The sequence below is a fragment of the Sus scrofa genome, chromosome 18 (genome assembly GCF_054392235.1).
Source record: "Sus scrofa isolate SSC_HxYL_T2T_F1_AM1 chromosome 18, Sscrofa_HxYL_maternal_Yorkshire_Landrace_v2.0, whole genome shotgun sequence".
Classification (NCBI taxonomy): Eukaryota; Metazoa; Chordata; class Mammalia; order Artiodactyla; family Suidae; genus Sus; species Sus scrofa.
Window position 1 is genome coordinate 4538312 of NC_139400.1, and position 72089 is coordinate 4610400.

Below are 72089 nucleotides of genomic sequence, written 5' to 3' on the forward strand. Positions count from 1 at the left end.
CGCTGCATGGAATCCACTGCAATCAATCGGGATGCTTTGGGCCAGGCTGCATAAAATCCACTGCATGCAATCAGGCTGCATGGAATCCACTGCATTCAATAGGGTTCCATTTCTTCACGCTGCATGGAATCCACTGCATTCAATCACGCTGCATGGAATCCACTGCATTCAATCGGGATGCATTTTACCACGCTGAATGGAGTACACTGCATTCAATCACAATGCATGGAATCCACTGCATTGAATCGGGATGCTTTGGGCCATGCTGCAGAAAATCCACTGCATTCAATCGGGATGCATTGGGACTCGCTGCATAGACTCCACTGCATATAATCTGGATCCATTGCACCACAATGCATGGAATTCTCTGCATTCAATGTCGCTGCATGGAATCCACTGCATTCAATCGGGATGCTTTGGGCCATGCTGCATAAAATCCACTGCATTCAATAATGCTGCATGGATTCCACTGCATTCAATCATGCTGCATAAAATCCAATGCATTCAATAGGGTTCCATTTCTTCACACTGCATGGACTTCACTGCATTCAATCACTCTGCATGAAATTCACTGCATTAGATCTGGATGCATTTTACCACGCTGCATGGATTACACTGCATTCAATGACGCTGCATGGAATCCACTGCATTCAATCGGGATGCTTTGGGCCATGCTGCATAAAATCCACTGCATTCAATCGGGGTGCATTGGGCCTCGCTGCATGGACTTCACTGCATTCAATTTGTATCCATTGCCCCACAATGCATGGAATCCTCTGCATTCAACGACACTGCATGGAATCCACTGCATTCAATCATGCTGCCTAAAATCCACTGCATTCAATAGGGTTCCATTTCTTCACGCTGCATGAATTCACTGCATTCAAACACGCTGCATGGAATCCACTGCATTCAATCGGGATGCTTTGGGCCATGCTGCATAAAATCCACTGCATTCAATCGGGATGCATTGGGCCTCGCTGCATGGACTCCACTGCATACAATCGGGATCCATTGCGCCACAATGCATGGAATCCTCTGCATTCAATCACGCTGCATGGAATCCACTGCATTCAATCGGGATGCTTTGGGCCATGCTGCATAAAATCCACTGCATTCAATCATGCTGCATGGAATCCACTGCATTCAATCATGCTGCATAATATTCACTGCATTCAATAGGGTTTCATTTTTTCAGGCTGCATGGAATCCACTGCATTCAATCATGATGCATGGAATCCAATGCATTCCATTGGGATGCATTTTACCAGGCTGCATTGAATTCACTGCATTCAATCAACATGCACGGAATCCACTGCATTAAATCTCGCTGCATGGAATCCTCTGCATTCAATAACGCTACATGGAATCCACTGTGCTCAATCAGGATGCATTTTACAACGCTGCATGTATTACAATGCATTCAATCACAATGCATGGAATCCACTGCATTCAATCAGGATGCTTTCAGCCACGCTGCATAAAATCCACTACATTCAATTGGGATGCATTGGGTCTCACTGCATGGACTCCACCGCATAAAATCGGGATCCATTGCGCAACAATGCATGGAATCCTCTGCATTCAATGACGCTGCATTGAATCCACTGCATTCAATCGGGATGCTTTGGGCCATTCTGCATAAACTTCACTGCATTCAATAGGGTTCCCTTTCTTCATGCTGCATGGAATACACTGATATCAATCACGCTGCATGGAATCCACTGCATTCAAGCAGGAGGCATTTTACCAAGCTGCATGGAATCCACTGCATTTAATCACGCTGCATGGAATCCACTGCATTCAATCAGGATGCATTTTTCCAGGGTGCATGGAATACACTGCATTCAATAATGCTGCAGGAAACCACTGCATTCTATCATGCTGCATGGAATCCACTGCATTAAATAGGGTTCCATTTCTTCACCCTGCATGGAATCATCTGCATTCAATGACGCTGCATGGAATCCACTGCATTCAATCGGGATGCATTTTACCAGGCTGCATGGAATCCATGCATTCATCACGCTGCATGGACTCCACTGCATACAATCGGGATCCATTGCGCCACAATGCATGGAATCCTCTGCATTCAATCAGGATGCTTTGGGCCATGCTGCATAAAATCCACTGCATTCAATCATGCTCCATTAAATCCACTGCATTCAATCAGGCTGCATAAAATACACTGCATTCAATAGGGTTCCATTACTTCACACTTCATGGAATACAGTGCATTCAATCACGCTTCATGGAATCCACTGCATTCAATCGGGATTCATTTTACCACGCTGCATGGAGTTCACTGCATTCAATCACAATGCATGGAATCCACTGCATTCAATTGGGATGCTTTGGGCCATGCCTCATAAAATCCACTGCATTCAACGACGCTGCTTGGAATCCACCGAATTTAATTGGGATACATTATACTAAGCTGTATCGAATCCACTGCATTCAATCAGGATGCATTTTACCATATTGCATGGAGTTCACTGCATTCAATCATGCTACACGTAATCCACTGCATTCAATCAGGATGCTCTGGGCCATGCTTCATAAAATCCACTGCATTCAATCATGCTGCACGTAATCCACTGCATTCAATCGGGATGCATTTTACCAGGCTGCATGGAATCCACTGCATTCAATCACGCTGCATGGAATCCACTGCATTCAATCGGGATGCATTTTACCAGGCTGCATGGAATCCACTGCATTCAATCACGCTGCATGGAATCCACTGCATTCAATCACGCTGCATGGAATCCACTGCATTCAATCAGGATGCATTTTACCAGGCTGCCTGGAATCCATGCATTCATCACACTGCACGGACTCCACTGCATACAATTGGGATCCATTGCGCCACAATGCATGGAATCCTCTGCATTCAATGATGCTGCATGGAATCCACTGCATTCAATTATGCTGCATAATATCCATTGCATTCAAAATGTTCCATTTCTTCACGCTGCATGGAATCCACTGCATTCAATCGGGATGCATTTTACCTCGCTGCATGGAGTACACTGCATTCAATCTCAATGCATGGAATCCACTGCATTCAATCGGGATGCTTTGGGCCATGCTGCAAAAAATCCACTGCAATCAATCAGGATGCATTGGGCCTCGCTGCATGGACTCCACTGCATACAATCGGGATCCATTGCACCACGATGCATGGAATCCTCTGCATTCAATGATGCTGCATGGAATCCACTGCATTCCATCGGGATGCATTTTACCACACTGCATGGAGTACACTGCATTCAATCACAATGGATGGAATCCAATGCATTCAATCGGGATGCTTTGGGCCATGCTGCAGAAAATCCACTGCATTCAATCGGGATGCACTGGGCCTCGCTGCATGGACTCCACTGCATTCAATTTGTATCCATTGCGCTGCAATGCATGGAATCCTCTGCATTCAATGACGCTGCATGGAATCCACTGCATTCAATCGGGATGCTTTGGGGCATGCTTCATGAAATCCACTGCATTCAATCATGCTGCATGGAATCAACTGCACTCCATCATGCTGCATAAAATCCACTGCATTCAATAGGGTTCCATTTCTTCACACTGCAGGGAATACAATGCATTCAATCGGGATGCATTTTAACACTCTGCATGGATTACACTGCTGCATAATGGATTACACTGCTGCAAACATGCTGCATATAATCCACTGCATTCAATCGGGATGATTTGGGCCATGCTGCATAAAATCCACTGCATTCCATCGGGATGCATTGGGCCTCGCTGCATGGACTCCACTGCATACAATCCGGATCCATTGCGCCACAAGGCATGGAATCTTCTGCATTCATTGATGCTGCATGGAATCCACTGCATTCAATTGGGATGCTTTGGGCCATGCTGCATATCATCCAGTGCATTCAATCGGGATGCATTTGGCCTCGCTCCATTGACTCCACTGCATACAATAAGGATCAATTGCAACACAATGTATGGAATCCTCTGCATTCAATGATGCTCCATTGAATCCAGTGCACTCAATCAGGATGCTTTGGGCCATGCTGCATAAAATCCACTGCATTCAATAGGGTTCCAACACTTCACGCTGCATGGAATCCACTGCATTCAATCAGGATGCTTTGGGCCATGCTCAATAAATTCCACTGCATTCAATAACGCTGCATGGAATCCACCGAATTTAATTGGGATACATTATACTAAGCTGTATCGAATCCACTGCATTCAATCAGGATGCATTTTACCACATTGCATGGGGTTCACTGCATTCAATCATGCTGCACGTAATCCACTGCATTCAATCAGGATGCTTTGGGCCATGCTCCATAAAATCCACTGCATTCAATCATGCTGCACGTAATCCACTGCATTCAATAGGGATGCATTTTACCAGGCTGCATGGAATCCACTGCATTCAATAACGCTGCATGGAATCCACTGCATTCAATCGGGATGCATTTTTCCAGGCTGCATGGAATCCACTGCATTCAATCATGCTGCACGTAATCCACTGCATTCAATCGGGATGCATTTTACCAGGCTGCATGGAATCCACTGCATTCAATCACGCTGCATGGAATCCACTGCATTCAATCACGCTGCATGGAATCCACTGCATTCAATCGGGATGCATTTTACCAGGCTGCCTGGAATCCATGCATTCATCACACTGCATGGACTCCACTGCATACAATCGGGATCCATTGCGCCACAATGCATGGAATACTCTGCATTCAATGATGCTCCATGGACTCCACTGCATTCAATCAGGATGCTTTGGGCCATGCTGCATAAAATCCACTGCATTCAATCATGCTGCATGGAATCCACCGCATTCAATCATGCTGCATAATATCCACTGCATTCAAAATGTTCCATTATTTCACGCTGCATGGAATCCACTGCATTCAATCGGGATGCATTTTACCTCGCTGCATGGAGTACACTGCATTCAATCTCAATGCATGGAATCCACTGCATTCTATCGGGATGTTTTGGGCCATGCTGCAAAAAATCCACTGCAATCAATCAGGATGCATTGGGCCTCGCTGCATGGACTCCACTGCATACAATCGCGATCCATTGCGCCACAATGCATGGAATCCTCTGCATTCAATGATGCTGCATGGAATCCACTGCATTCCATCGGGATGCATTTTACCACACTGCATGGAGTACACTGCATTCAATCACAATGGATGGAATCCAATGCATTCAATCGGGATGCTTTGGGCCATGCTGCAGAAAATCCACTGCATTCAATGACGCTGCATGGAATCGACTGCATTCAATCATGCTGCATATAATCCACTGCTTACAATAGGGTTCAATTTCTTCACGCTGCATGGAATCCACTACATTCAATCACGCTGCATGGAATCCACTGCATTCCATCGGGATGCATGTTCCCACGCTGCATGAAGTACACTGCATTCAATCAAAATGCATGGAATCCACTGCATTCAATCGGGATGCTTTGGGCCATGCTGCATACAATCCACTGCATTGAATCGGGATGCATTGGGCCTCACTGCATGGACTCCACTGCATATAATCGGGATCCATTACACCACAATGCATGGAATCATGTGCATTCAATGACGCTGCATGGAATCCACTGCATTCAATCGGGATGCATTTTACCAGGCGGCATGGAATCCATGCATTCATCACACTGCATGGACTCCACTGCATACAATCGGGATCCATTGCACCACAATGCATGTAATCCTCTGCATTCAATGACGCTGCATGGAATCCACTGCATTCAATCGGGATGCTTTCGGCCATGCCTCATAAAATCCACTTCATTCAATGACGCTGCATGGAATCGACTGCATTCAATCATGCTGCATATAATCCACTGCTTACAATAGGGTTCAATTTCTTCACGCTGCATGGAATCCACTGCATTCCATCGGGATGCATGTTCCCACGCTGCATGGAGTACACTGCATTCAATCAAAATGCATGGAATCCACTGCATTCAATCGGGATGCTTTGGGCCATGCTGCATACAATCCACTGCATTCAATCGGGATGCATTGGGCCTCACTGCATGGACTCCACTGCATATAATCGGGATCCATTACACCACAATGCATGGAATCATCTGCATTCAATGACGCTGCATGGAATCCACTGCATTCAATCGGGATGCATTTTACCAGGCTGCATGGAATCCATGCATTCATCACGCTGCATGGACTCCACTGCATACAATCGGGATCCATTGCGCCACAATGCATGGAATCCTCTGCATTCAATCAGGATGCTTTGGGCCATGCTGCATAAAATCCACTGCATTCAATCATGCTCCATTAAATCCACTGCATTCAATCAGGCTGCATAAAATACACTGCATTCAATAGGGTTCCATTACTTCACACTTCATGGAATACAGTGCATTCAATCACGCTTCATGGAATCCACTGCATTCAATCGGGATTCATTTTACCACGCTGCATGGAGTTCACTGCATTCAATCACAATGTATGGAATCCACTGCATTCAATCGGGATGCTTTGGGCCATGCCTCATAAAATCCACTGCATTCAATCGGGATGCCTTGGGCCTCGCTGCATGGACTCCATTGCATACAATCAGGATCCATTGCGCCACAATGTATGGAATCCTCGTATTCATTGACGCTTCATGGAATACACTGTATTCAATCGGGATGATTTGGGCCATGCTACATAAAATCCACTGCATTCAATCATGCTTCATGGAATCCACTGCACTCAATCATGCTGCATAAAATCCACTGCCTACAATAATGTTCCATAACTTCACACTGTATGGAATACACTTCATTCCATCACGCTGCATGTAATCCACTGCATTTAATCGGGATGCATTTTACCACACTGCATGGATTACACTGCATTCAATCATGCTGCAGGGAATCCACTGCATTCAATCGGGATGTTTTGGGCCATGCTGCATATAATCCACTGCATTCAATCGGGATGCATTGGGCCTCACTGCATGGACTACACTGCATACAATCGGGATCCATTGCGCCACAATGCATGGAATCCTCTGCATTCAATGACGCTGCATGGAATCCACTGCATTCAATCGGAATGCTTTGGGCCATGCTGTATAAAATCCACTGCATCAATCATGCTGCATGGAATCTACTGCATTCAATCATGCTGCATAATATTCACTGCATTCAATAGTGTACCTTTTCTTCACACTGCATGGAATACACTGCATTCAATCACGCTGCATGGAATAAACTGCATTCAATTGGGATGCATTTAACCACGCTGCCAGATTACACTGCATTCAATGACGCTGCATGGAATCCACTGCATTCAATTGGGATGCTTTGGGGCATGCTTCATGAAATCCACTGCATTCAATCATGCTGCATGGAATCCACTGCATTCAATAGGGTTCAATTTCTTCACACTGAATGGAATAGAGTGCATGCAATCACGATCCATGGACTCCACTGCATACACTCTGGATCCATTGAGCCACAATGAATGGAATCCTCTGTATTCAATGACGCTGCATGGAATCCACTGCGGTGAATCAGGATGCTTTGGACCATGCCGCATATAATCTACTGCATTCAATTGGGAAGCATTTGGCCTCGCTGCATTGACTCCACTTGATAAAATCGGGATCCATTGCGCCACAATGCATGGAATCCTCTGAATTCAATGACGCTGCATGGAATCCACTGCAATCAATCGGGATGCTTTGGGCCAGGCTGCATAAAATCCACTGCATGCAATCAGGCTGCATGGAATCCACTGCATTCAATAGGGTTCCATTTCTTCACGCTGCATGGAATCCACTGCATTCAATCACGCTGCATGGAATCCACTGCATTCAATCGGGATGCATTTTACCACGCTGAATGGAGTACACTGCATTCAATCACAATGCATGGAATCCACTGCATTGAATCGGGATGCTTTGGGCCATGCTGCTGAAAATCCACTGCATTCAATCGGGATGCATTGGGACTCGCTGCATAGACTCCACTGCATATAATCTGGATCCATTGCACCACAATGCATGGAATTCTCTGCATTCAATGTCGCTGCATGGAATCCACTGCATTCAATCGGGATGCTTTGGGCCATGCTGCATAAAATCCACTGCATTCAATCATGCTGCATGGAATCCACTGCATTCAATCTGGATGCTTTGGGCCATGCTGCATAAAATCCACTGCATTCAATCATGCTTCATGGAATCCACTGCACTCATTCATGCTGCATAAAATCCACTGCATACAATAGGGTTCCATAACTTCACACTGTATAGAATAAACTTCATTCCATCACACTGCATGGAATCCACTGCATTCAATCGGGATGCATTTTACCACACTGCATGGATTACACTGCATTCAATCGCAATGCATAGAATCCACTGCATTCAATTGGGATGCATTTTACCATATTGCATGGAGTTCACTGCATTCAATCATGCTACACGTAATCCACTGCATTCAATCAGGATGCTTTGGGCCATGCTGCATAAAATGCACTGCATTCAATCATGCTGCACGTAATCCACTGCATTCAATCGGGATGCATATTACCAGGCTGCCTGGAATCCATGCATTCATCACACTGCATGGACTCCACTGCATACAATCGGGATCCATTGCGCCACAATGCATGGAATACTCTGCATTCAATGATGCTCCATGGAATCCACTGCATTCAATCAGGATGCTTTGGGCCATGCTGCATAAAATCCACTGCATTCAATCATGCTGCATGGAATCCACTGCATTCAATCATGCTGCATTATATCCACTGCATTCAACATGTTCCATTACTTCAAGCTGCAAGGAATCCACTGCATTCAATCGGGATGCTTTGGGCCATGCTGCAAAAAATCCACTGCAATCAATCAGGATGCATTGGGCCTCGCTGCATGGACTCCACTGCATACAATCGCGATCCATTGCGCCACAATGCATGGAATCCTCTGCATTCAATGATGCTGCATGGAATCCACTGCATTCCATCGGGATGCATTTTACCACACTGCATGGAGTACACTGCATTCAATCACAATGGATGGAATCCAATGCATTCAATCGGGATGCTTTGGGCCATGCTGCAGAAAATCCACTGCATTCAATGACGCTGCATGGAATCGACTGCATTCAATCATGCTGCATATAATCCACTGCTTACAATAGGGTTCAATTTCTTCACGCTGCATGGAATCCACTGCATTCAATCACGCTGCATGGAATCCACTGCATTCCATCGGGATGCATGTTCCCACGCTGCATGGAGTACACTGCATTCAATCAAAATGCATGGAATCCACTGCATTCAATCGGGATGCTTTGGGCCATGCTGCATACAATCCACTGCATTGAATCGGGATGCATTGGGCCTCACTGCATGGACTCCACTGCATATAATCTGGATCCATTACACCACAATGCATGGAATCATCTGCATTCAATGACGCTGCATGGAATCCACTGCATTCAATCGGGATGCATTTTACCAGGCTGCATGGAATCCATGCATTCATCACGCTGCATGGACTCCACTGCATACAATCGGGATCCATTGCGCCACAATGCATGGAATCCTCTGCATTCAATCAGGATGCTTTGGGCCATGCTGCATAAAATCCACTGCATTCAATCATGCTCCATTAAATCCACTGCATTCAATCAGGCTGCATAAAATACACTGCATTCAATAGGGTTCCATTACTTCACACTTCATGGAATACAGTGCATTCAATCACGCTTCATGGAATCCACTGCATTCAATCGGGATTCATTTTACCACGCTGCATGGAGTTCGCTGCATTCAATCGGGATGCTTTGGGCCATGCTGCATAAAATCCACTGCCTTCAATCATGCTGCATAAAATTAACTGCATTCAATAGGGTTTCATTTTTTCATGCTGCATGGAATCCCCTGCATTCAATCATGCTGCATGGAATCCAATGCATTCCATTGGGATGCATTTTACCAGGCTGCATGGAATCCACTGCATTCAATCACGCTGCATGGAATCCACTGCATTCAATCACGCTGCATGGAATCCACTGCATTCAATCAGGATGCATTTTACCAGGCTGCATGGAATCCATGCATTCATCACACTGCACGGACTCCACTGCATACAATTGGGATCCATTGCGCCACAATGCATGGAATCCTCTGCATTCAATGATGCTCCATGGAATCCACTGCATTCAATCAGGATGCTTTGGGCCATGCTGCATAAAATCCACTGCATTCAATCATGCTGCATGGAATCCACTGCATTCAATTATGCTGCATAATATCCATTGCATTCAAAATGTTCCATTTCTTCACGCTGCATGGAATCCACTGCATTCAATCGGGATGCATTTTACCTCGCTGCAGGAGTACACTGCATTCAATCTCAATGCATGGAATCCACTGCATTCAATCGGGATGCTTTGGGCCATGCTGCAAAAAATCCACTGCAATCAATCAGGATGCATTGGGCCTCGCTGCATGGACTCCACTGCATACAATCGGGATCCATTGCACCACGATGCATGGAATCCTCTGCATTCAATGATGCTGCATGGAATCCACTGCCTTCAATCGGGATGCATTTTACCACACTGCATGGAGTACACTGCATTCAATCACAATGGATGGAATCCAATGCATTCAATCGGGATGCTTTGGGCCATGCTGCAGAAAATCCACTGCATTCAATCGGGATGCACTGGGCCTCGCTGCATGGACTCCACTGCATTCAATTTGTATCCATTGCGCTGCAATGCATGGAATCCTCTGCATTCAATCACGCTGCATGGAATCCACTGCATTCAATCGGGATGCTTTGGGGCATGCTTCATGAAATCCACTGCATTCAATCATGCTGCATGGAATCCACTGCACTCCATCATGCTGCATAAAATCCACTGCATTCAATAGGGTTCCATTTCTTCACACTGCAGGGAATACAATGCATTCAATCGGGATGCATTTTAACACTCTGCATGGATTACACTGCTGCATAATGGATTACACTGCTGCAAACATGCTGCATATAATCCACTGCATTCAATCGGGATGATTTGGGCCATGCTGCATAAAATCCACTGCATTCCATCGGGATGCATTGGGCCTCGCTGCATGGACTCCACTGCATACAATCCGGATCCATTGCACCACAAGGCATGGAATCTTCTGCATTCATTGATGCTGCATGGAATCCACTGCATTCAATTGGGATGCTTTGGGCCATGCTGCATATCATCCAGTGCATTCAATTGGGATGCATTTGGCCTCGCTCCATTGACTCCACTGCATACAATAAGGATCAATTGCAACACAATGCATGGAATCCTCTGCATTCAATGATGCTCCATTGAATCCAGTGCACTCAATCAGGATGCTTTGGGCCATGCTGCATAAAATCCACTGCATGCAATCAGGCTGCATGGAATCCACTGCATTCAATAGGGTTCCATTTCTTCACACTTCATGGAATACTGCATTCAATCACGCTTCATGGAATCCACTGCATTCAATCGGGATGAATTTTACAACCCTGAATGGAGTACACTGCATTCAATCTCAATGCATGGAATCCACTGCATTCCATCGGGATGCTTTGGGCCATGCCTCATAAAATCCACTGAATTCAATCGGGATGCCTTGGGCCTCGCTGCATGGACTCCACTGCATACAATCAGGATCCATTGCGCCACAATGCATGGAATCCTCGCATTCATTGACGCTGCATGTAATCCAATGTATTCAATCGGGATGCTTTGGGCCATGCTGCATAAAATCCACTACATTCAATCATGCTTCATGGAATCCACTGCACTCAATCATGCTGCATAAAATCCACTGCATACAATAGGGTTCCATAACTTCACACTGTATGGAATACACTTCATTCCATCACGCTGCATGGAATCCACTGCATTTAATTGGGATGCATTTTACCACGCTGCATGGATTACACTGCATTCAATCATGCTGCAGGGAATCCACTGTATTCAATCGGGATGTTTTGAGCCATGCTGCTTAAAATCCACTGCATTCAATCAGGATGCATTTGGCCTCGCTGCATGGACTCCACTGCATAAAATCTGGATCCATTGCGCAACAATGCATGGAATCCTCTGCATTCAATGACGCTGCATGGAATCCACTGCATTCAATCGGGATGTTTTGGGCCATGCTGCATATAATCCACTGCATTCAATCGGGATGCCTTGGGCCTCACTGCATGGACTCCACTGCATACAATCGGGATCCATTGCGCCACAATGCATGGAATCCTCTGCATTCAATGACGCTGCATGGAATCCACTGCATTCAATCGGGATGCTTTGGGCCATGCTGTATAAAATCCACTGCATCAATCATGCTGCATGGAATCCACTGCATTCAATCATGCTGCATAATATCCACTGCATTCAACATGTTCCATTACTTCACGCTGCATGGAATCCACTGCATTCAATCGGGATGCATTTTACCACGCTGCATGGATTACACTGCATTCAATGACGCTGCATGGAATCCACTGCATTCAATCGGGATGCTTTGGGCCATGCTGCAAAAAATCCACTGCAATCAATCAGGATGCATTGGGCCTCGCTGCATGGACTCCACTGCATACAATCGCGATCCATTGCGCCACAATGCATGGAATCCTCTGCATTCAATGATGCTGCATGGAATCCACTGCATTCCATCGGGATGCATTTTACCACACTGCATGGAGTACACTGCATTCAATCACAATGGATGGAATCCAATGCATTCAATCGGGATGCTTTGGGCCATGCTGCAGAAAATCCACTGCATTCAATGACGCTGCATGGAATCGACTGCATTCAATCATGCTGCATATAATCCACTGCTTACAATAGGGTTCAATTTCTTCACGCTGCATGGAATCCACTGCATTCAATCACGCTGCATGGAATCCACTGCATTCCATCGGGATGCATGTTCCCACGCTGCATGGAGTACACTGCATTCAATCAAAATGCATGGAATCCACTGCATTCAATCGGGATGCTTTGGGCCATGCTGCATACAATCCACTGCATTGAATCGGGATGCATTGGGCCTCACTGCATGGACTCCACTGCATATAATCTGGATCCATTACACCACAATGCATGGAATCATCTGCATTCAATGACGCTGCATGGAATCCACTGCATTCAATCGGGATGCATTTTACCAGGCTGCATGGAATCCATGCATTCATCACGCTGCATGGACTCCACTGCATACAATCGGGATCCATTGCGCCACAATGCATGGAATCCTCTGCATTCAATCAGGATGCTTTGGGCCATGCTGCATAAAATCCACTGCATTCAATCATGCTCCATTAAATCCACTGCATTCAATCAGGCTGCATAAAATACACTGCATTCAATAGGGTTCCATTACTTCACACTTCATGGAATACAGTGCATTCAATCACGCTTCATGGAATCCACTACATTCAATCGGGATTAATTTTACCACGCTGCATGGAGTTCGCTGCATTCAATCGGGATGCTTTGGGCCATGCTGCATAAAATCCACTGCATTCAATCATGCTGCATAAAATTAACTGCATTCAATAGGGTTTCATTTTTTCATGCTGCATGGAATCCCCTGCATTCAATCATGCTGCATGGAATCCAATGCATTCCATTGGGATGCATTTTACCAGGCTGCATGGAATCCACTGCATTCAATCACGCTGCATGGAATCCACTGCATTCAATCACGCTGCATGGAATCCACTGCATTCAATCAGGATGCATTTTACCAGGCTGCATGGAATCCATGCATTCATCACACTGCACGGACTCCACTGCATACAATTGGGATCCATTGCGCCACAATGCATGGAATCCTCTGCATTCAATGATGCTCCATGGAATCCACTGCATTCAATCAGGATGCTTTGGGCCATGCTGCATAAAATCCACTGCATTCAATCATGCTGCATGGAATCCACTGCATTCAATTATGCTGCATAATATCCATTGCATTCAAAATGTTCCATTTCTTCACGCTGCATGGAATCCACTGCATTCAATCGGGATGCATTTTACCTCGCTGCAGGAGTACACTGCATTCAATCTCAATGCATGGAATCCACTGCATTCAATCGGGATGCTTTGGGCCATGCTGCAAAAAATCCACTGTAATCAATCAGGATGCATTGGGCCTCGCTGCATGGACTCCACTGCATACAATCGGGATCCATTGCACCACGATGCATGGAATCCTCTGCATTCAATGATGCTGCATGGAATCCACTGCATTCAATCGGGATGCATTTTACCACACTGCATGGAGTACACTGCATTCAATCACAATGGATGGAATCCAATGCATTCAATCGGGATGCTTTGGGCCATGCTGCAGAAAATCCACTGCATTCAATCGGGATGCACTGGGCCTCGCTGCATGGACTCCACTGCATTCAATTGGTATCCATTGCGCTGCAATGCATGGAATCCTCTGCATTCAATGACGCTGCATGGAATCCACTGCATTCAATCGGGATGCTTTGGGGCATGCTTCATGAAATCCACTGCATTCAATCATGCTGCATGGAATCCACTGCACTCCATCATGCTGCATAAAATCCACTGCATTCAATAGGGTTCCATTTCTTCACACTGCAGGGAATACAATGCATTCAATCGGGATGCATTTTAACACTCTGCATGGATTACACTGCTGCATAATGGATTACACTGCTGCAAACATGCTGCATATAATCCACTGCATTCAATCGGGATGATTTGGGCCATGCTGCATAAAATCCACTGCATTCCATCGGGATGCATTGGGCCTCGCTGCATGGACTCCACTGCATACAATCCGGATCCATTGCGCCACAAGGCATGGAATCTTCTGCATTCATTGATGCTGCATGGAATCCACTGCATTCAATTGGGATGCTTTGGGCCATGCTGCATATCATCCAGTGCATTCAATTGGGATGCATTTGGCCTCGCTCCATTGACTCCACTGCATACAATAAGGATCAATTGCAACACAATGCATGGAATCCTCTGCATTCAATGATGCTCCATTGAATCCAGTGCACTCAATCAGGATGCTTTGGGCCATGCTGCATAAAATCCACTGCATGCAATCAGGCTGCATGGAATCCACTGCATTCAATAGGGTTCCATTTCTTCACACTTCATGGAATACTGCATTCAATCACGCTTCATGGAATCCACTGCATTCAATCGGGATGAATTTTACAACCCTGAATGGAGTACACTGCATTCAATCTCAATGCATGGAATCCACTGCATTCCATCGGGATGCTTTGGGCCATGCCTCATAAAATCCACTGAATTCAATCGGGATGCCTTGGGCCTCGCTGCATGGACTCCACTGCATACAATCAGGATCCATTGCGCCACAATGCATGGAATCCTCGCATTCATTGACGCTGCATGTAATCCAATGTATTCAATCGGGATGCTTTGGGCCATGCTGCATAAAATCCACTACATTCAATCATGCTTCATGGAATCCACTGCACTCAATCATGCTGCATAAAATCCACTGCATACAATAGGGTTCCATAACTTCACACTGTATGGAATACACTTCATTCCATCACGCTGCATGGAATCCACTGCATTTAATTGGGATGCATTTTACCACGCTGCATGGATTACACTGCATTCAATCATGCTGCAGGGAATCCACTGTATTCAATCGGGATGTTTTGAGCCATGCTGCTTAAAATCCACTGCATTCAATCAGGATGCATTTGGCCTCGCTGCATGGACTCCACTGCATAAAATCTGGATCCATTGCGCAACAATGCATGGAATCCTCTGCATTCAATGACGCTGCATGGAATCCACTGCATTCAATCGGGATGCTTTGGGCCATGCTGTATAAAATCCACTGCATCAATCATGCTGCATGGAATCCACTGCATTCAATCATGCTGCATAATATTCACTGCATTCAATAGTGTACCTTTTCTTCACACTGCATGAAATACACTGCATTCAATCACGCTGCATGGAATCCACTGCATTCAATCGGGATGCATTTAACCACGCTGCATGGATTACACTGCATTCAATGACGCTGCATGGAATCCACTGCATTCAATCGGGATGCTTTGGGGCATGCTTCATGAAATCCACTGCATTCAATCATGCTGCATGGAATCCACTGCATTCAATAGGGTTCCATTTCTTCACGCTGAATGGAATACAGTGCATGCAATCACGCTGCATTGACTCCACTTGATAAAATCGGGATTCATTGCGCCACAATGCATGGAATCCTCTGAATTCAATGACGCTGCATGGAATCCACTGCAATCAATCGGGATGCTTTGGGCCATGGTGCATAAAATCCACTGCATGCAATCATGCTGCATGGAATCCACTGCATTCAATAGGGTTCCATTGCTTCACGCTGCATGGAATCCACTGCATTCAATCACGCTGCATGGAATCCACTGCATTCAATCGGGATTCATTTTACAAGGCTGCATGGAGTTCACTGCATTCAATCACAATGCATGGAATCCACTGCATTCAATCGGGATAATTTGGGCCATGCTGCATAAAATCCACTGCATTCAATCATGCTGCATGGAATCCACTGCATTCGACCATGCTGAATAAAATCCCATGCATTAAATATAGTTCAATTTCTTCACGCTGCATGGAATCCACTGCATTCAATCAGAATCCATTTTACATGTATTACACTGTTTCAATCACGCTGCATGGAATCCACTGCATTCAATCGGGATGCATTCGGCCATGCTACATAAAATACACTGCATTCAATCATGCTGCATAATATCCGCTCCATAGTATCCCCTGCATTCATTCATGCTGTAAAAAAACCACTGCATTCAATAAGGTTCCATTTCTTCACGATGCATGTTATACACTGCATTCAATCATGCTGCATTTAATTCACTGCATTCAATCGGGATGCATTTTACCACGCTGCATGGATTAAACCGCATTCAATCACAATGCATGGAATCCACTGCATTCAATCGGGGTGATTTTGGCCATGCTGCATAAAATCCACTGCATTAGTTCGGGATGCATTGGGCCTCACTGCATGGACTCCACTGCATACAATCGGGATCCATTGCGCCAAAATGCATTGAATCTTCTGCATTCAATGACGCTGCATGGAATCCACTGCATTCAATCGGGATGCTTTGGGCCATGCTGCATAAAATCCACTGCATTCAATCATGCTGCATGGAATCCACTGCATTCAATCGGGATGCATTTTACCACGCTGCAAGGATTACACTTCATTCAATCACAATGCATGGAATCCAATGCATTCAATCGGGATGCTTTGGGCCATGCTGCATATAATCCACTGCATTTAATCGGGATGCATTGGGCCATGCTGCATGGACCCCACTTCATAAAATCGGGATCCATTGCGCCAAAATGCGAGGAATCATCTGCATTTAATGACGCTGCATCGAATCCACTGCATTCGATCGGGATCCATTTTACCACGCAGCGTGGATTACACTGCTTTCAATCACAATGCATGGAATTCACTGTATTCAATCGGGATGCTTTGGGCCATACTGCATAAAATCCACTGCATTCAATCTTGCTGCAAGGAATCCAATGCATTCAATCATGCTGCATAAAATCCATGCATTCAAGAGGGTTCCATTTCTTCACACTGCATGGAATCCACTGCATTCTATCACATTGCATGGAATCCGCTGCATTCAATCGGGATGCATTTTACAACGCTGCATATATGACACTGCATTGAATCGCAATGCATAGACTACACTGCATTCAATCGGGAAGCATTTTACACCACTGCATGGAATCCACTGCATTTAATCACGCTGCATGTAATCCATCGAATTTAATCGGGATTCATTTTACTAAGCTGTATGTCATTGACTGCATTTGATCACGCTGCATGGAATCCACTGCATTCAATTGGGATTCATTTTACAAGGCTGCATGGAGTTCACTGCATTCAATCACAATACATGGAATCCACTGCATTCAATCGGGATGCTTTGGGCCATGCTGCATAAAATCCACTGCATTCAATTGGGTTCCATGTCTTCACTCTGCATGGAATACACTGCATTCAATCACGCTGCATGGAATCCCCTGCATTCAATCGGGATGCATTCTACCTTGCTGCATGGAGTTCACTGCATCCAATCACAATGCATGGAATCCACTGCATTCAATCGGGTGCTTTGGGCCATGCTGCACAAAATCCACTGCATTCAATCATGCTGCATGGAATCCACTGCATTCAATCGGGATGCATTTTACCACGCTGCATGGATTACACTTCATTCAATCACAATGCATGGAATCCACTGCATTCTATCGGGATGCATTGGGCCATGCTGCATATAATCCACTTCATTTAATCGGGATGCTTTGGGCCATGCTGCATAAAATCCACTGCATTCAATCATGCTGCATGGAATCCACTGCATTCAATCGGGATGCAATTTACCACGCTGAATGGAGTACACTGCATTAAATCATGCTGCATGGAATCCCCTGCATTCAATCGGGATGCTTTGGGCCATGATGCAAAAAAATCCACTGCATTCAATCGGGATGCATTGGGCCTCGCTTCATGGACTCCAGTGCATACAGTCGGGATCCATTGCACCACAATGCATGGAATCCTCTGCATTCAATGACGCTGCATGGAATCCACTGCATTCAATCGGGATGCTTTGGGCCATGCCTCATAAAATCCACTTCATTCAATGACGCTGCATGGAATCGACTGCATTCAATCATGCTGCATATAATCCACTGCTTACAATAGGGTTCAATTTCTTCACGCTGCATGGAATCCACTGCATTCAATCACGCTGCATGGAATCCACTGCATTCCATCGGGATGCATGTTACCACGCTGCATGGAGTAAACTACATTCAATCAAAATGCATGGATTCCACTGCATTCAATCGGGATGCTTTGGGACATGCTGCATACAATCCACTGCATTCAATCGGGATGCATTGGGCCTCACTGCATGGACTCCACTGCATATAATCGGGATCCATTACACCACAATGCATGGAATCATCTGCATTCAATGACGCTGCATGGAATCCACTGCATTCAATCGGGATGCATTTTACCAGGCTGCATGGAATCCATGCATTCATCACGCTGCATGGACTCCACTGCATACAATCGGGATCCATTGCGCCACAATGCATGGAATCCTCTGCATTCAATCAGGATGCTTTGGGCCATGCTGCATAAAATCCACTGCATTCAATCATGCTCCATTAAATCCACTGCATTCAATCAGGCTGCATAAAATACACTGCATTCAATAGGGTTCCATTACTTCACAATTCATGGAATACAGTGCATTCAATCACGCTTCATGGAATCCCCTGCATTCAATCGGGATGCATTCTACATTGCTGCATGGAGTTCACTGCATTCAATCACAATGCATGGAATCCACTGCATTCAATCGGGATGCTTTGGGCCATGCTGCATAAAATCCACTGCATTCAATCATGCTGCATGGAATCCACTGCATTCAATCGGGATGCATTTTACCACGCTGCAAGGATTACACTTCATTCAATCACAATGCATGGAATCCACTGCATTCTATCGGGATGCATTGGGCCATGCTGCATATAATCCACTTCATTTAATCGGGATGCTTTGGGCCATGCTGCATAAAATCCACTGCATTCAATCATGCTGCATGGAATCCACTGCATTCAATCGGGATGCAATTTACCACGCTGAATGGAGTACACTGCATTAAATCATGCTGCATGGAATCCCCTGCATTCAATCGGGATGCTTTGGGCCATGATGCATAAAATCCACTGCATTCAATCATGCTCCATTAAATCCACTGCATTCAATCAGGCTGCATAAAATACACTGCATTCAATAGGGTTCCATTACTTCACACTTCATGGAATACAGTGCATTCAATCACGCTTCATGGAATCCACTGCATTCAATCGGGATTAATTTTACCACGCTGCATGGAGTTCACTGCATTCAATCGGGATGCTTTGGGCCATGCTGCATAAAATCCACTGCATTCAATCATGCTGCATGGAATCCACTGCATTCAATCATGCTGCATAAAATTAACTGCATTCAATAGGGTTTCCTTTTTTCATGCTGCATGGAATCCCCTGCATTCAATCATGCTGCATGGAATCCAATGCATTCCATTGGGATGCATTTTACCAGGCTGCATGGAATCCACTGCATTCAATCACGCTGCATGGAATCCACTGCATTCAATCACGCTGCATGGAATCCACTGCATTCAATCAGGATGCATTTTACCAGGCTGCATGGAATCCATGCATTCATCACACTGCACGGACTCCACTGCATACAATTGGGATCCATTGCGCCACAATGCATGGAATCCTCTGCATTCAATGATGCTCCATGGAATCCACTGCATTCAATCAGGATGCTTTGGGCCATGCTGCATAAAATCCACTGCATTCAATCATGCTGCACGTAATCCACTGCATTCAATCGGGATGCATTTTACCAGGCTGCATGGAATCCACTGCATTCAATCACGCTGCATGGAATCCACTGCATTCAATCGGAATGCATTTTACCAGGCTGCATGGAATCCACTGCATTCAATCACGCTGCATGGAATCCAGTGCATTCAATCACGCTGCATGGAATCCACTGCATTCAATCAGGATGCATTTTAATAAGCTGCATGGAATCCATTCAGTCATCACGCTGCATGGACTCCGCTGCATACAGTCGGGATCCATTACGCCACAATGCATGGAATCCTCTGCATTCAATCGGGATGCATTTTACCAGGCTGCATGGAATCCACTGCATTCAATCACGCTGCATGGAATCCACTGCATTCAATCGGGATGCATTTTACCAGGCTGCCTGGAATCCATGCATTCATCACACTGCATGGACTCCACTGCATACAATCGGGATCCATTGCGCCACAATGCATGGAATCCTCTGCATTCAATGATGCTCCATGGACTCCACTGCATTCAATCAGGATGCTTTGGGCCATGCTGCATAAAATCCACTGCATTCAATCATGCTCCATTAAATCCACTGCATTCAATCAGGCTGCATAAAATACACTGCATTCAATAGGGTTCCATTACTTCACACTTCATGGAATACACTGCATTCAATCACGCTTCATGGAATCCACTGCATTCAATCGGGATTCATTTTACCACGCTGCATGGAGTTCACTGCATTCAATCGGGATGCTTTGGGCCATGCTGCATAAAATCCACTGCATTCAATCATGCTGCATGGAATCCACTGCATTCAATCATGCTGCATAAAATTAACTGCATTCAATAGGGTTTCATTTTTTCATGCTGCATGGAATCCCCTGCATTCAATCATGCTGCATGGAATCCAATGCATTCCATTGGGATGCATTTTACCAGGCTGCATGGAATCCACTGCATTCAATCACGCTGCATGGAATCCACTGCATTCAATCACGCTGCATGGAATCCACTGCATTCAATCAGGATGCATTTTACCAGGCTGCATGGAATCCATGCATTCATCACACTGCACGGACTCCACTGCATACAATTGGGATCCATTGCGCCACAATGCATGGAATCCTCTGCATTCAATGATGCTCCATGGAATCCACTGCATTCAATCAGGATGCTTTGGGCCATGCTGCATAAAATCCACTGCATTCAATCATGCTGCATGGAATCCACTGCATTCAATTATGCTGCATAATATCCATTGCATTCAAAATGTTCCATTTCTTCACGCTGCATGGAATCCACTGCATTCAATCGGGATGCATTTTACCTCGCTGCATGGAGTACACTGCATTCAATCTCAATGCATGGAATCCACTGCATTCAATCGGGATGCTTTGGGCCATGCTGCAAAAAATCCACTGCAATCAATCAGGATGCATTGGGCCTCGCTGCATGGACTCCACTGCATACAATCGGGATCCATTGCACCACGATGCATGGAATCCTCTGCATTCAATGATGCTGCATGGAATCCACTGCATTCAATCGGGATGCATTTTACCACACTGCATGGAGTACACTGCATTCAATCACAATGGATGGAATCCAATGCATTCAATCGGGATGCTTTGGGCCATGCTGCAGAAAATCCACTGCATTCAATCGGGATGCACTGGGCCTCGCTGCATGGACTCCACTGCATTCAATTTGTATCCATTGCGCTGCAATGCATGGAATCCTCTGCATTCAATGACGCTGCATGGAATCCACTGCATTCAATCGGGATGCTTTGGGGCATGCTTCATGAAATCCACTGCATTCAATCATGCTGCATGGAATCCACTGCACTCCATCATGCTGCATAAAATCCACTGCATTCAATAGGGTTCCATTTCTTCACACTGCAGGGAATACAATGCATTCAATCGGGATGCATTTTAACACTCTGCATGGATTACACTGCTGCATAATGGATTACACTGCTGCAAACATGCTGCATATATTCCACTGCATTCAATCGGGATGATTTGGGCCATGCTGCATAAAATCCACTGCATTCCATCGGGATGCATTGGGCCTCGCTGCATGGACTCCACTGCATACAATCCGGATCCATTGCGCCACAAGGCATGGAATCTTCTGCATTCATTGATGCTGCATGGAATCCACTGCATTCAATTGGGATGCTTTGGGCCATGCTGCATATCATCCAGTGCATTCAATTGGGATGCATTTGGCCTCGCTCCATTGACTCCACTGCATACAATAAGGATCAATTGCAACACAATGCATGGAATCCTCTGCATTCAATGATGCTCCATTGAATCCAGTGCACTCAATCAGGATGCTTTGGGCCATGCTGCATAAAATCCACTGCATGCAATCAGGCTGCATGGAATCCACTGCATTCAATAGGGTTCCATTTCTTCACACTTCATGGAATACTGCATTCAATCACGCTTCATGGAATCCACTGCATTCAATCGGGATGAATTTTACAACCCTGAATGGAGTACACTGCATTCAATCTCAATGCATGGAATCCACTGCATTCCATCGGGATGCTTTGGGCCATGCCTCATAAAATCCACTGAATTCAATCGGGATGCCTTGGGCCTCGCTGCATGGACTCCACTGCATACAATCAGGATCCATTGCGCCACAATGCATGGAATCCTCGCATTCATTGACGCTGCATGTAATCCAATGTATTCAATCGGGATGCTTTGGGCCATGCTGCATAAAATCCACTACATTCAATCATGCTTCATGGAATCCACTGCACTCAATCATGCTGCATAAAATCCACTGCATACAATAGGGTTCCATAACTTCACACTGTATGGAATACACTTCATTCCATCACGCTGCATGGAATCCACTGCATTTAATTGGGATGCATTTTACCACGCTGCATGGATTACACTGCATTCAATCATGCTGCAGGGAATCCACTGTATTCAATCGGGATGTTTTGAGCCATGCTGCTTAAAATCCACTGCATTCAATCAGGATGCATTTGGCCTCGCTGCATGGACTCCACTGCATAAAATCTGGATCCATTGCGCAACAATGCATGGAATCCTCTGCATTCAATGACGCTGCATGGAATCCACTGCATTCAATCGGGATGTTTTGGGCCATGCTGCATATAATCCACTGCATTCAATCAGGATGCCTTGGGCCTCACTGCATGGACTCCACTGCATACAATCGGGATCCATTGCGCCACAATGCATGGAATCCTCTGCATTCAATGACGCTGCATGGAATCCACTGCATTCAATCGGGATGCTTTGGGCCATGCTGTATAAAATCCACTGCATCAATCATGCTGCATGGAATCCACTGCATTCAATCATGCTGCATAATATCCACTGCATTCAACATGTTCCATTACTTCACGCTGCATGGAATCCACTGCATTCAATCGGGATGCATTTTACCTCGCTGCATGGAGTACACTGCATTCAATCTCAATGCATGGAATCCACTGCATTCAATCGGGATGCTTTGGGCCATGCTGCAAAAAATCCACTGCAATCAATCAGGATGCATTGGGCCTCGCTGCATGGACTCCACTGCATACAATCGGGATCCATTGCACCACGATGCATGGAATCCTCTGCATTCAATGATGCTGCATGGAATCCACTGCATTCAATCGGGATGCATTTTACCACACTGCATGGAGTACACTGCATTCAATCACAATGGATGGAATCCAATGCATTCAATCGGGATGCTTTGGGCCATGCTGCAGAAAATCCACTGCATTCAATCGGGATGCACTGGGCCTCGCTGCATGGACTCCACTGCATTCAATTTGTATCCATTGCGCTGCAATGCATGGAATCCTCTGCATTCAATGACGCTGCATGGAATCCACTGCATTCAATCGGGATGCTTTGGGGCATGCTTCATGAAATCCACTGCATTCAATCATGCTGCATGGAATCCACTGCACTCCATCATGCTGCATAAAATCCACTGCATTCAATAGGGTTCCATTTCTTCACACTGCAGGGAATACAATGCATTCAATCGGGATGCATTTTAACACTCTGCATGGATTACACTGCTGCATAATGGATTACACTGCTGCAAACATGCTGCATATATTCCACTGCATTCAATCGGGATGATTTGGGCCATGCTGCATAAAATCCACTGCATTCCATCGGGATGCATTGGGCCTCGCTGCATGGACTCCACTGCATACAATCCGGATCCATTGCGCCACAAGGCATGGAATCTTCTGCATTCATTGATGCTGCATGGAATCCACTGCATTCAATTGGGATGCTTTGGGCCATGCTGCATATCATCCAGTGCATTCAATTGGGATGCATTTGGCCTCGCTCCATTGACTCCACTGCATACAATAAGGATCAATTGCAACACAATGCATGGAATCCTCTGCATTCAATGATGCTCCATTGAATCCAGTGCACTCAATCAGGATGCTTTGGGCCATGCTGCATAAAATCCACTGCATGCAATCAGGCTGCATGGAATCCACTGCATTCAATAGGGTTCCATTTCTTCACACTTCATGGAATACTGCATTCAATCACGCTTCATGGAATCCACTGCATTCAATCGGGATGAATTTTACAACCCTGAATGGAGTACACTGCATTCAATCTCAATGCATGGAATCCACTGCATTCCATCGGGATGCTTTGGGCCATGCCTCATAAAATCCACTGAATTCAATCGGGATGCCTTGGGCCTCGCTGCATGGACTCCACTGCATACAATCAGGATCCATTGCGCCACAATGCATGGAATCCTCGCATTCATTGACGCTGCATGTAATCCAATGTATTCAATCGGGATGCTTTGGGCCATGCTGCATAAAATCCACTACATTCAATCATGCTTCATGGAATCCACTGCACTCAATCATGCTGCATAAAATCCACTGCATACAATAGGGTTCCATAACTTCACACTGTATGGAATACACTTCATTCCATCACGCTGCATGGAATCCACTGCATTTAATTGGGATGCATTTTACCACGCTGCATGGATTACACTGCATTCAATCATGCTGCAGGGAATCCACTGTATTCAATCGGGATGTTTTGAGCCATGCTGCTTAAAATCCACTGCATTCAATCAGGATGCATTTGGCCTCGCTGCATGGACTCCACTGCATAAAATCTGGATCCATTGCGCAACAATGCATGGAATCCTCTGCATTCAATGACGCTGCATGGAATCCACTGCATTCAATCGGGATGTTTTGGGCCATGCTGCATATAATCCACTGCATTCAATCGGGATGCCTTGGGCCTCACTGCATGGACTCCACTGCATACAATCGGGATCCATTGCGCCACAATGCATGGAATCCTCTGCATTCAATGACGCTGCATGGAATCCACTGCATTCAATCGGGATGCTTTGGGCCATGCTGTATAAAATCCACTGCATCAATCATGCTGCATGGAATCCACTGCATTCAATCATGCTGCATAATATCCACTGCATTCAACATGTTCCATTACTTCACGCTGCATGGAATCCACTGCATTCAATCGGGATGCATTTTACCACGCTGCATGGATTACACTGCATTCAATGACGCTGCATGGAATCCACTGCATTCAATCGGGATGCTTTGGGCCATGCTGCAAAAAATCCACTGCAATCAATCAGGATGCATTGGGCCTCGCTGCATGGACTCCACTGCATACAATCGCGATCCATTGCGCCACAATGCATGGAATCCTCTGCATTCAATGATGCTGCATGGAATCCACTGCATTCCATCGGGATGCATTTTACCACACTGCATGGAGTACACTGCATTCAATCACAATGGATGGAATCCAATGCATTCAATCGGGATGCTTTGGGCCATGCTGCAGAAAATCCACTGCATTCAATGACGCTGCATGGAATCGACTGCATTCAATCATGCTGCATATAATCCACTGCTTACAATAGGGTTCAATTTCTTCACGCTGCATGGAATCCACTGCATTCAATCACGCTGCATGGAATCCACTGCATTCCATCGGGATGCATGTTCCCACGCTGCATGGAGTACACTGCATTCAATCAAAATGCATGGAATCCACTGCATTCAATCGGGATGCTTTGGGCCATGCTGCATACAATCCACTGCATTGAATCGGGATGCATTGGGCCTCACTGCATGGACTCCACTGCATATAATCTGGATCCATTACACCACAATGCATGGAATCATCTGCATTCAATGACGCTGCATGGAATCCACTGCATTCAATCGGGATGCATTTTACCAGGCTGCATGGAATCCATGCATTCATCACGCTGCATGGACTCCACTGCATACAATCGGGATCCATTGCGCCACAATGCATGGAATCCTCTGCATTCAATCAGGATGCTTTGGGCCATGCTGCATAAAATCCACTGCATTCAATCATGCTCCATTAAATCCACTGCATTCAATCAGGCTGCATAAAATACACTGCATTCAATAGGGTTCCATTACTTCACACTTCATGGAATACAGTGCATTCAATCACGCTTCATGGAATCCACTACATTCAATCGGGATTAATTTTACCACGCTGCATGGAGTTCGCTGCATTCAATCGGGATGCTTTGGGCCATGCTGCATAAAATCCACTGCATTCAATCATGCTGCATAAAATTAACTGCATTCAATAGGGTTTCATTTTTTCATGCTGCATGGAATCCCCTGCATTCAATCATGCTGCATGGAATCCAATGCATTCCATTGGGATGCATTTTACCAGGCTGCATGGAATCCACTGCATTCAATCACGCTGCATGGAATCCACTGCATTCAATCACGCTGCATGGAATCCACTGCATTCAATCAGGATGCATTTTACCAGGCTGCATGGAATCCATGCATTCATCACACTGCACGGACTCCACTGCATACAATTGGGATCCATTGCGCCACAATGCATGGAATCCTCTGCATTCAATGATGCTCCATGGAATCCACTGCATTCAATCAGGATGCTTTGGGCCATGCTGCATAAAATCCACTGCATTCAATCATGCTGCATGGAACCCACTGCATTCAATTATGCTGCATAATATCCATTGCATTCAAAATGTTCCATTTCTTCACGCTGCATGGAATCCACTGCATTCAATCGGGATGCATTTTACCTCGCTGCAGGAGTACACTGCATTCAATCTCAATGCATGGAATCCACTGCATTCAATCGGGATGCTTTGGGCCATGCTGCAAAAAATCCACTGCAATCAATCAGGATGCATTGGGCCTCGCTGCATGGACTCCACTGCATACAATCGGGATCCATTGCACCACGATGCATGGAATCCTCTGCATTCAATGATGCTGCATGGAATCCACTGCATTCAATCGGGATGCATTTTACCACACTGCATGGAGTACACTGCATTCAATCACAATGGATGGAATCCAATGCATTCAATCGGGATGCTTTGGGCCATGCTGCAGAAAATCCACTGCATTCAATCGGGATGCACTGGGCCTCGCTGCATGGACTCCACTGCATTCAATTTGTATCCATTGCGCTGCAATGCATGGAATCCTCTGCATTCAATGACGCTGCATGGAATCCACTGCATTCAATCGGGATGCTTTGGGGCATGCTTCATGAAATCCACTGCATTCAATCATGCTGCATGGAATCCACTGCACTCCATCATGCTGCATAAAATCCACTGCATTCAATAGGGTTCCATTTCTTCACACTGCAGGGAATACAATGCATTCAATCGGGATGCATTTTAACACTCTGCATGGATTACACTGCTGCATAATGGATTACACTGCTGCAAACATGCTGCATATATTCCACTGCATTCAATCGGGATGATTTGGGCCATGCTGCATAAAATCCACTGCATTCCATCGGGATGCATTGGGCCTCGCTGCATGGACTCCACTGCATACAATCCGGATCCATTGCGCCACAAGGCATGGAATCTTCTGCATTCATTGATGCTGCATGGAATCCACTGCATTCAATTGGGATGCTTTGGGCCATGCTGCATATCATCCAGTGCATTCAATTGGGATGCATTTGGCCTCGCTCCATTGACTCCACTGCATACAATAAGGATCAATTGCAACACAATGCATGGAATCCTCTGCATTCAATGATGCTCCATTGAATCCAGTGCACTCAATCAGGATGCTTTGGGCCATGCTGCATAAAATCCACTGCATGCAATCAGGCTGCATGGAATCCACTGCATTCAATAGGGTTCCATTTCTTCACACTTCATGGAATACTGCATTCAATCACGCTTCATGGAATCCACTGCATTCAATCGGGATGAATTTTACAACCCTGAATGGAGTACACTGCATTCAATCTCAATGCATGGAATCCACTGCATTCCATCGGGATGCTTTGGGCCATGCCTCATAAAATCCACTGAATTCAATCGGGATGCCTTGGGCCTCGCTGCATGGACTCCACTGCATACAATCAGGATCCATTGCGCCACAATGCATGGAATCCTCGCATTCATTGACGCTGCATGTAATCCAATGTATTCAATCGGGATGCTTTGGGCCATGCTGCATAAAATCCACTACATTCAATCATGCTTCATGGAATCCACTGCACTCAATCATGCTGCATAAAATCCACTGCATACAATAGGGTTCCATAACTTCACACTGTATGGAATACACTTCATTCCATCACGCTGCATGGAATCCACTGCATTTAATTGGGATGCATTTTACCACGCTGCATGGATTACACTGCATTCAATCATGCTGCAGGGAATCCACTGTATTCAATCGGGATGTTTTGAGCCATGCTGCTTAAAATCCACTGCATTCAATCAGGATGCATTTGGCCTCGCTGCATGGACTCCACTGCATAAAATCTGGATCCATTGCGCAACAATGCATGGAATCCTCTGCATTCAATGACGCTGCATGGAATCCAGTGCATTCAATCGGGATGTTTTGGGCCATGCTGCATATAATCCACTGCATTCAATCGGGATGCCTTGGGCCTCACTGCATGGACTCCACTGCATACAATCGGGATCCAATGCGCCACAATGCATGGAATCCTCTGCATTCAATGACGCTGCATGGAATCCACTGCATTCAATCGGGATGCTTTGGGCCATGCTGTATAAAATCCACTGCATCAATCATGCTGCATGGAATCCACTGCATTCAATCATGCTGCATAATATTCACTGCATTCAATAGTGTACATTTTCTTCACACTGCATGAAATACACTGCATTCAATCACGCTGTATGGAATAAACTGCATTCAATCGGGATGCATTTAACCACGCTGCATGGATTACACTGCATTCAATGACGCTGCATGGAATCCACTGCATTCAATCGGGATGCTTTGGGGCATGCTTCATGAAATCCACTGCATTCAATCATGCTGCACGGAATCCACTGCATTCAATAGGGTTCCATTTCTTCACGCTGAATGGAATACAGTGCATGCAATCACGCTGCATTGACTCCACTTGATAAAATCGGGATCCATTGCGCCACAATGCATGGAATCCTCTGAATTCAATGACGCTGCATGGAATCCACTGCAATCAATCGGGATGCATTGGGCCATGGTGCATAAAATCCACTGCATGCAATCATGCTGCATGGAATCCACTGCATTCAATAGGGTTCCATTGCTTCACGCTGCATGGAATCCACTGCATTCAATCACGCTGCATGGAATCCACTGCATTCAATCGGGATGTTTTGAGCCATGCTGCTTAAAATCCACTGCATTCAATCAGGATGCATTTGGCCTCGCTGCATGGACTCCACTGCATAAAATCTGGATCCATTGCGCAACAATGCATGGAATCCTCTGCATTCAATGACGCTGCATGGAATCCACTGCATTCAATCGGGATGTTTTGGGCCATGCTGCATATAATCCACTGCATTCAATCGGGATGCCTTGGGCCTCACTGCATGGACTCCACTGCATACAATCGGGATCCATTGCGCCACAATGCATGGAATCCTCTGCATTCAATGACGCTGCATGGAATCCACTGCATTCAATCGGGATGCTTTGGGCCATGCTGTATAAAATCCACTGCATCAATCATGCTGCATGGAATCCACTGCATTCAATCATGCTGCATAATATCCACTGCATTCAACATGTTCCATTACTTCACGCTGCATGGAATCCACTGCATTCAATCGGGATGCATTTTACCACGCTGCATGGATTACACTGCATTCAATGACGCTGCATGGAATCCACTGCATTCAATCGGGATGCTTTGGGCCATGCTGCAAAAAATCCACTGCAATCAATCAGGATGCATTGGGCCTCGCTGCATGGACTCCACTGCATACAATCGCGATCCATTGCGCCACAATGCATGGAATCCTCTGCATTCAATGATGCTGCATGGAATCCACTGCATTCCATCGGGATGCATTTTACCACACTGCATGGAGTACACTGCATTCAATCACAATGGATGGAATCCAATGCATTCAATCGGGATGCTTTGGGCCATGCTGCAGAAAATCCACTGCATTCAATGACGCTGCATGGAATCGACTGCATTCAATCATGCTGCATATAATCCACTGCTTACAATAGGGTTCAATTTCTTCACGCTGCATGGAATCCACTGCATTCAATCACGCTGCATGGAATCCACTGCATTCCATCGGGATGCATGTTCCCACGCTGCATGGAGTACACTGCATTCAATCAAAATGCATGGAATCCACTGCATTCAATCGGGATGCTTTGGGCCATGCTGCATACAATCCACTGCATTGAATCGGGATGCATTGGGCCTCACTGCATGGACTCCACTGCATATAATCTGGATCCATTACACCACAATGCATGGAATCATCTGCATTCAATGACGCTGCATGGAATCCACTGCATTCAATCGGGATGCATTTTACCAGGCTGCATGGAATCCATGCATTCATCACGCTGCATGGACTCCACTGCATACAATCGGGATCCATTGCGCCACAATGCATGGAATCCTCTGCATTCAATCAGGATGCTTTGGGCCATGCTGCATAAAATCCACTGCATTCAATCATGCTCCATTAAATCCACTGCATTCAATCAGGCTGCATAAAATACACTGCATTCAATAGGGTTCCATTACTTCACACTTCATGGAATACAGTGCATTCAATCACGCTTCATGGAATCCACTACATTCAATCGGGATTAATTTTACCACGCTGCATGGAGTTCGCTGCATTCAATCGGGATGCTTTGGGCCATGCTGCATAAAATCCACTGCATTCAATCATGCTGCATAAAATTAACTGCATTCAATAGGGTTTCATTTTTTCATGCTGCATGGAATCCCCTGCATTCAATCATGCTGCATGGAATCCAATGCATTCCATTGGGATGCATTTTACCAGGCTGCATGGAATCCACTGCATTCAATCACGCTGCATGGAATCCACTGCATTCAATCACGCTGCATGGAATCCACTGCATTCAATCAGGATGCATTTTACCAGGCTGCATGGAATCCATGCATTCATCACACTGCACGGACTCCACTGCATACAATTGGGATCCATTGCGCCACAATGCATGGAATCCTCTGCATTCAATGATGCTCCATGGAATCCACTGCATTCAATCAGGATGCTTTGGGCCATGCTGCATAAAATCCACTGCATTCAATCATGCTGCATGGAACCCACTGCATTCAATTATGCTGCATAATATCCATTGCATTCAAAATGTTCCATTTCTTCACGCTGCATGGAATCCACTGCATTCAATCGGGATGCATTTTACCTCGCTGCAGGAGTACACTGCATTCAATCTCAATGCATGGAATCCACTGCATTCAATCGGGATGCTTTGGGCCATGCTGCAAAAAATCCACTGCAATCAATCAGGATGCATTGGGCCTCGCTGCATGGACTCCACTGCATACAATCGGGATCCATTGCACCACGATGCATGGAATCCTCTGCATTCAATGATGCTGCATGGAATCCACTGCATTCAATCGGGATGCATTTTACCACACTGCATGGAGTACACTGCATTCAATCACAATGGATGGAATCCAATGCATTCAATCGGGATGCTTTGGGCCATGCTGCAGAAAATCCACTGCATTCAATCGGGATGCACTGGGCCTCGCTGCATGGACTCCACTGCATTCAATTTGTATCCATTGCGCTGCAATGCATGGAATCCTCTGCATTCAATGACGCTGCATGGAATCCACTGCATTCAATCGGGATGCTTTGGGGCATGCTTCATGAAATCCACTGCATTCAATCATGCTGCATGGAATCCACTGCACTCCATCATGCTGCATAAAATCCACTGCATTCAATAGGGTTCCATTTCTTCACACTGCAGGGAATACAATGCATTCAATCGGGATGCATTTTAACACTCTGCATGGATTACACTGCTGCATAATGGATTACACTGCTGCAAACATGCTGCATATAATCCACTGCATTCAATCGGGATGATTTGGGCCATGCTGCATAAAATCCACTGCATTCCATCGGGATGCATTGGGCCTCGCTGCATGGACTCCACTGCATACAATCCGGATCCATTGCGCCACAAGGCATGGAATCTTCTGCATTCATTGATGCTGCATGGAATCCACTGCATTCAATTGGGATGCTTTGGGCCATGCTGCATATCATCCAGTGCATTCAATTGGGATGCATTTGGCCTCGCTCCATTGACTCCACTGCATACAATAAGGATCAATTGCAACACAATGCATGGAATCCTCTGCATTCAATGATGCTCCATTGAATCCAGTGCACTCAATCAGGATGCTTTGGGCCATGCTGCATAAAATCCACTGCATGCAATCAGGCTGCATGGAATCCACTGCATTCAATAGGGTTCCATTTCTTCACACTTCATGGAATACTGCATTCAATCACGCTTCATGGAATCCACTGCATTCAATCGGGATGAATTTTACAACCCTGAATGGAGTACACTGCATTCAATCTCAATGCATGGAATCCACTGCATTCCATCGGGATGCTTTGGGCCATGCCTCATAAAATCCACTGAATTCAATCGGGATGCCTTGGGCCTCGCTGCATGGACTCCACTGCATACAATCAGGATCCATTGCGCCACAATGCATGGAATCCTCGCATTCATTGACGCTGCATGTAATCCAATGTATTCAATCGGGATGCTTTGGGCCATGCTGCATAAAATCCACTACATTCAATCATGCTTCATGGAATCCACTGCACTCAATCATGCTGCATAAAATCCACTGCATACAATAGGGTTCCATAACTTCACACTGTATGGAATACACTTCATTCCATCACGCTGCATGGAATCCACTGCATTTAATTGGGATGCATTTTACCACGCTGCATGGATTACACTGCATTCAATCATGCTGCAGGGAATCCACTGTATTCAATCGGGATGTTTTGAGCCATGCTGCTTAAAATCCACTGCATTCAATCAGGATGCATTTGGCCTCGCTGCATGGACTCCACTGCATAAAATCTGGATCCATTGCGCAACAATGCATGGAATCCTCTGCATTCAATGACGCTGCATGGAATCCACTGCATTCAATCGGGATGTTTTGGGCCATGCTGCATATAATCCACTGCATTCAATCGGGATGCCTTGGGCCTCACTGCATGGACTCCACTGCATACAATCGGGATCCAATGCGCCACAATGCATGGAATCCTCTGCATTCAATGACGCTGCATGGAATCCACTGCATTCAATCGGGATGCTTTGGGCCATGCTGTATAAAATCCACTGCATCAATCATGCTGCATGGAATCCACTGCATTCAATCATGCTGCATAATATTCACTGCATTCAATAGTGTACATTTTCTTCACACTGCATGAAATACACTGCATTCAATCACGCTGTATGGAATAAACTGCATTCAATCGGGATGCATTTAACCACGCTGCATGGATTACACTGCATTCAATGACGCTGCATGGAATCCACTGCATTCAATCGGGATGCTTTGGGGCATGCTTCATGAAATCCACTGCATTCAATCATGCTGCACGGAATCCACTGCATTCAATAGGGTTCCATTTCTTCACGCTGAATGGAATACAGTGCATGCAATCACGCTGCATTGACTCCACTTGATAAAATCGGGATCCATTGCGCCACAATGCATGGAATCCTCTGAATTCAATGACGCTGCATGGAATCCACTGCAATCAATCGGGATGCATTGGGCCATGGTGCATAAAATCCACTGCATGCAATCATGCTGCATGGAATCCACTGCATTCAATAGGGTTCCATTGCTTCACGCTGCATGGAATCCACTGCATTCAATCACGCTGCATGGAATCCACTGCATTCAATCGGGATTCATTTTACAAGGCTGCATGGAGTTCACTGCATTCAATCACAATGCATGGAATCCACTGCATTCAATCGGGATAATTTGGGCCATGCTGCATAAAATCCACTGCATTCAATCATGCTGCATGGAATCCACTGCATTCGACCATGCTGAATAAAATCCCATGCATTAAATATAGTTCAATTTCTTCACGCTGCATGGAATCCACTGCATTCAATCAGAATCCATTTTACATGTATTACACTGTTTCAATCACGCTGCATGGAATCCACTGCATTCAATCGGGATGCTTTCGGCCATGCTACATAAAATACACTGCATTCAATCATGCTGCATAATATCCGCTCCATAGTATCCCCTGCATTCATTCATGCTGTAAAAAAACCACTGCATTCAATAAGGTTCCATTTCTTCACGATGCATGTTATACACTGCATTCAATCATGCTGCATTTAATTCACTGCATTCAATCGGGATGCATTTTACCACGCTGCATGGATTAAACCGCATTCAATCACAATGCATGGAATCCACTGCATTCAATCGGGGTGATTTTGGCCATGCTGCATAAAATCCACTGCATTAGTTCGGGATGCATTGGGCCTCACTGCATGGACTCCACTGCATACAATCGGGATCCATTGCGCCAAAATGCATTGAATCTTCTGCATTCAATGACGCTGCATGGAATCCACTGCATTCAATCGGGATGCTTTGGGCCATGCTGCATAAAATCCACTGCATTCAATCATGCTGCATGGAATCCACTGCATTCAATCGGGATGCATTTTACCACGCTGCAAGGATTACACTTCATTCAATCACAATGCATGGAATCCAATGCATTCAATCGGGATGCTTTGGGCCATGCTGCATATAATCCACTGCATTTAATCGGGAGGCATTGGGCCACGCTGCATGGACCCCACTTCATAAAATCGGGATCCATTGCGCCAAAATGCGAGGAATCATCTGCATTTAATGACGCTGCATCGAATCCACTGCATTCGATCGGGATCCATTTTACCACGCAGCGTGGATTACACTGCTTTCAATCACAATGCATGGAATTCACTGTATTCAATCGGGATGCTTTGGGCCATACTGCATAAAATCCACTGCATTCAATCTTGCTGCAAGGAATCCAATGCATTCAATCATGCTGCATAAAATCCATGCATTCAAGAGGGTTCCATTTCTTCACACTGCATGGAATCCACTGCATTCTATCACATTTCATGGAATCCGCTGCATTCAATCGGGATGCATTTTACAACGCTGCATATATGACACTGCATTGAATCGCAATGCATAGACTACACTGCATTCAATCGGGAAGCATTTTACACCACTGCATGGAATCCACTGCATTTAATCACGCTGCATGTAATCCATCGAATTTAATCGGGATTCATTTTACTAAGCTGTATGTCATTGACTGCATTTGATCACGCTGCATGGAATCCACTGCATTCAATTGGGATTCATTTTACAAGGCTGCATGGAGTTCACTGCATTCAATCACAATACATGGAATCCACTGCATTCAATCGGGATGCTTTGGGCCATGCTGCATAAAATCCACTGCATTCAATTGGGTTCCATGTCTTCACTCTGCATGGAATACACTGCATTCAATCACGCTGCATGGAATCCCCTGCATTCAATCGGGATGCATTCTACCTTGCTGCATGGAGTTCACTGCATCCAATCACAATGCATGGAATCCACTGCATTCAATCGGGTGCTTTGGGCCATGCTGCATAAAATCCACTGCATTCAATCATGCTGCATGGAATCCACTGCATTCAATCGGGATGCATTTTACCACGCTGCATGGATTACACTTCATTCAATCACAATGCATGGAATCCACTGCATTCTATCGGGATGCATTGGGCCATGCTGCATATAATCCACTTCATTTAATCGGGATGCTTTGGGCCATGCTGCATAAAATCCACTGCATTCAATCATGCTGCATGGAATCCACTGCATTCAATCGGGATGCAATTTACCACGCTGAATGGAGTACACTGCATTAAATCATGCTGCATGGAATCCCCTGCATTCAATCGGGATGCTTTGGGCCATGATGCAAAAAAATCCACTGCATTCAATCGGGATGCATTGGGCCTCGCTTCATGGACTCCAGTGCATACAGTCGGGATCCATTGCACCACAATGCATGGAATCCTCTGCATTCAATGACGCTGCATGGAATCCACTGCATTCAATCGGGATGCTTTGGGCCATGCCTCATAAAATCCACTTCATTCAATGACGCTGCATGGAATCGACTGCATTCAATCATGCTGCATATAATCCACTGCTTACAATAGGGTTCAATTTCTTCACGCTGCATGGAATCCACTGCATTCAATCACGCTGCATGGAATCCACTGCATTCCATCGGGATGCATGTTACCACGCTGCATGGAGTAAACTACATTCAATCAAAATGCATGGATTCCACTGCATTCAATCGGGATGCTTTGGGACATGCTGCATACAATCCACTGCATTCAATCGGGATGCATTGGGCCTCACTGCATGGACTCCACTGCATATAATCGGGATCCATTACACCACAATGCATGGAATCATCTGCATTCAATGACGCTGCATGGAATCCACTGCATTCAATCGGGATGCATTTTACCAGGCTGCATGGAATCCATGCATTCATCACGCTGCATGGACTCCACTGCATACAATCGGGATCCATTGCGCCACAATGCATGGAATCCTCTGCATTCAATCAGGATGCTTTGGGCCATGCTGCATAAAATCCACTGCATTCAATCATGCTCCATTAAATCCACTGCATTCAATCAGGCTGCATAAAATACACTGCATTCAATAGGGTTCCATTACTTCACACTTCATGGAATACACTGCATTCAATCACGCTGCATGGAATCCCCTGCATTCAATCGGGATGCATTCTACATTGCTGCATGGAGTTCACTGCATTCAATCACAATGCATGGAATCCACTGCATTCAATCGGGATGCTTTGGGCCATGCTGCATAAAATCCACTGCATTCAATCATGCTGCATGGAATCCACTGCATTCAATCGGGATGCATTTTACCACGCTGCATGGATTACACTTCATTCAATCACAATGCATGGAATCCACTGCATTCTATCGGGATGCATTGGGCCATGCTGCATATAATCCACTTCATTTAATCGGGATGCTTTGGGCCATGCTGCATAAAATCCACTGCATTCAATCATGCTGCATGGAATCCACTGCATTCAATCGGGATGCAATTTACCACGCTGAATGGAGTACACTGCATTAAATCATGCTGCATGGAATCCCCTGCATTCAATCGGGATGCTTTGGGCCATGATGCATAAAATCCACTGCATTCAATCATGCTCCATTAAATCCACTGCATTCAATCAGGCTGCATAAAATACACTGCATTCAATAGGGTTCCATTACTTCACACTTCATGGAATACAGTGCATTCAATCACGCTTCATGGAATCCACTGCATTCAATCGGGATTAATTTTACCACGCTGCATGGAGTTCACTGCATTCAATCGGGATGCTTTGGGCCATGCTGCATAAAATCCACTGCATTCAATCATGCTGCATGGAATCCACTGCATTCAATCATGCTGCATAAAATTAACTGCATTCAATAGGGTTTCCTTTTTTCATGCTGCATGGAATCCCCTGCATTCAATCATGCTGCATGGAATCCAATGCATTCCATTGGGATGCATTTTACCAGGCTGCATGGAATCCACTGCATTCAATCACGCTGCATGGAATCCACTGCATTCAATCACGCTGCATGGAATCCACTGCATTCAATCAGGATGCATTTTACCAGGCTGCATGGAATCCATGCATTCATCACACTGCACGGACTCCACTGCATACAATTGGGATCCATTGCGCCACAATGCATGGAATCCTCTGCATTCAATGATGCTCCATGGAATCCACTGCATTCAATCAGGATGCTTTGGGCCATGCTGCATAAAATCCACTGCATTCAATCATGCTGCACGTAATCCACTGCATTCAATCGGGATGCATTTTACCAGGCTGCATGGAATCCACTGCATTCAATCACGCTGCATAGAATCCACTGCATTCAATCGGAATGCATTTTACCAGGCTGCATGGAATCCACTGCATTCAATCACGCTGCATGGAATCCAGTGCATTCAATCACGCTGCATGGAATCCACTGCATTCAATCAGGATGCATTTTAATAAGCTGCATGGAATCCATTCAGTCATCACGCTGCATGGACTCCGCTGCATACAGTCGGGATCCATTACGCCACAATGCATGGAATCCTCTGCATTCAATCGGGATGCATTTTACCAGGCTGCATGGAATCCACTGCATTCAATCACGCTGCATGGAATCCACTGCATTCAATCGGGATGCATTTTACCAGGCTGCCTGGAATCCATGCATTCATCACACTGCATGGACTCCACTGCATACAATCGGGATCCATTGCGCCACAATGCATGGAATCCTCTGCATTCAATGATGCTCCATGGACTCCACTGCATTCAATCAGGATGCTTTGGGCCATGCTGCATAAAATCCACTGCATTCAATCATGCTGCATGGAATCCACTGCATTCAATCATGCTGCATAATATCCACTGCATTCAAAATGTTCCATTTCTTCACGCTGCATGGAATCCACTGCATTCAATCGGGATGCATTTTACCTCGCTGCATGGAGTACACTGCATTCAATCTCAATGCATGGAATCCACTGCATTCAATCGGGATGCTTTGGGCCATGCTGCAAAAAATCCACTGCAATCAATCAGGATGCATTGGGCCTCGCTGCATGGACTCCACTGCATACAATCGGGATCCATTGCGCCACAATGCATGGAATCCTCTGCATTCAATGATGCTGCATGGAATCCTCTGCATTCCATCGGGATGCATTTTACCACACTGCATGGAGTACACTGCATTCAATCACAATGGATGGAATCCAATGCATTCAATCGGGATGCTTTGGGCCATGCTGCAGAAAATCCACTGCATTCAATCGGGATGCACTGGGCCTCGCTGCATGGACTCCACTGCATTCAATTGGTATCCATTGCGCTGCAATGCATGGAATCCTCTGCATTCAATGACGCTGCATGGAATCCACTGCATTCAATCGGGATGCTTTGGGGCATGCTTCATGAAATCCACTGCATTCAATCATGCTGCATGGAATCCACTGCACTCCATCATGCTGCATAAAATCCACTGCATTCAATAGGGTTCCATTTCTTCACACTGCAGGGAATACAATGCATTCAATCGGGATGCATTTTAACACTCTGCATGGATTACACTGCTGCATAATGGATTACACTGCTGCAAACATGCTGCATATAATCCACTGCATTCAATCGGGATGATTTGGGCCATGCTGCATAAAATCCACTGCATTCCATCGGGATGCATTGGGCCTCGCTGCATGGACTCCACTGCATACAATCCGGATCCATTGCGCCACAAGGCATGGAATCTTCTGCATTCATTGATGCTGCATGGAATCCACTGCATTCAATTGGGATGCTTTGGGCCATGCTGCATATCATCCAGTGCATTCAATTGGGATGCATTTGGCCTCGCTCCATTGACTCCACTGCATACAATAAGGATCAATTGCAACACAATGCATGGAATCCTCTGCATTCAATGATGCTCCATTGAATCCAGTGCACTCAATCAGGATGCTTTGGGCCATGCTGCATAAAATCCACTGCATGCAATCAGGCTGCATGGAATCCACTGCATTCAATAGGGTTCCATTTCTTCACACTTCATGGAATACTGCATTCAATCACGCTTCATGGAATCCACTGCATTCAATCGGGATGAATTTTACAACCCTGAATGGAGTACACTGCATTCAATCTCAATGCATGGAATCCACTGCATTCCATCGGGATGCTTTGGGCCATGCCTCATAAAATCCACTGAATTCAATCGGGATGCCTTGGGCCTCGCTGCATGGACTCCACTGCATACAATCAGGATCCATTGCGCCACAATGCATGGAATCCTCGCATTCATTGACGCTGCATGTAATCCAATGTATTCAATCGGGATGCTTTGGGCCATGCTGCATAAAATCCACTACATTCAATCATGCTTCATGGAATCCACTGCACTCAATCATGCTGCATAAAATCCACTGCATACAATAGGGTTCCATAACTTCACACTGTATGGAATACACTTCATTCCATCACGCTGCATGGAATCCACTGCATTTAATTGGGATGCATTTTACCACGCTGCATGGATTACACTGCATTCAATCATGCTGCAGGGAATCCACTGTATTCAATCGGGATGTTTTGAGCCATGCTGCTTAAAATCCACTGCATTCAATCAGGATGCATTTGGCCTCGCTGCATGGACTCCACTGCATAAAATCTGGATCCATTGCGCAACAATGCATGGAATCCTCTGCATTCAATGACGCTGCATGGAATCCAGTGCATTCAATCGGGATGTTTTGGGCCATACTGCATATAATCCACTGCATTCAATCGGGATGCCTTGGGCCTCACTGCATGGACTCCACTGCATACAATCGGGATCCATTGCGCCACAATGCATGGAATCCTCTGCATTCAATGACGCTGCATGGAATCCACTGCATTCAATCGGGATGCTTTGGGCCATGCTGTATAAAATCCACTGCATCAATCATGCTGCATGGAATCCACTGCATTCAATCATGCTGCATAATATTCACTGCATTCAATAGTGTACCTTTTCTTCACACTGCATGAAATACACTGCATTCAATCACGCTCTATGGAATAAACTGCATTCAATCGGGATGCATTTAACCACGCTGCATGGATTACACTGCATTCAATGACGCTGCATGGAATCCACTGCATTCAATCGGGATGCTTTGGGGCATGCTTCATGAAATCCACTGCATTCAATCATGCTGCACGGAATCCACTGCATTCAATAGGGTTCCATTTCTTCACGCTGAATGGAATACAGTGCATGCAATCACGCTGCATTGACTCCACTTGATAAAATCGGGATCCATTGCGCCACAATGCATGGAATCCTCTGAATTCAATGACGCTGCATGGAATCCACTGCAATCAATCGGGATGCATTGGGCCATGGTGCATAAAATCCACTGCATGCAATCATGCTGCATGGAATCCACTGCATTCAATAGGGTTCCATTGCTTCACGCTGCATGGAATCCACTGCATTCAATCACGCTGCATGGAATCCACTGCATTCAATCGGGATTCATTTTACAAGGCTGCATGGAGTTCACTGCATTCAATCACAATGCATGGAATCCACTGCATTCAATCGGGATAATTTGGGCCATGCTGCGTAAAATCCACTGCATTCAATCATGCTGCATGGAATCCACTGCATTCGACCATGCTGAATAAAATCCCATGCATTAAATATAGTTCAATTTCTTCACGCTGCATGGAATCCACTGCATTCAATCAGAATCCATTTTACATGTATTACACTGTTTCAATCACGCTGCATGGAATCCACTGCATTCAATCGGGATGCTTTCGGCCATGCTACATAAAATACACTGCATTCAATCATGCTGCATAATATCCGCTCCATAGTATCCCCTGCATTCATTCATGCTGTAAAAAAACCACTGCATTCAATAAGGTTCCATTTCTTCACGATGCATGTTATACACTGCATTCAATCATGCTGCATTTAATTCACTGCATTCAATCGGGATGCATTTTACCACGCTGCATGGATTAAACCGCATTCAATCACAATGCATGGAATCCACTGCATTCAATCGGGGTGATTTTGGCCATGCTGCATAAAATCCACTGCATTAGTTCGGGATGCATTGGGCCTCACTGCATGGACTCCACTGCATACAATCGGGATCCATTGCGCCAAAATGCATTGAATCTTCTGCATTCAATGACGCTGCATGGAATCCACTGCATTCAATCGGGATGCTTTGGGCCATGCTGCATAAAATCCACTGCATTCAATCATGCTGCATGGAATCCACTGCATTCAATCGGGATGCATTTTACCACGCTGCAAGGATTACACTTCATTCAATCACAATGCATGGAATCCAATGCATTCAATCGGGATGCTTTGGGCCATGCTGCATATAATCCACTGCATTTAATCGGGAGGCATTGGGCCACGCTGCATGGACCCCACTTCATAAAATCGGGATCCATTGCGCCAAAATGCGAGGAATCATCTGCATTTAATGACGCTGCATCGAATCCACTGCATTCGATCGGGATCCATTTTACCACGCAGCGTGGATTACACTGCTTTCAATCACAATGCATGGAATTCACTGTATTCAATCGGGATGCTTTGGGCCATACTGCATAAAATCCACTGCATTCAATCTTGCTGCAAGGAATCCAATGCATTCAATCATGCTGCATAAAATCCATGCATTCAAGAGGGTTCCATTTCTTCACACTGCATGGAATCCACTGCATTCTATCACATTGCATGGAATCCGCTGCATTCAATCGGGATGCATTTTACAACGCTGCATATATGACACTGCATTGAATCGCAATGCATAGACTACACTGCATTCAATCGGGAAGCATTTTACACCACTGCATGGAATCCACTGCATTTAATCACGCTGCATGTAATCCATCGAATTTAATCGGGATTCATTTTACTAAGCTGTATGTCATTGACTGCATTTGATCACGCTGCATGGAATCCACTGCATTCAATTGGGATTCATTTTACAAGGCTGCATGGAGTTCACTGCATTCAATCACAATACATGGAATCCACTGCATTCAATCGGGATGCTTTGGGCCATGCTGCATAAAATCCACTGCATTCAATTGGGTTCCATGTCTTCACTCTGCATGGAATACACTGCATTCAATCACGCTGCATGGAATCCCCTGCAATCAATCGGGATGCATTCTACCTTGCTGCATGGAGTTCACTGCATCCAATCACAATGCATGGAATCCACTGCATTCAATCGGGTGCTTTGGGCCATGCTGCATAAAATCCACTGCATTCAATCATGCTGCATGGAATCCACTGCATTCAATCGGGATGCATTTTACCACGCTGCATGGATTACACTTCATTCAATCACAATGCATGGAATCCACTGCATTCTATCAGGATGCATTGGGCCATGCTGCATATAATCCACTTCATTTAATCGGGATGCTTTGGGCCATGCTGCATAAAATCCACTGCATTCAATCATGCTGCATGGAATCCACTGCATTCAATCGGGATGCAATTTACCACGCTGAATGGAGTACACTGCATTAAATCATGCTGCATGGAATCCCCTGCATTCAATCGGGATGCTTTGGGCCATGATGCAAAAAAATCCACTGCATTCAATCGGGATGCATTGGGCCTCGCTTCATGGACTCCAGTGCATACAGTCGGGATCCATTGCACCACAATGCATGGAATCCTCTGCATTCAATGACGCTGCATGGAATCCACTGCATTCAATCGGGATGCTTTGGGCCATGCCTCATAAAATCCACTTCATTCAATGACGCTGCATGGAATCGACTGCATTCAATCATGCTGCATATAATCCACTGCTTACAATAGGGTTCAATTTCTTCACGCTGCATGGAATCCACTGCATTCACTCACGCTGCATGGAATCCACTGCATTCAATCGGGATGCATGTTACCACGCTGCATGGAGTAAACTACATTCAATCAAAATGCATGGATTCCACTGCATTCAATCGGGATGCTTTGGGCCATGCTGCATACAATCCACTGCATTCAATCGGGATGCATTGGGCCTCACTGCATGGACTCCACTGCATATAATCGGGATCCATTACACCACAATGCATGGAATCATCTGCATTCAATGACGCTGCATGGAATCCACTGCATTCAATCGGGATGCATTTTACCAGGCTGCATGGTATCCATGCATTCATCACGCTGCATGGACTCCACTGCATACAATCGGGATCCATTGCGCCACAATGCATGGCATCCTCTGCATTCAATCAGGATTCTTTGGGCCATGCTGCATAAAATCCACTGCATTCAATCATGCTCCATTAAATCCACTGCATTCAATCAGGCTGCATAAAATACACTGCATTCAATAGGGTTCCATTACTTCACACTTCATGGAATACACTGCATTCAATCACGCTGCATGGAATCCCCTGCATTCAATCGGGATGCATTCTACATTGCTGTATGGAGTTCACTGCATTCAATCACAATGCATGGAATCCACTGCATTCAATCGGGATGCTTTGGGCCATGCTGCATAAAATCCACTGCATTCAATCATGCTGCATGGAATCCACTGCATTCAATCGGGATGCATTTTACCACGCTGCATGGATTACACTTCATTCAATCACAATGCATGGAATCCACTGCATTCTATCGGGATGCATTGGGCCATGCTGCATATAATCCACTTCATTTAATCGGGATGCTTTGGGCCATGCTGCATAAAATCCACTGCATTCAATCATGCTGCATGGAATCCACTGCATTCAATCGGGATGCAATTTACCACGCTGAATGGAGTACACTGCATTAAATCATGCTGCATGGAATCCCCTGCATTCAATCGGGATGCTTTGGGCCATGATGCATAAATTCCACTGCATTCAATCATGCTCCATTAAATCCACTGCATTCAATCAGGCTGCATAAAATACACTGCATTCAATAGGGTTCCATTACTTCACACTTCATGGAATACAGTGCATTCAATCACGCTTCATGGAATCCACTGCATTCAATTGGGATTAATTTTACCACGCTGCATGGAGTTCACTGCATTCAATCGGGATGCTTTGGGCCATGCTGCATAAAATCCACTGCATTCAATCATGCTGCATGGAATCCACTGCATTCAATCATGCTGCATAAAATTAACTGCATTCAATAGGGTTTCATTTTTTCATGCTGCATGGAATCCCCTGCATTCAATCATGCTGCATGGAATCCAATGCATTCCATTGGGATGCATTTTACCAGGCTGCATGGAATCCACTGCATTCAATCACGCTGCATGGAATCCACTGCATTCAATCACGCTGCGTGGAATCCACTGCATTCAATCAGGATGCATTTTACCAGGCTGCATGGAATCCATGCATTCATCACACTGCACGGACTCCACTGCATACAATTGGGATCCATTGCGCCACAATGCATGGAATCCTCTGCATTCAATGATGCTCCATGGAAACCACTGCATTCAATCAGGATGCTTTGGGCCATGCTGCATAAAATCCACTGCATTCAATCATGCTGCACGTAATCCACTGCATTCAATCGGGATGCATTTTACCAGGCTGCATGGAATCCACTGCATTCAATCACGCTGCATGGAATCCACTGCATTCAATCGGAATGCATTTTACCAGGCTGCATGGAATCCACTGCATTCAATCACCCTGCATGGAATCCAGTGCATTCAATCACGCTGCATGGAATCCACTGCATTCAATCAGGATGCATTTTAATAAGCTGCATGGAATCCATTCAGTCATCATGCTGCATGGACTCCGCTGCATACAGTCGGGATCCATTACGCCACAATGCATGGAATCCTCTGCATTCAATCGGGATGCATTTTACCAGGCTGCATGGAATCCACTGCATTCAATCACGCTGCATGGAATCCACTGCATTCAATCGGGATGCATTTTACCAGGCTGCCTGGAATCCATGCATTCATCACACTGCATGGACTCCACTGCATACAATCGGGATCCATTGCGCCACAATGCATGGAATAATCTGCATTCAATGATGCTCCATGGAATCCACTGCATTCAATCAGGATGCTTTGGGCCATGCTGCATAAAATCCACTGCATTCAATCATGCTGCATGGAATCCACTGCATTCAATCATGCTGCATAATATCCACTGCATTCAAAATGTTCCATTTCTTCACGCTGCATGGAATCCACTGCATTCAATCGGGATGCATTTTACCTCGCTGCATGGAGTACACTGCATTCAATCTCAATGCATGGAATCCACTGCATTCAATCGGGATGCTTTGGGCCATGCTGCAAAAAATCCACTGCAATCAATCAGGATGCATTGGGCCTCGCTGCATGGACTCCACTGCATACAATCGGGATCCATTGCGCCACAATGCATGGAATCCTCTGCATTCAATGATGCTGCATGGAATCCACTGCATTCCATCGGGATGCATTTTACCACACTGCATGGAGTACACTGCATTCAATCACAATGGATGGAATCCAATGCATTCAATCGGGATGCTTTGGGCCATGCTGCAGAAAATCCACTGCATTCAATCGGGATGCACTGGGCCTCGCTGCATGGACTCCACTGCATTCAATTGGTATCCATTGCGCTGCAATGCATGGAATCCTCTGCATTCAATCACACTGCATGGAATCCACTGCATTCTATCGCGATGCTTTGGGGCATGCTTCATGAAATCCACTGCATTCAATCATGCTGCATGGAATCCACTGCACTCCATCATGCTGCATAAAATCCACTGCATTCAATAGGGTTCCATTTCTTCACACTGCAGGGAATACAATGCATTCAATCGGGATGCATTTTAACACTCTGCATGGATTACACTGCTGCATAATGGATTACACTGCTGCAAACATGCTGCATATAATCCACTGCATTCAATCGGGATGATTTGGGCCATGCTGCATAAAATCCACTGCATTCCATCGGGATGCATTGGGCCTCGCTGCATGGACTCCACTGCATACAATCCGGATCCATTGCGCCACAAGGCATGGAATCTTCTGCATTCATTGATGCTGCATGGAATCCACTGCATTCAATTGGGATGCTTTGGGCCATGCTGCATATCATCCAGTGCATTCAATTGGGATGCATTTGACCTCGCTCCATTGACTCCACTGCATACAATAAGGATCAATTGCAACACAATGCATGGAATCCTCTGCATTCAATGATGCTCCATTGAATCCAGTGCACTCAATCAGGATGCTTTGGGCCATGCTGCATAAAATCCACTGCATGCAATCAGGCTGCATGGAATCCACTGCATTCAATAGGGTTCCATTTCTTCACACTTCATGGAATACTGCATTCAATCACGCTTCATGGAATCCACTGCATTCAATCGGGATGAATTTTACAACCCTGAATGGAGTACACTGCATTCAATCTCAATGCATGGAATCCACTGCATTCCATCGGGATGCTTTGGGCCATGCCTCATAAAATCCACTGAATTCAATCGGGATGCCTTGGGCCTCGCTGCATGGACTCCACTGCATACAATCAGGATCCATTGCGCCACAATGCATGGAATCCTCGCATTCATTGACGCTGCATGTAATCCAATGTATTCAATCGGGATGCTTTGGGCCATGCTGCATAAAATCCACTACATTCAATCATGCTTCATGGAATCCACTGCACTCAATCATGCTGCATAAAATCCACTGCATACAATAGGGTTCCATAACTTCACACTGTATGGAATACACTTCATTCCATCACGCTGCATGGAATCCACTGCATTTAATTGGGATGCATTTTACCACGCTGCATGGATTACACTGCATTCAATCATGCTGCAGGGAATCCACTGTATTCAATCGGGATGTTTTGAGCCATGCTGCTTAAAATCCACTGCATTCAATCAGGATGCATTTGGCCTCGCTGCATGGACTCCACTGCATAAAATCTGGATCCATTGCGCAACAATGCATGGAATCCTCTGCATTCAATGACGCTGCATGGAATCCACTGCATTCAATCGGGATGTTTTGGGCCATGCTGCATATAATCCACTGCATTCAATCGGGATGCCTTGGGCCTCACTGCATGGACTCCACTGCATACAATCGGGATCCATTGCGCCACAATGCATGGAATCCTCTGCATTCAATGACGGTGCATGGAATCCACTGCATTCAATCGGGATGCTTTGGGCCATGCTGTATAAAATCCACTGCATCAATCATGCTGCATGGAATCCACTGCATTCAATCATGCTGCATAATATTCACTGCATTCAATAGTGTACCTTTTCTTCACACTGCATGAAATACACTGCATTCAATCACGCTCTATGGAATAAACTGCATTCAATCGGGATGCATTTAACCACGCTGCATGGATTACACTGCATTCAATGACGCTGCATGGAATCCACTGCATTCAATCGGGATGCTTTGGGGCATGCTTCATGAAATCCACTGCATTCAATCATGCTGCACGGAATCCACTGCATTCAATAGGGTTCCATTTCTTCACGCTGAATGGAATACAGTGCATGCAATCACGCTGCATTGACTCCACTTGATAAAATCGGGATCCATTGCGCCACAATGCATGGAATCCTCTGAATTCAATGACGCTGCATGGAATCCACTGCAATCAATCGGGATGCTTTGGGCCATGGTGCATAAAATCCACTGCATGCAATCATGCTGCATGGAATCCACTGCATTCAATAGCGTTCCATTGCTTCACGCTGCATGGAATCCACTGCATTCAATCACGCTGCATGGAATCCACTGCATTCAATCCGGATTCATTTTACAAGGCTGCATGGAGTTCACTGCATTCAATCACAATGCATGGAATCCACTGCATTCAATCGGGATAATTTGGGCCATGCTGCATAAAATCCACTGCATTCAATCATGCTGCATGGAATCCACTGCATTCGACCATGCTGAATAAAATCCCATGCATTAAATATAGTTCAATTTCTTCACGCTGCATGGAATCCACTGCATTCAATCAGAATCCATTTTACATGTATTACACTGTTTCAATCACGCTGCATGGAATCCACTGCATTCAATCGGGATGCTTTCGGCCATGCTACATAAAATACACTGCATTCAATCATGCTGCATAATATCCGCTCCATAGTATCCCCTGCATTCATTCATGCTGTAAAAAAACCACTGCATTCAATAAGGTTCCATTTCTTCACGATGCATGTTATACACTGCATTCAATCATGCTGCATTTAATTCACTGCATTCAATCGGGATGCATTTTACCACGCTGCATGGATTAAACCGCATTCAATCACAATGCATGGAATCCACTGCATTCAATCGGGGTGATTTTGGCCATGCTGCATAAAATCCACTGCATTAGTTCGGGATGCATTGGGCCTCACTGCATGGACTCCACTGCATACAATCGGGATCCATTGCGCCAAAATGCATTGAATCTTCTGCATTCAATGACGCTGCATGGAATCCACTGCATTCAATCGGGATGCTTTGGGCCATGCTGCATAAAATCCACTGCATTCAATCATGCTGCATGGAATCCACTGCATTCAATCGGGATGCATTTTACCACGCTGCAAGGATTACACTTCATTCAATCACAATGCATGGAATCCAATGCATTCAATCGGGATGCTTTGGGCCATGCTGCATATAATCCACTGCATTTAATCGGGAGGCATTGGGCCACGCTGCATGGACCCCACTTCATAAAATCGGGATCCATTGCGCCAAAATGCGAGGAATCATCTGCATTTAATGACGCTGCATCGAATCCACTGCATTCGATCGGGATCCATTTTACCACGCAGCGTGGATTACACTGCTTTCAATCACAATGCATGGAATTCACTGTATTCAATCGGGATGCTTTGGGCCATACTGCATAAAATCCACTGCATTCAATCTTGCTGCAAGGAATCCAATGCATTCAATCATGCTGCATAAAATCCATGCATTCAAGAGGGTTCCATTTCTTCACACTGCATGGAATCCACTGCATTCAATCACATTGCATGGAATCCACTGCATTCAATCGGGATGCATTTTACAACGCTGCATATATGACACTGCATTGAATCGCAATGCATAGAATACACTGCATTCAATCGGGAAGCATTTTACACCACTGCATGGAATCCACTGCATTTAATCACGCTGCATGTAATCCATCGAATTTAATCGGGATTCATTTTACTAAGCTGTATGTCATTGACTGCATTTGATCACGCTGCATGGAATCCACTGCATTCAATTGGGATTCATTTTACAAGGCTGCATGGAGTTCACTGCATTCAATCACAATACATGGAATCCACTGCATTCAATCGGGATGCTTTGGGCCATGCTGCATAAAATCCACTGCATTCAATTGGGTTCCATGTCTTCACTCTGCATGGAATACACTGCATTCAATCACGCTGCATGGAATCCCCTGCAATCAATCGGGATGCATTCTACCTTGCTGCATGGAGTTCACTGCATCCAATCACAATGCATGGAATCCACTGCATTCAATCGGGTGCTTTGGGCCATGCTGCATAAAATCCACTGCATTCAATCATGCTGCATGGAATCCACTGCATTCAATCGGGATGCATTTTACCACGCTGCATGGATTACACTTCATTCAATCACAATGCATGGAATCCACTGCATTCTATCGGGATGCATTGGGCCATGCTGCATATAATCCACTTCATTTAATCGGGATGCTTTGGGCCATGCTGCATAAAATCCACTGCATTCAATCATGCTGCATGGAATCCACTGCATTCAATCGGGATGCAATTTACCACGCTGAATGGAGTACACTGCATTAAATCATGCTGCATGGAATCCCCTGCATTCAATCGGGATGCTTTGGGCCATGATGCAAAAAAATCCACTGCATTCAATCGGGATGCATTGGGCCTCGCTTCATGGACTCCATTGCATACAGTCGGGATCCATTGCACCACAATGCATGGAATCCTCTGCATTCAATGACGCTGCATGGAATCCACTGCATTCAATCGGGATGCTTTGGGCCATGCCTCATAAAATCCACTTCATTCAATGACGCTGCATGGAATCGACTGCATTCAATCATGCTGCATATAATCCACTGCTTACAATAGGGTTCAATTTCTTCACGCTGCATGGAATCCACTGCATTCAATCACGCTGCATGGAATCCACTGCATTCAATCGGGATGCATGTTACCACGCTGCATGGAGTAAACTACATTCAATCAAAATGCATGGATTCCACTGCATTCAATCGGGATGCTTTGGGCCATGCTGCATACAATCCACTGCATTCAATCGGGATGCATTGGGCCTCACTGCATGGACTCCACTGCATATAATCGGGATCCATTACACCACAATGCATGGAATCATCTGCATTCAATGACGCTGCATGGAATCCACTGCATTCAATCGGGATGCATTTTACCAGGCTGCATGGAATCCATGCATTCATCACGCTGCATGGACTCCACTGCATACAATCGGGATCCATTGCGCCACAATGCATGGAATCCTCTGCATTCAATCAGGATGCTTTGGGCCATGCTGCATAAAATCCACTGCATTCAATCATGCTCCATTAAATCCACTGCATTCAATCAGGCTGCATAAAATACACTGCATTCAATAGGGTTCCATTACTTCACACTTCATGGAATACACTGCATTCAATCACGCTGCATGGAATCCCCTGCATTCAATCGGGATGCATTCTACATTGCTGTATGGAGTTCACTGCATTCAATCACAATGCATGGAATCCACTGCATTCAATCGGGATGCTTTGGGCCATGCTGCATAAAATCCACTGCATTCAATCATGCTGCATGGAATCCACTGCATTCAATCGGGATGCATTTTACCACGCTGCAAGGATTACACTTCATTCAATCACAATGCATGGAATCCACTGCATTCTATCGGGATGCATTGGGCCATGCTGCATATAATCCACTTCATTTAATCGGGATGCTTTGGGCCATGCTGCATAAAATCCACTGCATTCAATCATGCTGCATGGAATCCACTGCATTCAATCGGGATGCAATTTACCACGCTGAATGGAGTACACTGCATTAAATCATGCTGCATGGAATCCCCTGCATTCAATCGGGATGCTTTGGGCCATGATGCATAAAATCCACTGCATTCAATCATGCTCCATTAAATCCACTGCATTCAATCAGGCTGCATAAAATACACTGCATTCAATAGGGTTCCATTACTTCACACTTCATGGAATACAGTGCATTCAATCACGCTTCATGGAATCCACTGCATTCAATTGGGATTCATTTTACCACGCTGCATGGAGTTCACTGCATTCAATCGGGATGCTTTGGGCCATGCTGCATAAAATCCACTGCATTCAATCATGCTGCATGGAATCCACTGCATTCAATCATGCTGCATAAAATTAACTGCATTCAATAGGGTTTCATTTTTTCATGCTGCATGGAATCCCCTGCATTCAATCATGCTGCATGGAATCCAATGCATTCCATTGGGATGCATTTTACCAGGCTGCATGGAATCCACTGCATTCAATCACGCTGCATGGAATCCACTGCATTCAATCACGCTGCGTGGAATCCACTGCATTCAATCAGGATGCATTTTACCAGGCTGCATGCAATCCATGCATTCATCACACTGCACGGACTCCACTGCATACAATTGGGATTCATTGCGCCACAATGCATGGAATCCTCTGCATTCAGTGATGTTCCATGGAATCCACTGCATTCAATCAGGATGCTTTGGGCCATGCTGCATAAAATCCACTGCATTCAATCATGCTGCACGTAATCCACTGCATTCAATCGGGATGCATTTTACCAGGCTGCATGGAATCCACTGCATTCAATCACGCTGCATGGAATCCACTGCATTCAATCGGAATGCATTTTACCAGGCTGCATGGAATCCACTGCATTCAATCACCCTGCATGGAATCCAGTGCATTCAATCACGCTGCATGGAATCCACTGCATTCAATCAGGATGCATTTTAATAAGCTGCATGGAATCCATTCAGTCATCACGCTGCATGGACTCCGCTGCATACAGTCGGGATCCATTACGCCACAATGCATGGAATCCTCTGCATTCAATCGGGATGCATTTTACCAGGCTGCATGGAATCCACTGCATTCAATCACCCTGCATGGAATCCACTGCATTCAATCGGGATGCATTTTACCAGGCTGCCTGGAATCCATGCATTCATCACACTGCATGGACTCCACTGCATACAATCGGGATCCATTGCGCCACAATGCATGGAATACTCTGCATTCAATGATGCTCCATGGAATCCACTGCATTCAATCAGGATGCTTTGGGCCATGCTGCATAAAATCCACTGCATTCAATCATGCTGCATGGAATCCACTGCATTCAATCATGCTGCATAATATCCACTGCATTCAAAATGTTCCATTTCTTCACGCTGCATGGAATCCACTGCATTCAATCGGGATGCATTTTACCTCGCTGCATGGAGTACACTGCATTCAATCTCAATGCATGGAATCCACTGCATTCAATCGGGATGCTTTGGGCCATGCTGCAAAAAATCCACTGCAATCAATCAGGATGCATTGGGCCTCGCTGCATGGACTCCACTGCATACAATCGGGATCCATTGCGCCACAATGCATGGAATCCTCTGCATTCAATGATGCTGCATGGAATCCACTGCATTCCATCGGGATGCATTTTACCACACTGCATGGAGTACACTGCATTCAATCACAATGGATGAAATCCAATGCATTCAATCGGGATGCTTTGGGCCATGCTGCAGAAAATCCACTGCATTCAATCGGGATGCACTGGGCCTCGCTGCATGGACTCCACTGCATTCAATTGGTATCCATTGCGCTGCAATGCATGGAATCCTCTGCATTCAATCACACTGCCTGGAATCCACTGCATTCTATCGCGATGCTTTGGGGCATGCTTCATGAAATCCACTGCATTCAATCATGCTGCATGGAATCCACTGCACTCCATCATGCTGCATAAAATCCACTGCATTCAATAGGGTTCCATTTCTTCACACTGCAGGGAATACAATGCATTCAATCGGGATGCATTTTAACACTCTGCATGGATTACACTGCTGCATAATGGATTACACTGCTGCAAACATGCTGCATATAATCCACTGCATTCAATCGGGATGATTTGGGCCATGCTGCATAAAATCCACTGCATTCCATCGGGATGCATTGGGCCTCGCTGCATGGACTCCACTGCATACAATCCGGATCCATTGCGCCACAATGCATGGAATCTTCTGCATTCATTGATGCTGCATGGAATCCACTGCATTCAATTGGGATGCTTTGGGCCATGCTGCATATCATCCAGTGCATTCAATTGGGATGCATTTGACCTCGCTCCATTGACTCCACTGCATACAATAAGGATCAATTGCAACACAATGCATGGAATCCTCTGCATTCAATGATGCTCCATTGAATCCAGTGCACTCAATCAGGATGCTTTGGGCCATGCTGCATAAAATCCACTGCATGCAATCAGGCTGCATGGAATCCACTGCATTCAATAGGGTTCCATTTCTTCACACTTCATGGAATACTGCATTCAATCACGCTTCATGGAATCCACTGCATTCAATCGGGATGAATTTTACAACCCTGAATGGAGTACACTGCATTCAATCTCAATGCATGGAATCCACTGCATTCCATCGGGATGCTTTGGGCCATGCCTCATAAAATCCACTGAATTCAATCGGGATGCCTTGGGCCTCGCTGCATGGACTCCTCTGCATACAATCAGGATCCATTGCGCCACAATGCATGGAATCCTCGCATTCATTGACGCTGCATGTAATCCAATGTATTCAATCGGGATGCTTTGGGCCATGCTGCATAAAATCCACTACATTCAATCATGCTTCATGGAATCCACTGCACTCAATCATGCTGCATAAAATCCACTGCATACAATAGGGTTCCATAACTTCACACTGTATGGAATACACTTCATTCCATCACGCTGCATGGAATCCACTGCATTTAATTGGGATGCATTTTACCACGCTGCATGGATTACACTGCATTCAATCATGCTGCAGGGAATCCACTGTATTCAATCGGGATGTTTTGAGCCATGCTGCTTAAAATCCACTGCATTCAATCAGCATGCATTTGGCCTCGCTGCATGGACTCCACTGCATAAAATCTGGATCCATTGCGCAACAATGCATGGAATCCTCTGCATTCAATGACGCTGCATGGAATCCACTGCATTCAATCGGGATGTTTTGGGCCATGCTGCATATAATCCACTGCATTCAATCGGGATGCCTTGGGCCTCACTGCATGGACTCCACTGCATACAATCGGGATCCATTGCGCCACAATGCATGGAATCCTCTGCATTCAATGACGGTGCATGGAATCCACTGCATTCAATCGGGATGCTTTGGGCCATGCTGTATAAAATCCACTGCATCAATCATGCTGCATGGAATCCACTGCATTCAATCATGCTGCATAATATTCACTGCATTCAATAGTGTACCTTTTCTTCACACTGCATGAAATACACTGCATTCAATCACGCTCTATGGAATAAACTGCATTCAATCGGGATGCATTTAACCACGCTGCATGGATTACACTGCATTCAATGACGCTGCATGGAATCCACTGCATTCAATCGGGATGCTTTGGGGCATGCTTCATGAAATCCACTGCATTCAATCATGCTGCACGGAATCCACTGCATTCAATAGGGTTCCATTTCTTCACGCTGAATGGAATACAGTGCATGCAATCACGCTGCATTGACTCCACTTGATAAAATCGGGATCCATTGCGCCACAATGCATGGAATCCTCTGAATTCAATGACGCTGCATGGAATCCACTGCAATCAATCGGGATGCTTTGGGCCATGGTGCATAAAATCCACTGCATGCAATCATGCTGCATGGAATCCACTGCATTCAATAGCGTTCCATTGCTTCACGCTGCATGGAATCCACTGCATTCAATCACGCTGCATGGAATCCACTGCATTCAATCGGGATTCATTTTACAAGGCTGCATGGAGTTCACTGCATTCAATCACAATGCATGGAATCCACTGCATTCAATCGGGATAATTTGGGCCATGCTGCATAAAATCCACTGCATTCAATCATGCTGCATGGAATCCACTGCATTCGACCATGCTGAATAAAATCCCATGCATTAAATATAGTTCAATTTCTTCACGCTGCATGGAATCCACTGCATTCAATCAGAATCCATTTTACATGTATTACACTGTTTCAATCACGCTGCATGGAATCCACTGCATTCAATCGGGATGCTTTCGGCCATGCTACATAAAATACACTGCATTCAATCATGCTGCATAATATCCGCTCCATAGTATCCCCTGCATTCATTCATGCTGTAAAAAAACCACTGCATTCAATAAGGTTCCATTTCTTCACGATGCATGTTATACACTGCATTCAATCATGCTGCATTTAATTCACTGCATTCAATCGGGATGCATTTTACCACGCTGCATGGATTAAACCGCATTCAATCACAATGCATGGAATCCACTGCATTCAATCGGGGTGATTTTGGCCATGCTGCATAAAATCCACTGCATTAGTTCGGGATGCATTGGGCCTCACTGCATGGACTCCACTGCATACAATCGGGATCCATTGCGCCAAAATGCATTGAATCTTCTGCATTCAATGACGCTGCATGGAATCCACTGCATTCAATCGGGATGCTTTGGGCCATGCTGCATAAAATCCACTGCATTCAATCATGCTGCATGGAATCCACTGCATTCAATCGGGATGCATTTTACCACGCTGCAAGGATTACACTTCATTCAATCACAATGCATGGAATCCAATGCATTCAATCGGGATGCTTTGGGCCATGCTGCATATAATCCACTGCATTTAATCGGGAGGCATTGGGCCACGCTGCATGGACCCCACTGCATAAAATCGGGATCCATTGCGCCAAAATGCGAGGAATCATCTGCATTTAATGACGCTGCATCGAATCCACTGCATTCGATCGGGATCCATTTTACCACGCAGCGTGGATTACACTGCTTTCAATCACAATGCATGGAATTCACTGTATTCAATCGGGATGCTTTGGGCCATACTGCATAAAATCCACTGCATTCAATCTTGCTGCAAGGAATCCAATGCATTCAATCATGCTGCATAAAATCCATGCATTCAAGAGGGTTCCATTTCTTCACACTGCATGGAATCCACTGCATTCAATCACATTGCATGGAATCCACTGCATTCAATCGGGATGCATTTTACAACGCTGCATATATGACACTGCATTGAATCGCAATGCATAGAATACACTGCATTCAATCGGGAAGCATTTTACACCACTGCATGGAATCCACTGCATTTAATCACGCTGCATGTAATCCATCGAATTTAATCGGGATTCATTTTACTAAGCTGTATGTCATTGACTGCATTTGATCACGCTGCATGGAATCCACTGCATTCAATTGGGATTCATTTTACAAGGCTGCATGGAGTTCACTGCATTCAATCACAATACATGGAATCCACTGCATTCAATCGGGATGCTTTGGGCCATGCTGCATAAAATCCACTGCATTCAATTGGGTTCCATGTCTTCACTCTGCATGGAATACACTGCATTCAATCACGCTGAATGGAATCCCCTGCATTCAATCGGGATGCATTCTACCTTGCTGCATGGAGTTCACTGCATCCAATCACAATGCATGGAATCCACTGCATTCAATCGGGTGCTTTGGGCCATGCTGCATAAAATCCACTGCATTCAATCATGCTGCATGGAATCCACTGCATTCAATCGGGATGCATTTTACCACGCTGCATGGATTACACTTCATTCAATCACAATGCATGGAATCCACTGCATTCTATCGGGATGCTTTGGGCCATGCTGCATATAATCCACTTCATTTAATCGGGATGCTTTGGGCCATGCTGCATAAAATCCACTGCATTCAATCGGGATGCATTGGGCCTCACTGCATGGACTCCACTGCATATAATCGGGATCCATTACACCACAATGCATGGAATCATCTGCATTCAATGACGCTGCATGGAATCCACTGCATTCAATCGGGATGCTTTGGGCCATGCTGCATAAAATCCACTGCATTCAATCATGCTCCATTAAATCCACTGCATTCAATCAGGCTGCATAAAATACACTGCATTCAATAGGGTTCCATTACTTCACACTTCATGGAATACAGTGCATTCAATCACGCTTCATGGAATCCACTGCATTCAATCGGGATTCATTTTACCACGCTGCATGGAGTTCACTGCATTCAATCACAATGCATGGAATCCACTGCATTCAATCGGGATGCTTTGGGCCATTCTGCATAAACTCCACTGCATTCAATAGGGTTCCCTTTCTTCATGCTGCATGGAATACACTGATATCAATCACGCTGCATGGAATCCACTGCATTCAATCAGGAGGCATTTTACCAAGCTGCATGGAATCCACTACATTTAATCACGCTGCATGGAATCCACTGCATTCAATCAGGATGCATTTTTCCAGGGTGCATGGAATCCACTGCATTCAATAATGCTGCAGGAAACCACTGCATTCTATCATGCTGCATGGAATCCACTGCATTAAATAGGGTTCCATTTCTTCACCCTGCATGGAATCCACTGCATTCAATCACGCTGCATGTAAACCACTGCATTCAATCGGGATGCATTTAACCAGGCTGCATGGAATCCATGCATTCATCACGCTGCATGGACTCCACTGCATGCAATCGGGATCCATTGCGCCACAAGGCATGGAATACTCTGCATTCAATCGGGATGAATTGGGCCATGCTGCATAAAATCTACTGCATTCAATCATGCTGCATGAAATCCACTGCATTGAATGACGCTGCATAAAATCCACTGCATTCAATAGGGTTCCATTTCTTCACACTTCATGGAATACTGCATTCAATCACGCTGAATGGAATCCACTGCATTCAATCGGGATGAATTTTACAACCCTGAATGGAGTATACTGCATTCAATCACAATGCATGAAATCTAGTGCATTCAATCGGGATGCTTTGGGCCATGCCTCATAAAATCCACTGAATTCAATCGGGATGCCTTGGGCCTCGCTGCATGGACTCCACTGCATACAATCAGGATCCATTGCGCCACAATGCATGGAATCCTCGCATTCATTGACGCTGCATGTAATCCACTGTATTCAATCGGGATGCTTTGGGCCATGCTGCATAAAATCCACTGCATTCAATCATGCTTCATGGAATCCACTGCACTCAATCATGCTGCATAAAATCCACTGCATACAATAGGGTTCCATAACTTCACACTGTATAGAATAAACTTCATTCCATCACACTGCATGGAATCCACTGCATGCAATCGGGATGCATTTTACCACACTGCATGGATTACACTGCATTCAATCGCAATGCATAGAATCCACTGCATTCAATTGCGATGCATTTTACCATATTGCATGGAGTTCACTGCATTCAATCATGCTACACGTAATCCACTGCATTCAATCAGGATGCTTTGGGCCATGCTGCATAAAATCCACTGCATTCAATCATGCTGCACGTAATCCACTGCATTCAATCGGGATGCATATTACCAGGCTGCCTGGAATCCATGCATTCATCACACTGCATGGACTCCACTGCATACAATCGGGATCCATTGCGCCACAATGCATGGAATACTCTGCATTCAATGATGCTCCATGGAATCCACTGCATTCAATCAGGATGCTTTGGGCCATGCTGCATAAAATCCACTGCATTCAATCATGCTGCATGGAATCCACTGCATTCAATCATGCTGCATAATATCCACTGCATTCAACATGTTCCATTACTTCACGCTGCATGGAATCCACTGCATTCAATCGGGATGCATTTTACCTCGCTGCATGGAGTACACTGCATTCAATGACGCTGCATGGAATCCACTGAATTCAATCGGGATGCTTTGGGCCATGCTGCAAAAAATCCACTGCAATCAATCAGGATGCATTGGGCCTCGCTGCATGGACTCCATTGCATACAATAGGGATCCATTGCGCCACAATGCATGGAATCCTCTGCATTCAATGATGCTGCATGGAATCCACTGCATTCCATCGGGATGCATTTTACCACACTGCATGGAGTACACTGCATTCAATCACAATGGATGGAATCGAATGCATTCAATCGGGATGCTTTGGGCCATGCTGCAGAAAATCCACTGCATTCAATGATGCTGCATGGAATCGACTGCATTCAATCATGCTGCATATAATCCACTGCTTACAATAGGGTTCAATTTCTTCACGCTGCATGGAATCCACTGCATTCAATCACGCTGCATGGAATCCACTGCATTCCATCGGGATGCATGTTCCCACGCTGCATGGAGTACACTGCATTCAATCAAAATGCATGGAATCCACTGCATTCAATCGGGATGCTTTGGCCCATGCTGCATACAATCCACTGCATTGAATCGGGATGCATTGGGCCTCACTGCATGGACTCCACTGCATATAATCTGGATCCATTACACCACAATGCATGGAATCATCTGCATTCAATGACGCTGCATGGAATCCACTGCATTCCATCGGGATGCATTTTACCACACTGCATGGAGTACACTGCATTCAATCACAATGGATGGAATCCAATGCATTCAATCGGGATGCTTTGGGCCATGCTGCAGAAAATCCACTTCATTCAATCGGGATGCACTGGGCCTCGCTGCATGGACTCCACTGCATTCAATTGGTATCCATTGCGCTGCAATGCATGGAATCCTCTGCATTCAATGACGCTGCATGGAATCCACTGCATTCAATCGGGATGCTTTGGGGCATGCTTCATGAAATCCACTGCATTCAATCATGCTGCATGGAATCCACTGCACTCCATCATGCTGCATAAAATCCACTGCATTCAATAGGGTTCCATTTCTTCACACTGCAGGGAATACAATGCATTCAATCGGGATGCATTTTAACACTCTGCATGGATTACACTGCTGCATAATGGATTACACTGCTGCAAACATGCTGCATATAATCCACTGCATTCAATCGGGATGATTTGGGCCATGCTGCATAAAATCCACTGCATTCCATCGGGATGCATTGGGCCTCGCTGCATGGACTCCACTGCATACAATCCGGATCCATTGCGCCACAAGGCATGGAATCTTCTGCATTCATTGATGCTGCATGGAATCCACTGCATTCAATTGGGATGCTTTGGGCCATGCTGCATATCATCCAGTGCATTCAATTGGGATGCATTTGACCTCGCTCCATTGACTCCACTGCATACAATAAGGATCAATTGCAACACAATGCATGGAATCCTCTGCATTCAATGATGCTCCATTGAATCCAGTGCACTCAATCAGGATGCTTTGGGCCATGCTGCATAAAATCCACTGCATGCAATCAGGCTGCATGGAATCCACTGCATTCAATAGGGTTCCATTTCTTCACACTTCATGGAATACTGCATTCAATCACGCTTCATGGAATCCACTGCATTCAATCGGGATGAATTTTACAACCCTGAATGGAGTACACTGCATTCAATCTCAATGCATGGAATCCACTGCATTCCATCGGGATGCTTTGGGCCATGCCTCATAAAATCCACTGAATTCAATCGGGATGCCTTGGGCCTCGCTGCATGGACTCCACTGCATACAATCAGGATCCATTGCGCCACAATGCATGGAATCCTCGCATTCATTGACGCTGCATGTAATCCAATGTATTCAATCGGGATGCTTTGGGCCATGCTGCATAAAATCCACTACATTCAATCATGCTTCATGGAATCCACTGCACTCAATCATGCTGCATAAAATCCACTGCATACAATAGGGTTCCATAACTTCACACTGTATGGAATACACTTCATTCCATCACGCTGCATGGAATCCACTGCATTTAATTGGGATGCATTTTACCACGCTGCATGGATTACACTGCATTCAATCATGCTGCAGGGAATCCACTGTATTCAATCGGGATGTTTTGAGCCATGCTGCTTAAAATCCACTGCATTCAATCAGGATGCATTTGGCCTCGCTGCATGGACTCCACTGCATAAAATCTGGATCCATTGCGCAACAATGCATGGAATCCTCTGCATTCAATGACGCTGCATGGAATCCACTGCATTCAATCGGGATGTTTTGGGCCATGCTGCATATAATCCACTGCATTCAATCGGGATGCCTTGGGCCTCACTGCATGGACTCCACTGCATACAATCGGGATCCATTGCGCCACAATGCATGGAATCCTCTGCATTCAATGACGCTGCATGGAATCCACTGCATTCAATCGGGATGCTTTGGGCCATGCTGTATAAAATCCACTGCATCAATCATGCTGCATGGAATCCACTGCATTCAATCATGCTGCATAATATTCACTGCATTCAATAGTGTACCTTTTCTTCACACTGCATGAAATACACTGCATTCAATCACGCTCTATGGAATAAACTGCATTCAATCGGGATGCATTTAACCACGCTGCATGGATTACACTGCATTCAATGACGCTGCATGGAATCCACTGCATTCAATCGGGATGCTTTGGGGCATGCTTCATGAAATCCACTGCATTCAATCATGCTGCACGGAATCCACTGCATTCAATAGGGTTCCATTTCTTCACGCTGAATGGAATACAGTGCATGCAATCACGCTGCATTGACTCCACTTGATAAAATCGGGATCCATTGCGCCACAATGCATGGAATCCTCTGAATTCAATGACGCTGCATGGAATCCACTGCAATCAATCGGGATGCATTGGGCCATGGTGCATAAAATCCACTGCATGCAATCATGCTGCATGGAATCCACTGCATTCAATAGGGTTCCATTGCTTCACGCTGCATGGAATCCACTGCATTCAATCACGCTGCATGGAATCCACTGCATTCAATCGGGATTCATTTTACAAGGCTGCATGGAGTTCACTGCATTCAATCACAATGCATGGAATCCACTGCATTCAATCGGGATAATTTGGGCCATGCTGCATAAAATCCACTGCATTCAATCATGCTGCATGGAATCCACTGCATTCGACCATGCTGAATAAAATCCCATGCATTAAATATAGTTCAATTTCTTCACGCTGCATGGAATTCACTGCATTCAATCAGAATCCATTTTACATGTATTACACTGTTTCAATCACGCTGCATGGAATCCACTGCATTCAATCGGGATGCTTTCGGCCATGCTACATAAAATACACTGCATTCAATCATGCTGCATAATATCCGCTCCATAGTATCCCCTGCATTCATTCATGCTGTAAAAAAACCACTGCATTCAATAAGGTTCCATTTCTTCACGATGCATGTTATACACTGCATTCAATCATGCTGCATTTAATTCACTGCATTCAATCGGGATGCATTTTACCACGCTGCATGGATTAAACCGCATTCAATCACAATGCATGGAATCCACTGCATTCAATCGGGGTGATTTTGGCCATGCTGCATAAAATCCACTGCATTAGTTCGGGATGCATTGGGCCTCACTGCATGGACTCCACTGCATACAATCGGGATCCATTGCGCCAAAATGCATTGAATCTTCTGCATTCAATGACGCTGCATGGAATCCACTGCATTCAATCGGGATGCTTTGGGCCATGCTGCATAAAATCCACTGCATTCAATCATGCTGCATGGAATCCACTGCATTCAATCGGGATGCATTTTACCACGCTGCAAGGATTACACTTCATTCAATCACAATGCATGGAATCCAATGCATTCAATCGGGATGCTTTGGGCCATGCTGCATATAATCCACTGCATTTAATCGGGAGGCATTGGGCCACGCTGCATGGACCCCACTGCATAAAATCGGGATCCATTGCGCCAAAATGCGAGGAATCATCTGCATTTAATGACGCTGCATCGAATCCACTGCATTCGATCGGGATCCATTTTACCACGCAGCGTGGATTACACTGCTTTCAATCACAATGCATGGAATTCACTGTATTCAATCGGGATGCTTTGGGCCATACTGCATAAAATCCACTGCATTCAATCTTGCTGCAAGGAATCCAATGCATTCAATCATGCTGCATAAAATCCATGCATTCAAGAGGGTTCCATTTCTTCACACTGCATGGAATCCACTGCATTCTATCACATTGCATGGAATCCGCTGCATTCAATCGGGATGCATTTTACAACGCTGCATATATGACACTGCATTGAATCGCAATGCATAGACTACACTGCATTCAATCGGGAAGCATTTTACACCACTGCATGGAATCCACTGCATTTAATCACGCTGCATGTAATCCATCGAATTTAATCGGGATTCATTTTACTAAGCTGTATGTCATTGACTGCATTTGATCACGCTGCATGGAATCCACTGCATTCAATTGGGATTCATTTTACAAGGCTGCATGGAGTTCACTGCATTCAATCACAATACATGGAATCCACTGCATTCAATCGGGATGCTTTGGGCCATGCTGCATAAAATCCACTGCATTCAATTGGGTTCCATGTCTTCACTCTGCATGGAATACACTGCATTCAATCACGCTGCATGGAATCCCCTGCAATCAATCGGGATGCATTCTACCTTGCTGCATGGAGTTCACTGCATCCAATCACAATGCATGGAATCCACTGCATTCAATCGGGTGCTTTGGGCCATGCTGCATAAAATCCACTGCATTCAATCATGCTGCATGGAATCCACTGCATTCAATCGGGATGCATTTTACCACGCTGCATGGATTACACTTCATTCAATCACAATGCATGGAATCCACTGCATTCTATCGGGATGCATTGGGCCATGCTGCATATAATCCACTTCATTTAATCGGGATGCTTTGGGCCATGCTGCATAAAATCCACTGCATTCAATCATGCTGCATGGAATCCACTGCATTCAATCGGGATGCAATTTACCACGCTGAATGGAGTACACTGCATTAAATCATGCTGCATGGAATCCCCTGCATTCAATCGGGATGCTTTGGGCCATGATGCAAAAAAATCCACTGCATTCAATCGGGATGCATTGGGCCTCGCTTCATGGACTCCATTGCATACAGTCGGGATCCATTGCACCACAATGCATGGAATCCTCTGCATTCAATGACGCTGCATGGAATCCACTGCATTCAATCGGGATGCTTTGGGCCATGCCTCATAAAATCCACTTCATTCAATGACGCTGCATGGAATCGACTGCATTCAATCATGCTGCATATAATCCACTGCTTACAATAGGGTTCAATTTCTTCACGCTGCATGGAATCCACTGCATTCAATCACGCTGCATGGAATCCACTGCATTCAATCGGGATGCATGTTACCACGCTGCATGGAGTAAACTACATTCAATCAAAATGCATGGATTCCACTGCATTCAATCGGGATGCTTTGGGCCATGCTGCATACAATCCACTGCATTCAATCGGGATGCATTGGGCCTCACTGCATGGACTCCACTGCATATAATCGGGATCCATTACACCACAATGCATGGAATCATCTGCATTCAATGACGCTGCATGGAATCCACTGCATTCAATCGGGATGCATTTTACCAGGCTGCATGGAATCCATGCATTCATCACGCTGCATGGACTCCACTGCATACAATCGGGATCCATTGCGCCACAATGCATGGCATCCTCTGCATTCAATCAGGATGCTTTGGGCCATGCTGCATAAAATCCACTGCATTCAATCATGCTCCATTAAATCCACTGCATTCAATCAGGCTGCATAAAATACACTGCATTCAATAGGGTTCCATTACTTCACACTTCATGGAATACACTGCATTCAATCACGCTGCATGGAATCCCCTGCATTCAATCGGGATGCATTCTACATTGCTGCATGGAGTTCACTGCATTCAATCACAATGCATGGAATCCACTGCATTCAATCGGGATGCTTTGGGCCATGCTGCATAAAATCCACTGCATTCAATCATGCTGCATGGAATCCACTGCATTCAATCGGGATGCATTTTACCACGCTGCATGGATTACACTTCATTCAATCACAATGCATGGAATCCACTGCATTCTATCGGGATGCATTGGGCCATGCTGCATATAATCCACTTCATTTAATCGGGATGCTTTGGGCCATGCTGCATAAAATCCACTGCATTCAATCATGCTGCATGGAATCCACTGCATTCAATCGGGATGCAATTTACCACGCTGAATGGAGTACACTGCATTAAATCATGCTGCATGGAATCCCCTGCATTCAATCGGGATGCTTTGGGCCATGCTGCATAAAATCCACTGCATTCAATCATGCTCCATTAAATCCACTGCATTCAATCAGGCTGCATAAAATACACTGCATTCAATAGGGTTCCATTACTTCACACTTCATGGAATACAGTGCATTCTATCACGCTTCATGGAATCCACTGCATTCAATCGGGATTCATTTTACCACGCTGCATGGAGTTCACTGCATTCAATCGGGATGCTTTGGGCCATGCTGCATAAAATCCACTGCATTCAATCATGCTGCATGGAATCCACTGCATTCAATCATGCTGCATAAAATTAACTGCATTCAATAGGGTTTCATTTTTTCATGCTGCATGGAATCCCCTGCATTCAATCATGCTGCATGGAATCCAATGCATTCCATTGGGATGCATTTTACCAGGCTGCATGGAATCCACTGCATTCAATCACGCTGCATGGAATCCACTGCATTCAATCACGCTGCGTGGAATCCACTGCATTCAATCAGGATGCATTTTACCAGGCTGCATGCAATCCATGCATTCATCACACTGCACGGACTCCACTGCATACAATTGGGATCCATTGCGCCACAATGCATGGAATCCTCTGCATTCAGTGATGCTCCATGGAATCCACTGCATTCAATCAGGATGCTTTGGGCCATGCTGCATAAAATCCACTGCATTCAATCATGCTGCACGTAATCCACTGCATTCAATCGGGATGCATTTTACCAGGCTGCATGGAATCCACTGCATTCAATCACGCTGCATGGAATCCACTGCATTCAATCGGAATGCATTTTACCAGGCTGCATGGAATCCACTGCATTCAATCACCCTGCATGGAATCCAGTGCATTCAATCACGCTGCATGGAATCCACTGCATTCAATCAGGATGCATTTTAATAAGCTGCATGGAATCCATTCAGTCATCACGCTGCATGGACTCCGCTGCATACAGTCGGGATCCATTACGCCACAATGCATGGAATCCTCTGCATTCAATCGGAATGCATTTTACCAGGCTGCATGGAATCCACTGCATTCAATCACCCTGCATGGAATCCACTGCATTCAATCGGGATGCATTTTACCAGGCTGCCTGGAATCCATGCATTCATCACACTGCATGGACTCCACTGCATACAATCGGGATCCATTGCGCCACAATGCATGGAATACTCTGCATTCAATGATGCTCCATGGAATCCACTGCATTCAATCAGGATGCTTTGGGCCATGCTGCATAAAATCCACTGCATTCAATCATGCTGCATGGAATCCACTGCATTCAATCATGCTGCATAATATCCACTGCATTCAAAATGTTCCATTTCTTCACGCTGCATGGAATCCACTGCATTCAATCGGGATGCATTTTACCTCGCTGCATGGAGTACACTGCATTCAATCTCAATGCATGGAATCCACTGCATTCAATCGGGATGCTTTGGGCCATGCTGCAAAAAATCCACTGCAATCAATCAGGATGCATTGGGCCTCGCTGCATGGACTCCACTGCATACAATCGGGATCCATTGCGCCACAATGCATGGAATCCTCTGCATTCAATGATGCTGCATGGAATCCACTGCATTCCATCGGGATGCATTTTACCACACTGCATGGAGTACACTGCATTCAATCACAATGGATGGAATCCAATGCATTCAATCGGGATGCTTTGGGCCATGCTGCAGAAAATCCACTGCATTCAATCGGGATGCACTGGGCCTCGCTGCATGGACTCCACTGCATTCAATTGGTATCCATTGCGCTGCAATGCATGGAATCCTCTGCATTCAATCACGCTGCATGGAATCCACTGCATTCAATCGGGATGCTTTGGGGCATGCTTCATGAAATCCACTGCATTCAATCATGCTGCATGGAATCCACTGCACTCCATCATGCTGCATAAAATCCACTGCATTCAATAGGGTTCCATTTCTTCACACTGCAGGGAATACAATGCATTCAATCGGGATGCATTTTAACACTCTGCATGGATTACACTGCTGCATAATGGATTACACTGCTGCAAACATGCTGCATATAATCCACTGCATTCAATCGGGATGATTTGGGCCATGCTGCATAAAATCCACTGCATTCCATCGGGATGCATTGGGCCTCGCTGCATGGACTCCACTGCATACAATCCGGATCCATTGCGCCACAAGGCATGGAATCTTCTGCATTCATTGATGCTGCATGGAATCCACTGCATTCAATTGGGATGCTTTGGGCCATGCTGCATATCATCCAGTGCATTCAATTGGGATGCATTTGACCTCGCTCCATTGACTCCACTGCATACAATAAGGATCAATTGCAACACAATGCATGGAATCCTCTGCATTCAATGATGCTCCATTGAATCCAGTGCACTCAATCAGGATGCTTTGGGCCATGCTGCATAAAATCCACTGCATGCAATCAGGCTGCATGGAATCCACTGCATTCAATAGGGTTCCATTTCTTCACACTTCATGGAATACTGCATTCAATCACGCTTCATGGAATCCACTGCATTCAATCGGGATGAATTTTACAACCCTGAATGGAGTACACTGCATTCAATCTCAATGCATGGAATCCACTGCATTCCATCGGGATGCTTTGGGCCATGCCTCATAAAATCCACTGAATTCAATCGGGATGCCTTGGGCCTCGCTGCATGGACTCCTCTGCATACAATCAGGATCCATTGCGCCACAATGCATGGAATCCTCGCATTCATTGACGCTGCATGTAATCCAATGTATTCAATCGGGATGCTTTGGGCCATGCTGCATAAAATCCACTACATTCAATCATGCTTCATGGAATCCACTGCACTCAATCATGCTGCATAAAATCCACTGCATACAATAGGGTTCCATAACTTCACACTGTATGGAATACACTTCATTCCATCACGCTGCATGGAATCCACTGCATTTAATTGGGATGCATTTTACCACGCTGCATGGATTACACTGCATTCAATCATGCTGCAGGGAATCCACTGTATTCAATCGGGATGTTTTGAGCCATGCTGCTTAAAATCCACTGAATTCAATCAGGATGCATTTGGCCTCGCTGCATGGACTCCACTGCATAAAATCTGGATCCATTGCGCAACAATGCATGGAATCCTCTGCATTCAATCACCCTGCATGGAATCCACTGCATTCAATCGGGATGCATTTTACCAGGCTGCCTGGAATCCATGCATTCATCACACTGCATGGACTCCACTGCATACAATCGGGATCCATTGCGCCACAATGCATGGAATACTCTGCATTCAATGATGCTCCATGGAATCCACTGCATTCAATCAGGATGCTTTGGGCCATGCTGCATAAAATCCACTGCATTCAATCATGCTGCATGGAATCCACTGCATTCAATCATGCTGCATAATATCCACTGCATTCAAAATGTTCCATTTCTTCACGCTGCATGGAATCCACTGCATTCAATCGGGATGCATTTTACCTCGCTGCATGGAGTACACTGCATTCAATCTCAATGCATGGAATCCACTGCATTCAATCGGGATGCTTTGGGCCATGCTGCAAAAAATCCACTGCAATCAATCAGGATGCATTGGGCCTCGCTGCATGGACTCCACTGCATACAATCGGGATCCATTGCGCCACAATGCATGGAATCCTCTGCATTCAATGATGCTGCATGGAATCCACTGCATTCCATCGGGATGCATTTTACCACACTGCATGGAGTACACTGCATTCAATCACAATGGATGGAATCCAATGCATTCAATCGGGATGCTTTGGGCCATGCTGCAGAAAATCCACTGCATTCAATCGGGATGCACTGGGCCTCGCTGCATGGACTCCACTGCATTCAATTGGTATCCATTGCGCTGCAATGCATGGAATCCTCTGCATTCAATCACGCTGCATGGAATCCACTGCATTCAATCGGGATGCTTTGGGGCATGCTTCATGAAATCCACTGCATTCAATCATGCTGCATGGAATCCACTGCACTCCATCATGCTGCATAAAATCCACTGCATTCAATAGGGTTCCATTTCTTCACACTGCAGGGAATACAATGCATTCAATCGGGATGCATTTTAACACTCTGCATGGATTACACTGCTGCATAATGGATTACACTGCTGCAAACATGCTGCATATAATCCACTGCATTCAATCGGGATGATTTGGGCCATGCTGCATAAAATCCACTGCATTCCATCGGGATGCATTGGGCCTCGCTGCATGGACTCCACTGCATACAATCCGGATCCATTGCGCCACAAGGCATGGAATCTTCTGCATTCATTGATGCTGCATGGAATCCACTGCATTCAATTGGGATGCTTTGGGCCATGCTGCATATCATCCAGTGCATTCAATTGGGATGCATTTGACCTCGCTCCATTGACTCCACTGCATACAATAAGGATCAATTGCAACACAATGCATGGAATCCTCTGCATTCAATGATGCTCCATTGAATCCAGTGCACTCAATCAGGATGCTTTGGGCCATGCTGCATAAAATCCACTGCATGCAATCAGGCTGCATGGAATCCACTGCATTCAATAGGGTTCCATTTCTTCACACTTCATGGAATACTGCATTCAATCACGCTTCATGGAATCCACTGCATTCAATCGGGATGAATTTTACAACCCTGAATGGAGTACACTGCATTCAATCTCAATGCATGGAATCCACTGCATTCCATCGGGATGCTTTGGGCCATGCCTCATAAAATCCACTGAATTCAATCGGGATGCCTTGGGCCTCGCTGCATGGACTCCTCTGCATACAATCAGGATCCATTGCGCCACAATGCATGGAATCCTCGCATTCATTGACGCTGCATGTAATCCAATGTATTCAATCGGGATGCTTTGGGCCATGCTGCATAAAATCCACTACATTCAATCATGCTTCATGGAATCCACTGCACTCAATCATGCTGCATAAAATCCACTGCATACA